This window comes from Lactuca serriola, chromosome 2 (assembly GCF_051521515.1).
Source record: "Lactuca serriola cultivar US96UC23 chromosome 2, Lser_US96UC23_V15, whole genome shotgun sequence".
Lineage (NCBI taxonomy): Eukaryota > Viridiplantae > Streptophyta > Magnoliopsida > Asterales > Asteraceae > Lactuca > Lactuca serriola.
Genome location: NC_136409.1, coordinates 214,384,321 through 214,445,268, shown reverse-complemented (window position 1 = coordinate 214,445,268; position 60,948 = coordinate 214,384,321). Strand labels below are relative to the sequence as shown.

Here is a 60,948-nt window from a genome sequence, read left to right as displayed (position 1 = left end):
ATACCACTCCCCCGTAGTCTTACAACACTTTTACCCCAACTGACTACTAGTGAATGCTACGACTCCCCCGTAGTCACACTTTCACCCCAACTGACTGCTAGTGAATTCTATGGCTCCCCTGTAGTCTTACAACACTTTCGCCCTAACCTATTGGGTTTTGAGCATTCTAACACTCCTAAGTGTACATGCAACCCTAAATACTTTGGATCTATGTTTTCTCTATTATACATGCAAATATGAATATTCCAAGGTATTACCCTATCTAGCATACAACCTTTTGATGCTTAGGTAATATAACAAGTTAGAATACATACCTCTTGATGTAGCTTGACTCCATGATGCTTGAGAGCCTAGTGCCCCAAGTGTGACACCTCAAATGGTTCACACAACATCATCAACACTTGGAATAACCATGAGAAGAAGACACTTCATGCTAAAATCGGCTAGCCCTCATATATGTCTTACTAGTGCCAATTTCTTGAGCTAAAGGGGTTCTTATATGGTGTGCACATTAGGGTTACACCATGTAACCCATGACTTTACTCATTCCTTATGCTCCATGGGTTTTAACCTCCATGGAGTATCCATGGGTCACCACATGGGTTAAACCCAACATAAGGAATCATGGATCATAAGCCCACATACATAAGAATGAATGATTTACACAATCAATCCCCGTATATTTAATTAGCCTCTTTTGATCACTAAATTAAGTCCAAATTCATACTTGATCAATACTAATTAAATACCATGATTTCATAGTAATATATTAGAACTTATAATATATTAATATGTCACAAATGGCTTCTTCTCACAAACGCTTTATCTAAATGTTCCGATGTTGTAGGGTTTCAAAGCACTCCATGGATGATGACAATGGGCCCCTTGATGTAGTGTAGGTTAAAAGCCCAAGACTTGTCTTTTCCCTATAAATAGTCATGTATTGTTCATAATTAGGGTCAAGAGTGAGGCAAAATGTAGTTGCCATGTGAGGTTTCTTATGTAGTGTTAGATTCTTTAGTCTATGCTGAAAGTGTAATTTATTCCTCATGTTTTGAATAAATCGAGTGATCATTCGACATATCTTCTTTATTTATGTTTGTTCTTATTTTCCACATCTTGTTCATCAAATCACAATTAGGGTTTTAATCCCAACAAGTGGTATCAGAGCGGGTCTTTGAAGATCAATTGATTTTTGAAGTATCGTTTCTTGATTTGATGATTTTCTGCACAAGTTATTGAAGATTTTGGTGTTTTGGTGGTATGGAATCAAACTTTCTTTTCAAGTTACTGTTCATGAAGATTTATGATATTCTTCTACTGTTCATCGTGGTCTTTTTTTTTGTTCTTTGGATATGATTTGTTTTGAGATCAATTTTTCTATAGATCCACGTTTGAGGCGAGGCCATATAATCGAGTCTTATTTTGTTTTATCACTATTGATTCAGCCGATCAATTCCATTCATGTGTTTTTGGGCCAGTTATTGTTTCTTTGTACTATTCATTGGTGGTGGTTTGGCCTATATATAGTGTTCATTGTAACCGCGTTCTGTAATCAACCAATCTCATCCGCGATTGTCGTTCCCTCAAATCTATTGCTCATCTGTTCTTGAGTCGATATTTATGAACTATTCCATTATCAAGATCAATTTTGATATTATGAATTGATTTTATGTTCATATTGAGTCCGTTCATTCTTGTTCCAACATCGATTTTGGTTCTTGATTGTATTGATCAGAGGAGTTAATGATGATTTGGAGATTTAGGATTCTTGTGTGTACAGATAACGATGGTGATTGTAATGATAATGAATTTGCATCGAAGTTGATTTTGAAGTATTTCAAGAAGCGGAAATCGGGAGCAACTTCTGTTCCTTGAACCAACACCAAGGGTTCAATTCCAAAGAAAGCGTGAATTTCCAGTTTTCGTTCGCATCCAGGCAAAAGTTCTAATCCATTTGACGAGATGAAAGAGTTATGTGAGGTTTTCGGTGTAGATTTTGCTGGGTTCAAGGTATCTGCTAGTCATAAAACAAGACACAAAGATCTATGGTTAGAAAAGTATAAGCCTCGCTCTTTGCTAGACTTATCTGTTAACAAAAGGAAGGTTGAAGAGGTTAAAATATGGATGGAAGAAAGAATCAAAACCAAAAAGAACAATCATTACAATCAGAATCAGAACGAATGAAGACAGAGTGGGTATGTATTTGTTTGAAATTGCTAGTCAACAGGAAAGTCAAAATTGTTGTGAAAAATTCTTACATGTGAACGAATGAAGAACGAATCGATCTCATCTGGACGAACTGTTTTTCAAAATTGAAAATTCAAAATAGCTGTGAACCTCTCTTCCTAGAATGTTCGGCTCGCACTCGTTCGATTCGGAAGCGAACCTATGATTGGGTTCGTTTGTCAGCCCTTGGAACGAAAGTAATTGGAACGAAAGAGAGGAGGACCGAAAGAGAACTTGTGGTTCGGCTCGGCTAAGGTTTCACTCCTTGTTCGCATCGTGATGTACCTGGAACAAACTTAAGTTCAGTTGGTTGCTCTTGGAACGAAAGCACTTCGAAGAAAGAGGGGGGGGGGACCGAAAGCTAACCTGTTCTCGGACCGAACATGGTTTCAGTTCGATGAACCTGGACCGAACCTAGGTTTGGTTGCTTGTGCTTGAAACAAAAGTGACTCAGATTCGCGTCTTTATGCTTCGAAATGATGGAATTTAATATAATCATATTTGTGGTTTCGCTTGAAATCATGTTCCACTCGTTGTGTTCATTCATCTGAATATAAATGGGGAAGATGACTTAATGTTTCATTCTTAGTCCCTGCAACTTCAAGAATTTGACGATCTGGTCCCTATACTTTTCATGCCTTGGCAGTTTTTGACCATTTCCAGATTTTGTTACAAATAAAGGGGTATATTAATGCAAAATTACCATTCCAGCCCATGTCTTTCAGCAAGTGACAGTTTCTACACTATATTCAGAAAAGTTTACAAATTTGAGGGCTGGTGAACAGTTTTGAATTTTTTAATGCATATATTTTTTTTCGTGAATAGAAAATTATGGATTCCATCAAGTCTTGACAGTTTGGAAATTCGTTTTTCATGATAACGACAAATTTTCACGACTTTTTCGGATTTTATACTTCATTGTATATATCATTTTCTCGCCGGGGAGCACAATAATTTTTATCCATTCAAGATCATTATGATGACCATAATAAGGCTTTATAGAATTTGGTATGGCCATTCGAAATTGGATTTGTGACTTTTCAAAGTTGAAGATTTTTGTTAAAGCTTGTGGTAGAATTATGAAGGTAACTTTTACATTGGAAGTTCTTCATCGAGCTCTGCTAAAGCTTTTACAGAGAAGTATCCTTTACAGCGAAAGTTCTTTATCGAGCTCTGCTAAGGACTTGTTATATCTCTGACTTCTAGTATTTTCTCAATCAAGTGGCATTACGAATCATAAAGTTTGGGTTGTTACATGATTTTTTTTGATGGCTTATATCATTAGCTTATTTGAAGATCTTTGTGACTTGGAGGGGTAGCTCTTCAAAGACAAGAAGTTATTCGGTTTCTTTGTTCTGAAATGGGTTTTTATGGCGGGCTTGGTTTTCATGAAGTTTTTTTCTGGGATTACATTTGAAAATGAAGTTTAAAGACATTACTTTGGTGCTTGATTTATATATCCTAGAGCCCGTGTTTGAAGACTATTGAAGAATCAGGATTCGTGGATTGTTTCATCTATTCCTCGTTGCAAGATCTTTTTATTTGCTAGATGCTTGTTTTGGAAGTTAAAGCATTGTCATCCATTCCATACTTTGAGTGGGAGATTGTAGGGTTTCAAAGCACTCCATGGATGATGACAATGGGCCCCTTGATGAAGTGTAGGTTAAAAGCCCAAGACTTGTCTTTTCCTTATAAATAGTCATGTATTATTCATAGTTAGGGTCAAGAGTGAGGCAAAATGTAGCCGCCACGTGAGGTTTCTTATGTAGTGTTAGATTCTTTAGTCTATGCTAAAAGTGTAATTTATTCCTCATGTTTTGAATAAATCGAGTGATCATTTGACATATCTTATTTATTTGTGTTTGTTCTTATTTTCCGCATCTTGTTCATCAAATCACAATTAGGGTTTTAATCCCAACAGATGCCATGCAACCCAAGTGGACCATGCCGAGTCGGGTCAAGTACATACCAATTATAGTTATGGACTTAGACACTAATCCAAAGGTCTCCCACTTGGATAAGTCTAAAACTATTATTGAGTATGACTTCAAAACCTAACTGGCAATCGTATCTCTCAAAAGCCGCTGTCGAACTCTGACCTTGTCAATGAACTCTGACCTTTGTAAATGACTTGTCCATTAGATAAGGGATCATATATTCCTCCATTCTAGATATCATATGGACTGAGACATGGATTATAAATCATTCTCTCTGTCCATTTGTTGTTTCCCGATTTCCAATTTATGACGACTGACTAATTGAACAAATCAAATCAGTCCTGGCTTGGCCAAACACTCACATGTATCATCATTAAATCATCAATGGGTCCACAGATATCGCTTTTATCCCGAAGATAAAAGGAATGGATAAACTTCGACTCATATGGCTTGTTCTACTACTTGTTAAATCATACACAAAGGCACGTTTTATAACATCGAGTTACCAATGCGTTTTCGTGTGATCAATGTATAACCAACTCATAGTAACAACTCATATCTCTAGGTTTGAAGAATATAAGATATTATCGTCTCATGATCACTCGTGATAAAATCCATGAAGTGATTCCAATGAACGTGGGTTGAATCCAATACTCAGAACTTATGAGCACTCATGAGTGTTGTAGCACCACTTTGTCCAACATCTTAGGCCTCTACAAGCCAACCCATGACAGTCTTGATTCATATCTACTTCCAACATATGACCGACTGTGGATGGTTTGAATAACTTAGTCATTCAGGAAGAACGACCTAGTTATTCTGGAAGTCAAAACATGCAAAGTGAAACACAAGAATAATCGAATCCAATATGGTGTCAAGACTTATGAATATAAATAAAACACCCTTTATTTATCACCATATTGATTACGCATTATTCATTGCATACTGTTTCAAAATATCAAATTTATACTTGAATTAAAACAATAGTTGTCCCATTCTCCAAGCATTTACACTATGTTTTCTAAATACTAGTCATGCCATACACCAAGTATGCACACTATGTTTGTCTAAACACTACATATGCCATACTCCAAGTATGCGTACTAAGTTTGTATATGATTTTTACTTTGTGAAATAGATCGATTGCACATAACTCCAATGATTCTCATTTCACAGTCCCGAATCCTTACCGCAAATGCAGGAATTCCGAATTCATGCCATTTACCGAAATCTGCTAGATTCTAAACTTATATGCATTTATTATCTTGTAATGATTATGCACAAAGTCACAAAGGCTTGACAACAAACATTACAGAGCATTCCAAAGGAGATCAGCTCCTTGGAAACATCATTCTTGCATTAAGTTTCCTAATCTTACACAGATTTATTGAACAACTTCCACCTTCCCATATTCGCATTTTGACTATCACGTCTGAACAAGAGTTGCCTCTTTTCATAATATGTCAATGTGGTCCTTCGAAAAATTAACATTATACTTCCAACTATCCCTGAGCAACCAATCTTTGGTAAACCTTAGATTGTCCTCGACAATTGCTTAATCATTTTAGTCATATCCAATTCTAGACCTTTTTCCTTCTTAATTCCCTAGTCATTTGGAAAATTTTGGAAAGGATGAATATTATAGCACATGTAATCAATCCTATATCTGAAGCATATGGGACACGATTCATGATGTCTCACATAAAAACAAGATTCTAGACCAGTCTTTTGCTACAATATTTCTATTTGCCAAGTTCTCATAATTCAGATTATGAAAAGGGATGCCGTAATCATTATCGAATTTTTGAACGCAAATAATAGACCCCTATATAGAATTTCCTTATGTTGAGCCATTCCAACACAAAATTCATATATATATCTTTGACTAAAGATGATTAAAACCTTAATCTAAGCTTTTAGAATTGAAATGCAATATAATTTCCTCTCCCTTAATTATAGCAAAACAACTTTTTCCCAATTGAAACCTTTTGTTTTCTATAATTAACATTGCTAACTTGCAACACTAACAACAATTATCATGCTCCCACTAACATGATGATTATTAACATAACACATATGCTCCCACTAGCTTAGACATGTACTTAGAAATCAGCTGGACTTCTAAAAATCAATACTTTATTGACTTTCTTACCAAAGTTCAGACTTTTGATACAAGATACTTTGATAAAACTTCATCAAAATCATACACCTTTCCTTAGATAGCATGCATGTGTGTCTAAACAATTTCAAAACTATGAAAAGGGATGCCGTAATCATAGTCTCAATTCTTTAGACATTTTGCCATCTGCTTCAAATCTACTTGGTGGAAGTGTTTCCTCACCATCTCTTTCATGAATCGGAGAGAAACCTTATGAACCTTAGATTTTATGGTGTATGTGTTCTTATCCATGTGAAGTGTTGAAACCATAGTCACAAGACAAGGATAATGACAAATCCAAACTCATATGGACTGAACTCAATCTTAATTTATTGCCACCTGGTAGCTCAAGGGTCTACCATTGCTTCCAAGTTGTTATGCAACTAATTGAGAACTCTAAGAACTCATATGCAAAGCCAACTTTAACTGGAATGGGCACAAAAATAGAAATATGTCAGCACAATAGGTTATAAACCTCACGTCTTGTGCTAGAGTTAAACTACGGTTTTTATTCTTGATTAGATCTTGAAATTCTTTTCAGGATCATTAAGACTCTCAATGTCCTCTTGACATATAAGACTATCTTGCCAAATATTTAGGAGATAGTTTGGATTCATTATCAAGACAAACACTTCACACAATTGGTCTTAGTTGGTCTATGTTTTATCCAAAACATCACAAACTTACCAATTTCAAATGTACAAGAGTAGGATACTTTTACTCTTACATTTGATTAGTGTTAAGAAACCTTCCTTTAAGATATGTCACTCTAGTTACAATCTTGGAGTATGACTCTAAGAATTGTTTTTGGAACGAGGTATGAATCATCTTCTTGATTTGACCACTTCAACAATTCACAGCCCCTCTTCTTAGCTATCAGATGGCACTTAGAGGATGGATTGTGATAAGGTCTCTTAATCATTAAGATGATCATATAACATGATACTAAAGTACTCTCCCATCTTTTCAGATTTGAGAAACTTTTATCCTTCTGCCTAATTTGATTCTTCTTATTCGTTCTGCCATACATCGAAAATTTTCCAATGTATCAGAATTACACTTAAACTTGTAAGTGTAACCATATTTAATAAACTTTAGTAAATCATGACGAATAGTCTTATAGATCTTTTGTGGTGGACTTGATCAGTGCACAAGAATGTGTAATTGATCCCTTAGTCCTTCACTTGACTCACATATAAATGTAAGCAAGGAACTAGTCTTAATTTTCCAAAGCTGAAAGTTCTCATTCATTATACTGTACAACTTGTAAGATTCCAAGTTTCTATCCAATTGAAAACTTGGGTGATGAGAGCTTTCCTTATTTGGTAAATCTAGACACTACCACAAACGAAAGAATCAAATTCACATTTCCATTATTGCTAGAAACATACAAACATCAAGTTTTCATAAATGCCATTGGAAGGAGATATAAAATAAAGTAAAACAAACTTTTATTTATTTATAAAATGCGGAAAAAACTTTTCCTTACAATGCAAATTTAAATGAAAAATATGCTATTACATGTTTCCTAGCAATCTATCATAACTCCTAAGAGTAACTCAAGAATCCGATCTTCAATCAAGCGGTAGAAATCCATCTTCGCGGTCAGATTCAACATACTATTTCTTTAAGTTTCCTTCACTTTTCCTTTGATTCTTAAAACATCAACATGTGACCCAGTCACATCATGTAATAAGAATATCATAATAGAAGCTTAACAGAGTTAGATAGTGGACTTACCGGAAACATAATTAAACTTTCTGACTTGACCTTCTCTCAGATCTTTTAGGTAGTTACGGCCGCTTTGCAACCAATGCCCCTTCCTTTTTGGAAATAGAACCATATGGACCCTTTGGGAATGGTACATGGGACAATCGCAGACTTGCCTTTCTCTTTACCATTTGGTCAACCAAGTTGACTATGGTCAATCCCTTTCCTTGGGAAGAGAAGGCTTTTCCAGATATCCAATGTTTCCATTGTTAATGTCCATTGAAGTCTGGGAATTTGATCTTATTAATAAAATTTGCTCTACCAGTGCTTCAAATCATTGCTGATTCAGCAGCACCAAGCAAATAGATATCATTAAGGGCCATGTCATAGTCTTCTACATAGTAGTCCCAGAGGTAACTCACTATGTGACTTAGAAAGTGATTGAACAACCAATTTTCTTAAGACTTTGACACCCAACTCTCCCAACTTGTCAATATGTGACTTCATCTCCAAGATGCGATCACACATAGACCTTGCTTGCCAACAGGGCTTGAGTGACCTTGAACTTGTGGGTTAGGGAGGATAATTAGAGGGGGTGGAGGAAGTGAATTTCCAAGAGATTTTGGAAGATCATAGATGTCTGAACTATACATCTTTTGGGAGATATTCAAGATAGTTGATTTAAAGTCCTTAATATAACACCCAATATGAAATATTAAGGCTAGGACCCAACACAATACTTTTATAACTTGGAAGAGGGATGCCGTAATCCAAGCTATAAAATATTTGAAGGTAGGCGAATGACGATTCACAAATTTCCACCATGAAAATGAAATGATTTAATTAGGTTTTACTTGGGTTTGAAACTCCTAAAACTTTTGAGATTCATTGAACTGTTCAATGGCATCTTTCAATCTCGAGTGTGCCCTTCAGGTTTTGTGACTGGGATGCCGTGGATCACAAAACAAGGTGTGAAGTAACCCTGCAAATTACTTGGTATCCTAAATATTTACCCCCTCAATTGATGTGCCTGTTAACCACACGCGCTCCACCGATGCTATGATAAATATTAAGTTACCCTTTGCTTACCTTGTTAAATCAAGCTAGTGTGTCGGTTAACCACACACGCTCCACTAACCGACTTAAGCAAAGTGCAAAGTGTAATTTCATGGATTAGCACCTTATTCACATTTTCCCAAAGTAACTTAGATTGGGAATTATAAAAAATATTTATTTACTTTATATTTATCATTAATACTTTTAATGAAGGGAGAATTGTAGTCCTTGTCCTATCCGTTCGGCTAACGACCCTACACCAGTCAAGGAAGTGGTGGCTGAGAGTGGACACCCATTAAACTGTCATTTTATAGGCAGTAACCTTATAACCCCCTTATAGACCGACTTCGTAAATGAGGCCTACTAATGGTAAGACGACTTGCTCTTATACATACATACATACATATATATATATATATATATATATATATATATATATATATATAAACTTATAATATTATAAAGTATAAGGGTTGAATTTTAACTTTTAAAATTCTAAGGGCTTAACTTGGAATTAAAGTATTTATAAGGGAAAACTTTTCAAATTCCAAAACTTGAGGGCAAGTTTTGAAACTATTCAAAACTATTCAATTTCCATAACTTATGTGTTTAAAGTAGTTTTAATCCAAAAACTCTTCAAGTTCCATAACTTGAGTACAAGTTATGGAAGACTTTAAACTATTAAAAGAATGTGACTTTTCTTTATTCATAACCTATGGATATATTTATGAGTTTTATGAATCTTAAATGTGACTTTTCATATAACTTGAGGACAAGTTACAAAAACACATTTTAGAACCAACTCTTAGATTAATTTGGATTGAAAACAACAATTTCACATAATTTTTCTATTAATCTATGCAACTCATAAGAACAAGATAATTCAAATCAAACTTTTTCATGTAATTAGCCTAATCCTTAAACTAATACAAAACATGAATCTATTGACAATTATCTTTGAAATTGGATTAGAATGAACATTACCACATCAAAAACATGTTTATAGGTTCAAAAACAGCTTAGGGTAATGATTCTAGTCCAATTCCAGCCTTAAAAGTCAAAAATATGTTGTCTAGGGGTCCTACTTGTCGAGTGTATGAACCTACTCGACGAGTAGGATGAGTTTCTTCATGGACTCGGCGAGTTCATCAGCGGACTCGGTGAGTCCAGTGCCCAAACAGCCCGAAAATCGATTTTTTTCAGCATTTTTCAACACTTTGCATCAAGTATAATTGAAAACAAGCCTAGGTTCTGATACCACTGTTAGATTTTGAGTATTCTAACACTCCTAAGTGTATATGCAACCCTAAATACCTTGGACCTATGTTTTCTCTATTATACATGCAAATATGAATATTCCAAGGTATTACCCTATCTAGCATACAACCTTTTGATGCTTGGGTAATATAACAAGTTAGAATACATACCTCTTGATGTAGCTTGACTCCATGATGCTCGAGAGCCTAGTTCCCCAAGTGTGACACCTCAAATGGTTCACACAATATCATCAACACTTGGAATAACCATGAGAAGAAGACACTTCATGTTGAAATCGGCTAGCCCTCATATATGTCTTACTAGTGCCAATTTCTTGAGCTAAAGGGGTTCTTATATAGTGTGCACATTAGGGTTACACCATGTAACCCATGACTTTACCCATTCCTTATGCTCCATGGGTTTTAACCTCCATGGAGTATCAATGGGTCACCACATGGGTTAAACCCAACATAAGGAATCATGGATCATAAACCCACATACATAAGAATGAATGATTTACACAATCAATCCCCATATATTTAATTAGTCTCTTTTGATCACTAAATTAAGTCGAAATTAATTCTGATCAATACTAATTAAATACCATGATTTCATAGTAATATATTAGAACTTATAACATATTAATGTGTCACAAATGTCTTCTTCTCACAAACGCTCTATCCAAATGTTCCGATGCCATGCAACCCAAATGGATCATGCCGAGTCGGGTCAAGTACATACCAATTATAGTTATGGACTTAGACACTAATCCAACATAATCGACCATTTCAAAACACACACAGAGTCGAGAACGCACTCGACTGAACACCCAAACTGAACTCAATTCATGACTGAAACCCCAACCTATGTTCCCCTAATTTCTGTAATCGAGCACCAAGAAAACGTGATTCACAAGCTGGGAAGTTTTACCGAACTCTCAACTCACACAATCCTCAAACCGAACAGCCACTTAGGCTGCCCACTTTCTTGAAGGGATTGAGAAACTCATCCTAGTTTCATAATTGCTCCTGTTCTTGAATACCTAAATGATTCTCCCCCACTTTGAATCAACTAAATTCCCAAAGCACACGAGAATTGAAGGAATCCCAATCCCTCTTACCTTACAACGATCGACCCAATGAAAACTAGCACTTACCAAATAGTGCTCCATCACCAGCCAATCCCCAAAGACCACACAACTTCTAAAGACCAGATGAACACCTCCTGAATCCCAATGAAACTGATAGACCTTGATGCTTGAAATGATACCACACTCAAATCCTGAAGACCAAAAGACAGATGCTCTAATCATTACCTCAGCAACGAGCCACTTCGCTTGGCGCTTTCATCAACCAATCAATAACGATTACTAAAACAACTGAATTCCGATGATGCTGAATAACTATCCTGCGGAACCCTATCCGCAGACCTTCCACATAATACCCCTGAACCGATATCGACCATAAACTAAGATAATACTGAACACTCCCAACCCGCAAATAGGAAAATGACCTTTCGTTAATCACTAACAATTCACAGCATACAAATGGAATATGTCATCACTTGAAGATATAACTTGAACACAAGCTGGGAAACAAACCCAGAGATACACTTACCTCAACCATTGGAACGAAAAAATCCATTGTGCAGTTTCCAACAAGTGTTGCGCTGAATCCGACCCTACTGCCTTCTCAAAAGGTGATCCAAAGTCTTGGGTCTCTTCCCGGGACCCTCCAATATATGCACATGATCTGGTCCCCTCTTCCTAATGTGCTCTAAATCAATCTCCCGCTCTCGGGCTCTATAAATCATATCATTCAGGGTCTCGCACCCTGAGACACTCACTAGCTCAATCGTCCACGGCTGAACTACAGTAACTGAAGCAACCTCTGACCTAAACCGGGCTACAAAATACTCCCAAAACATAGTATCTAATATCGAAATCGCAATAGATCATCACCAGAGCCAGGACCAAACCCTGGTCCTTTCCTATGTGTTCTCATCCTTATCTTGCAAAGCAGCTATCCCCACGATCAGAGCACAACCAAGAATTCTCCTTTCCATAAGCTTCTAAGATTCTCCAACACTTTCACTGATTCGAGTATGGATCCTGTTCTTTTAGTAGTATGGGCCCAATACTACCTTTCACACCTATCCATACTCTCCTCAGCAATCCTCCCAAATCCTCTAAGTCACCTACTCCACCGATGCACCAAATATCCGCTAAACAGTAGCATGATACCCACCGAAGCAACCCCTAGGCTCCACCTAGGTTGCCAACCTCACCGAACTGCCCCACTAAATTCACTGGAGCATATCCTTGGATTTCCTAGGTTTCCCACCTCTCCCTTCCATAAACTTCTGAAGAACTCCTCATGATGCCAGCCTCCCACATCTTGAATATCGTCATATTCACTCAGTAGCTGACTCCCATCATTCATAAGTTCCATAAAGTACAAAGCAAGCAACATTCGTGCAGTAGCACTCCGATCCAAAGAACTATCATAGAACATTCAGCCCACATACCACAACTCATGCTATCCACATCCCCCTCACTTCTGGTTGCCTTATGCATGCAAATTATACACATAATAGGATCTAATAGACTGTCAAATAATAGACTCTACCCTAGGACCACAACCAGACAAGGAGTATGAAATAAGGTCAAATCATTTATTCTAAGGCTATAAGATCCTAACCGTATACAATTTTCAAAGCATACACTTAGCAGTTACCAATACCAATAGTCATTCTCATTCCGACATAGCATCCAGTATTTCCAAGGCTACAAGCATCACATATCAGGCCAATCTATCGCTGACTACTCAGCACTAACATGCAAGTCTACCATCTCATGCAACATATAAAGGCATCTCTCCTAGCCCTAACTATCATGCGATTCACAGATTCATAAATCAAGTTATAACAGATAACATATATGGGTATTCTAGGGAAAACTTACTTGAGCTTGGCCGATTGCATGCACCATACCCTTTCCTGTCTTATAAAAATCTTTCCTTGGAAACATTTTTCCTTTGAAAACTTTATAAACCGTCAGTTTGAGTTCAGACACACCCGAAAGTATGTCCCAATCCCTCAAACCAAGGCTATGATACCAACTTGTAACAACCCAAAAATCAAGGGTAAAAATTTCATTTTTCATTATAGTCAAACACAATTGTAACTTAATCCAACCTGTTCAATAATTTCCTTAGTCCATAAACCTGTTCCCAATTGGCCCACGAAGGCCCACAACAACTTAGTACAATAAATGGCCCAAAAAGAACCCAAACCCAATTAGGGTTTTTTTTGCATAAAATGACGATTAGGGTTTTTTGTTCTTACTTAACCCATTAAGGACTTAAGTCATTAATTTCATCACCCTACTAGGCCAAACATAAAATGTAAGCGGGAATAAGTCATAACATCAATCCAATGGTCCAAAACGTGGGTCCTGGTAATTCCAAACTAACATATCAAAAATTAGGGTTTTCTAGACCCTAATTAGGGTTTCCAACCCAATCGTGTGCCAATTAGTCCGTTGGTTAAGTTCTTAGGTCAATTTGTGTTAAATAAGTCGGGCAGCACACACTACCACCTCAGGTAATGGTGGTCAATGGCGGCAGCCACCACCTTGTGGTGGTGGTGGTTATGATTTTAGACCAAAACATGTCCAAGCAACTCAATTAACAATCCAATCACATATAAATGCACGCCACCCAACACGGCGGTTGGCGGCGGCAGAAGGCAGCATCTACCACCTCACGATGGTGGTGGTGGGGTTTTCCTTGATTAAACCGGCAAAAGCAATACATTTTACAACATATTATCCAAAAAGAACACACACAATAACATACACACACAACCATCCTTGTGGTGGCAGGCGGTAGTCGAAGTTGATAGCTACCACCCACGGTGGTGGTGGTGGGTTTCTTTGGTTTTCCGACCAAACCATCACACACTCTCGACATATACAACTGACAACAACATCATACATGCCTACGTATGCTAATACGAGCTAAACCAGCCACCTGGTGGCTTGCAACGGTCGGAAAACATCGGTTAAGGTGAATAGCCGCATGGCGGCGACGACAACGATGTGCATTTTTCGAGGCACGACGATAGAAGATTAGATAAGAGAGGGTGTGTGCGACCCAACCACAAACCACAATAGCCTCCACGGTCATCAGTATCCAATCTCCACAAATGGATCAACGACGAGATGATGATTGTTCTTCTTCGTCGACAACAGAATGACGACGGTGGATGTTCCGGTGCTTCTTCGGTGGCGACAAGGAGTGGTGGCTGGAGGGTTGGAGGTATAAGGTGGTGGCGGCCGATGTTATTAGAAGTAGGGTTAGGGTTATGAAGGATAAGGTGACAGATATATACCCCCATCCAAAATCAACACTTCATCCATATTAACATTTTCAGCCCCTCCTCCTATTTTTTCTTTCAAATTAAATCCATATTTAACCAAATATCCCCTCCTATACAAAATATTTTCAACCTAAGTCCATATATTACCATTCAACCCTCAACATTCCAAAATCCTTTCAATTTAAGTCCAATATTTACCAAATAAGCCCATTCGATTATTCTTTAGCCACATGCTCGAATATTCTTTACACCACGAACCCCAAGATCACTCTTTAGACCTCCAAAACAAATTATAATGCCAACTACACACTTTTTCATTAAAACTCTTTTATTTAAATTTTATTTATCAAAATAAAATAATGCTTAAATTGCATTCTCGAACTTTAGGGTTTGTCTTCGAAACGAGGTGTTATGGTATGAAGCATTATTCGTTATATGAAGAAAGAAAACCGATTCACACTATGCTAATTTTTCATATTTCACATTAGATTTTCTCTGGTTTTGTTCTTAAATCGTGTTTTCTGACATTGAAAGGGAAAGTTGTTTATGGTATTCTCTTTGTATAGAAAGATTTTCTCCTTTTGCAATGGGAATTGGAAGCTGTGACATCCCCATTTTCACGGCCAGAAAAGACCGATGTTGTTTATGCTTTATAAAAATCAGAGTACTTCATTTTATAAAAATGTTGCGGAATTTGTTCCCAGAAAAACATGGTAAATACGTTATTAAAACATTTTCGAAGAAACGTATTTATTTCATTTTAAAACGTTTGGGATGTCATCGTTAATACAGAAACATAAGCATAAACAAAACTTACAATTATTTACACTAGTGATCTACATCTCTTTAAATCTCTCAGTGTAATGTCACTTCATATCAACACCTGTGATATAAATAAACTGAGTGGATCAGGTTGGGAAACCTGGTGAGTACATAGGGTTTTCAACCCACAATAATATAATTATTATGTTTAAACAATCAAATAATCAACCCAATTACCCATCCCCATTATCTTCTTTATTCTTAAGGATCTACCCTAAGAATCAGCTATTTCTCATTCATTCATTCCTAAGGATCATCCTAAGGAAACAACATGAAGTCCATTGTTGCCAATGACACTTTGGTCAAGCGCAGCTGCTAATCTTGTCACTTAGGCACAGCTGCCAGAATTGGGACATTTCCTATGAGGCGCTTCTGCCGGTATTGACCTTTTAACGCTACTGTCATGGTCATAAGGCTCCCTATTAGGCGCAACTGCCGATACTATCCTTAGAGCGCAGCTGCTAGGACGTTTACCGTAGATCTAAATCATCTACGGGTTGTGGCACAGCTGCCAGTGCTCATCTATAGGGTACTAGGTCCACTGCTGCCAATGTATACCTATAGGGAACTAGGTCCGTACTACTAATGTTCCTCTATTTCAGCTTTTATCCATCATCATTCATCTACCCATGTTTTACCCAACATATTTTGTAGATATAAAATACTTTATACAATTTACATCATTTAAAACATGTATAAAAATCTTTCACCAGCATAGACAACAAGTATTCAGACAATATGCACACATAACACGTAATTTATATTAAAATACTTCATATCTATGTGTAAGATGAAAGAGACCATGCACTCACTTGAGAAGGTGGTGACTCGGTACTCGGACAGCGCTTCGTTTACTTTAAAATAATTTCCTTCGACGAAACCTAGTATTATTACCACTAGATTTTAGTCTAATATTTACCGTGACTAATTATTAGTCTTATTATTATTATTATATAAGCGTTTAAACAATACTTTCCAACCACTATGTACAGACAGGGGCCAGACATAAAACACCGGAGGGCAGGACCATTTTGGCATATAGCACTTCTGAAATCCAACAACCCTATGCGGCCCTTTAAACCAGATTCCCCGTACCGCGAGTAGTTAAAAAGATATTATAACGACACTTATATAAGTCATAATAATAGCTCAAATATTTATTATAAATTTATAATAACAATACTAATTTTAAATATAAACTATATTTAAAATAGGGTAAGCATAACTTACTTACAAGGGGATTTTAGCTAGGAGTCGGGCTCTGCAGGGGCAGAACTTCGTCGCTGAATCTTTCTAAGAAAGATTCGTGCAGCGCTTCAGCGCTCACCTTACTATACTAAAACTACAGAAAGAGAAGTCGAATCACGAGGGACCGAAATGCTCGGGGGATAAGGAGAGAAAGACTCTTGAATCAAGAGAATGGTGCAAGAAATATGAGAGCCCAAGCCTCTTATTTATAGTAATTGAATTTACAAAAACTACCCTCCATAATTACTTAATGACCTTATAGTTATATAAACAACTAAACACCCCTTTATAATACTATTTTAAATAGATTTAATGATATTTGCACTAAACTAATGTCGAAAGAACTCAACATTAGTCTTATAATGACCGCATCGTCGATACCTTTCTAATGATATATACATATGTATATATATGTGTACGTATATATGATTTATACTTTATTTTAATACGTAAATATGCTATTATAATTTGTAACTCGTTCATACGAACTCCGTTTTTGACGTTATTTATATCCACGCATTGGTATTTACGAGTACTACAACTTTCATTTAGATCCCGTCGGCTAAAAATCGACCGATCTAAAATTCAGATTTCGGGCTGTGCACTGCTATGCTAATCTTAGAAAAAATCATAACTTCCTCATACGAAGTCAGATTTGGGCGTTCTTTTTATCGATGTTCTTAGTTTAACATATTCTATGACTTTCGTTTAGATCGCTAAGGCTAAATCTCGCTCTATCGTAAATTCACTATTTACGCTTCTCGGTATCGTGCCGGTTCCGTCGCGAAACTTCAACGGGTCATAACTTCTTCGTTATAACTCGGTTTTCGGCGTTCTTTATATGTACGAAAACCTTGTAACATACTCTACAACTTGATTAAGATTATTTATTCTAAATAATCTTTTGTCGAAAAGTCGTTTTCGATCCCTATTGCCTCTAATTTGACTAGCCCAGATTTGCGGGCGTTACAATTATCTCCCCCTTAGGATGATTACGTCCCGGAATCATCAACGAAACAGGGTCGTATAATGACTCCATACGTCATCTCTTCATCCTAGGTAATAATTATAACTTCTACATTCCTTCGATTCTATCTCTTAAACTCATTGACTGTAAGAGTACTCGATCGTGCACCTGCTCTCTACCTCAGGTTAGACTCCAAATTATGATCTTCAAGTCACAATCTCGATCCTTGCTGGATACGGACTTGAGATAAGTTCTTTTATTACTACTATAGATCGATGTGTCATATTCTAATGACCTATCATCGTATGTTGCAACACTTAGACTTAGGTCTCTTAGAGTTAAATTCTAAAACAGACTATGCCTTCCTTCATGTTCTAATGTGATATAATCACACTTTAACATTAGGCATTTCTAGCCACCAACTTCTTTAACAACGAGTGCGATACTTCTATTGATCGCTTTGATTTCAACCGTTTGGTTTAAGTCGGACGCTACATCAAACTTGGTCCTCTGAGCCACACAACATACTCATCGTAGTCGGACTCGATTCGATATGACCACTAGGGTCGGAATATCAACAATCTTCTTAGTCATTACCGAAACGATGGTAACAACACACTTGAATAAAACGAAATCAATTACTAGCTTCTTGGTAACCTTGTGACTTTCCCTGATCCAAGTGTGAGTCCTGTGCTTCCGGTAGTATAGGCCTCTACTACCATTCACACCTACTCATACTCGTCTCAGGTATTGTCCCACAGTTTTCCAAGTCACCACACAAGAAAATCATATAACAGCTTAACACATCAGATATCAAAACGAAGGTTTTTATTATTCCTTGAAACTATTACATAGGTGTTCAAGTTCACCCTAGAATATGCCTCTAACAGGCTACATCATACGATTCTATGGCTACCTCATAACTCGATCTTTGGATGTCAAGTTGTCACTCCTGAATCCTCGCATTGTCATCTGCTTCGTCAAGGATCATTTGAAATGCTCTCGCCTTTGGCTTTGGCGGCACATTTGGCTTTGTAGCCCCCTCTCTCTTTGGGCAATCTTGCTTGAAGTGTCCTTCCTCATTACATTCGTAACACACCCTTTTATTGAATTTACACTCGTTGGCATAATGACCATGCTTCCCACACTTGAAACAAGTTACTTCCTCACTGCATTTTCCAGAGTGTTTCTTTTTGCACTTCTCGCACCATCTTTCTTCACTCCCTCCTCCTCTAAACTTCCTGGTACTTGATTTGCTTCTCTCATCGGGCTTCGCAGACCCCTCAAACTTCCTCTTTTCGCCAACCTCGGTCTTGTTGGCGGCTCTTCCCTTGATCATCTCCTCAACCGACTTGGCAGCCCAGATAGCTGCCTCCAAAGTAGGTGCCTGACGCACTGCATATTCCCATGGAAGTCCTTTTGCGTACTTGTCAATTTTTGTCAGCTCATCCGGAACAAGACGTAAGGCGAACTCCATCTTCTCTGTGAAGTTGTTGGTGTATTCATCAATAGACATGCTTCCTTTCTTTAAGGTAAGGAAGTGGTTTTCTAGCTCGAGCAGATTTTGGGCTGAGCAGTACCTACGTTTGAAATGCACCAAAAATTCTGCCCATGTCAGTTGCAGGGGCTCATTGGGGCTCAGCGTCTTTCCCAAGGTATTCCACCATCGTACAGCGCCTCCTCGAAACTGACGCACTGCAAACGTGGTCTGTTGTTTTCCCTTGCAACCGCACGTCATGAAAGCTAATTCCATCTCCGAGATCCAATCCATGACCCCGATCGGATCCTCCTTTCCAGTGAAAGTCGATGGCTTGCAAGTCAGAAAATCCTTGTACTTGCATCCATTCTTCTCGACTTCGTCATCTTGGTTGTTTTGTCGAACTATTGGTGGGTTGACTTGACCAACAGTCCCACTGTAGTTTCCTTCCTCAGTCTGCCCTTCGTTCAACTTGGGCTGTTCGATCTGAATAGTCGCTTCCTCTCGATTTTGCTGGAGCAAACGTCTGGTTTCCTCCATTTGACGATCCAACATTGCTTGGATCATCGCTTGCACTCCTGCCATCGTTATTGGCTCAGCAGCGGCTACCACAACCGGTATTTGCTCAATCGCTGGGGGTTGATCTCGGTTCCCATTTGCATTCACGTTTCCGCTACGGGTTCTTGCCATCTTGATCTATACGCCGAATAAGGTGAATCTAGACCTTTACTTAGGATTGACGTTTAAATCATTCTTATCACTCCGAAACGTTTATATGCTAGTTCTAATATCGTAGTTAAACGCTTAGAATCCTAAACACATAAGGTTTCCAGATTCGGTCGGCAACAAACCATAGATCCGAACGAATAACAGCATATCAGGCACAAGCATTTAGCACATAAAAGCATTTTAGGCACAATTCCTAAAATAAGCTAGTGCTCACACCTCACAATCATCGCTTAGCATTCTAAGTTTAAGTCTAGAAATAAATCCATATTCCTAGTTCGCTTAAACTAATGCTCTGATACCAACTGTGACATCCCCATTTTCACGCCAGAAAAGACCGATGTTGTTTATGCTTTATAAAAATCAAAGTACTTCATTTTATAAAAATGTTGCGGAATTTGTTCCCAGAAAAACATGGTAAATACGTTATTAAAACATTTTCGAAGAAACGTATTTATTTCATTTTAAAACGTTTGGGATGTCATCGTTAATACAGAAACATAAGCATAAACAAAACTTACAATTATTTACACTAGTGATCTACATCTCTTTAAATCTCTCAGTGTAATGTCACTTCATATCAACACCTGTGATATAAATAAACTGAGTGGATCAGGTTGGGAAACCTGGTGAGTACATAGGGTTTTCAACCCACAATAATATAATTATTATGTTTAAACAATCAAATAATCAACCCAATTACCCATCCCCATTATCTTCTTTATTCTTAAGGATCTACCCTAAGAATCAGCTATTTCTCATTCATTCATTCCTAAGGATCATCCTAAGGAAACAACATGAAGTCCATTGTTGCCAATGACACTTTGGTCAAGCGCAGCTGCTAATCTTGTCACTTAGGCACAGCTGCCAGAATTGGGACATTTCCTATGAGGCGCTTCTGCCGGTATTGACCTTTTAACGCTACTGTCATGGTCATAAGGCTCCCTATTAGGCGCAACTGCCGATACTATCCTTAGAGCGCAGCTGCTAGGACGTTTACCGTAGATCTAAATCATCTACGGGTTGTGGCACAGCTGCCAGTGCTCATCTATAGGGTACTAGGTCCACTGCTGCCAATGTATACCTATAGGGAACTAGGTCCGTACTACTAATGTTCCTCTATTTCAGCTTTTATCCATCATCATTCATCTACCCATGTTTTACCCAACATATTTTGTAGATATAAAATACTTTATACAATTTACATCATTTAAAACATGTATAAAAATCTTTCACCAGCATAGACAACAAGTATTCAGACAATATGCACACATAACACGTAATTTATATTAAAATACTTCATATCTATGTGTAAGATGAAAGAGACCATGCACTCACTTGAGAAGGTGGTGACTCGGTACTCGGACAGCGCTTCGTTTACTTTAAAATAATTTCCTTCGACGAAACCTAGTATTATTACCACTAGATTTTAGTCTAATATTTACCGTGACTAATTATTAGTCTTATTATTATTATTATATAAGCGTTTAAACAATACTTTCCAACCACTATGTACAGACAGGGGCCAGACATAAAACACCGGAGGGCAGGACCATTTTGGCATATAGCACTTCTGAAATCCAACAACCCTATGCGGCCCTTTAAACCAGATTCCCCGTACCGCGAGTAGTTAAAAAGATATTATAACGACACTTATATAAGTCATAATAATAGCTCAAATATTTATTATAAATTTATAATAACAATACTAATTTTAAATATAAACTATATTTAAAATAGGGTAAGCATAACTTACTTACAAGGGGATTTTAGCTAGGAGTCGGGCTCTGCAGGGGCAGAACTTCGTCGCTGAATCTTTCTAAGAAAGATTCGTGCAGCGCTTCAGCGCTCACCTTACTATACTAAAACTACAGAAAGAGAAGTCGAATCACGAGGGACCGAAATGCTCGGGGGATAAGGAGAGAAAGACTCTTGAATCAAGAGAATGGTGCAAGAAATATGAGAGCCCAAGCCTCTTATTTATAGTAATTGAATTTACAAAAACTACCCTCCATAATTACTTAATGACCTTATAGTTATATAAACAACTAAACACCCCTTTATAATACTATTTTAAATAGATTTAATGATATTTGCACTAAACTAATGTCGAAAGAACTCAACATTAGTCTTATAATGACCGCATCGTCGATACCTTTCTAATGATATATACATATGTATATATATGTGTACGTATATATGATTTATACTTTATTTTAATACGTAAATATGCTATTATAATTTGTAACTCGTTCATACGAACTCCGTTTTTGACGTTATTTATATCCACGCGTTGGTATTTACGAGTACTACAACTTTCATTTAGATCCCGTCGGCTAAAAATCGACCGATCTAAAATTCAGATTTCGGGCTGTGCACTGCTATGCTAAATCTTAGAAAAAATCATAACTTCCTCATACGAAGTCAGATTTGGGCGTTCTTTTTATCGATGTTCTTAGTTTAACATATTCTATGACTTTCGTTTAGATCGCTAAGGCTAAATCTCGCTCTATCGTAAATTCACTATTTACGCTTCTCGGTATCGTGCCGGTTCCGTCGCGAAACTTCAACGGGTCATAACTTCTTCGTTATAACTCGGTTTTCGGCGTTCTTTATATGTACGAAAACCTTGTAACATACTCTACAACTTGATTAAGATTATTTATTCTAAATAATCTTTTGTCGAAAAGTCGTTTTCGACCCCTATTGCCTCTAATTTGACTAGCCCAGATTTGCGGGCGTTACAGAAGCACCCGGTTCTTGACTGATGGTGGGTTGACACACTTACCAGACATTAAAGATGGTGATATCAAGGTCGCCATCAAGAAGCTTATGGCTGTAAACTGGGCTGAACTTCCAGACAGTGTTGTCAACAAAGCAAATCGAGCATTATCTAAGAACACTAAAGACAAGGTTGGCCAAGAGGAATTAGCAAACCTTCTACATTATGCAGAGGCAGTTGTTGAGTTTATTCGCTTCCTTGTGACTTGGAAAATGGAAATTGATGACAGTGTTGGACTGAGTGGCGAGGTAACATTGACTTCATGGAACCTTTATATCATTATTTGTCTTTTTTTCATGAATTTTTGTTTGATTGGTGAAATTATGTTGCAGGATGTGAAACCTTTATTAAGTGATGTTGCTAATGCTTTAACTGTAGCCTTTGAACGCTACTATGTGTAGCATCCCAAAAACTTCATAAAACTTAAACTTTTCAAAACAACCTTTTTTCAGCATAGTTTTCAAAACATTCACATTATCAGAGTTTCCCAGAAATCATAAGTCCAAAACGCAAGGATGTGTATGGTTACGCATTCACCTTGCCACAATCCACTAAAGTACCTGAAAACATAAACCAAATCTATAAGCACGGAGCTTAGTGAGTTTCCCCAAAATACCAACTCCTAAAAAGATAACATATACAAATAACTACATGCATACAGGGCCTTCAGTTTGACTGGAACACCCCACCGGTATACAGTCTATCTAGTACACCATAGAGCCTTCAGTCTGACTGGAACGCCCCACCGGCCTACAGTCTATCTGGTACGCTCACGGAACCTTTAGCATGAATGGTACGCCCCAATGGCCTTCAGTCTATCCGGGACGCCCTGTGTCTGTTGGCTTTCCGCACAAAGAACGTCCTCCTCAACCCAACCACACACACAAACCATGTCGACATATACATAACAAATAAGCATACATATAATGTACCAATATAAACATTACTGGGTTTGTTGACTCGTAGCACTAAGCAGTACAGTCTCAGCCCAACCTCACTACATCAATACATGCTACTGGAAAACATATAGCCAAAATAGATATCAAACAAATCTAACATATTACTAAGCATACCAACTTCCTATCTACCAGGATACCGATCTAACAAATCATAACAACATAGCAACATCCTATCTACCAGGATACCGATCTAACAGATCATAACAATACAATAACATGCATAACATGATATGAATCCAATGGGCCGACATTGGTGCCTACGACCCACATTTACAGTGAGGACAACTCACCTTGAATGTAGAAACTCTCTGAAAGAAAGTCCTTAGTTGCTGCCCTGCCGGCTTCCCGAGCTATCAATACCAATTAACACATCCAATCAGCAATTGGGTTCCATGTCGTAATCCATAATCCATACTTGGGGTAAAATGACCATTTTACCCCTGACCCAACATGCACCAAAATTGAAGCCCAAAACCAAAAGATCCACAAAGGTCCATTAATGGCCCAATTTTCCGAATTAGGCCCAACTCCATATGGGTCTTATCCTAAGCCCATATACAAATCAGGTTACCACAAATATCCCTTGAGACAACTTGGTCAAAGACATAAGTCAAAAGTCAAAGTCAACGGTCCAAGACGACCCATCTCGCCGAGTTTTCCTTCAACGCATAGAGTTTCACCATCAATCTGCATAAATTGGGAAAAACCAAGTTAACTCGCTGAGTTTACCCACCAACTCGTTGAGTTCCTCTATTCATCTGAAAATATCAGGGAAAACCAAGCCAACTCGTTGAGTTTATCCATAAACTCGTCGAGTTCGCTCAAAGTCCAACAACTTAATTCGTTAAGCACCTAATCCATAAAGTTATGGCCACAAAGCATAAATCTGACTTCCTTAAGCTTCAAATGAACTTAACACTTGACTTAATGCATGCATGACATCAAGATCATCCTAAAGTTTGCACCTTTAAGCTCAAGGGTAGCAAAAAAAACTCATATATGAAAGGATGAGCCTTTACACCAACTATCTTATCCATAAACTCAAAAAGGAGGCCAGAAACCCAATAAAACCCAATTAAGAAGATCTAAGCTATTAATCACTAAGTTCCAGACTTTTTACCTCAAACGATTGCCAAAAGTGTGATAGATTCTGGATCCTAAAGCTTCCCTCCAAGTTAAACTACTTTAAGCTCTTCTAAACCTTCACCAAGCACCAAAATCACACAAAAATCCCAACAAGAGGCTCACAACTCGATTTAGGGTTTCAGGAGGACAAAGAGGCTAATAAGGAGGTTGGAAATGAGGCTAACAACTGGGACTTAAGGTGTTTAAATAGGGTGCCAAACCCTCAAATTAGGGTTTCCTTCTGAGCGGTCAAATCGCTGCATTGATGCTCCTCAACTCGTCGAGTTGCCTCATTAAACTTCGCGGTCAAGCCAACTTCTACTCGCCGAGTTGAGGCTCATCAAATCGTCAAGTAGACCCATTAAATCCATGATTCTTCATTTTCAACTTGCTGAGTTGGCTCCTCCAACTCACCGAGTTCAACTTGAAATTGGCATAATTCCATAAGTAACCTTCTAGATTTCGGGTGTTCCAACTGTCCCCCACTTAAATTAGACTTCGTCCTCAAAATCGCTCCTTATAATACTCATAACAAAACAATCAACCTGATGATCACAAATGGAAATTCTACGCATAGAACAATCTTCTCGAAACAACTAAAACCCAAACGAAACTTCCATCCTGTAGACACAAATCAAACCTTTAATCCTTGCAAACCACCTCTACTTTTTTGAGACCTGAAATCTACAATGCCCCGATTTCCCGACTGACGGCCCATGCTGAAGCAACCTATTCCAATTATCAATGAAAAACAACCAATGATAACACTTCTAACTCTGATCATACAACGTCCTATCCAAGCCTACTGAAACCATACTCAAAATAGTTCTTCAATCCCGGTGAAGAACGAATCCTCAATCTTTTGAATAAAACCCAATCTTACCTCCCCTGAGATCTGAAACCTAAAGTCTCAACAGTTTAACTCCCTGTCAGACCTCCCCTACTGAACTGACACCAATCCAACCTCATAGGGTCTCGCACCAAAGAAAATGCTTCCAACCCCTGATCACATGCTGCTTCAAAGGGAAAAAAAGCCACTGACCATATATAGCAACAAAACACTTATACTCAACAGAAGGCTCAAATAATCCTTCGAGTAGAAGATTCATCCCTGCATCGGTTATACTCAGATGTGTAACGCCTCGATTCTCAGGTATTGAATTAATATAAGAATTTTCTTGTTTTCAAGGTCTACTCGACGAGTTGGTTGCCCTACTCGTTGAGTAGCAACGGGTTGGTCTACGAGTTTTAGTGACCTACTCGCCGAGTCCAGTAAGGGACTCGACGAGTAGGAGCTGGCAGATGAAACCCTAAATTTTGGGGTTTTGCACCCTATTTAATGATCACTTATCCCCCTTAGCCTCTCTTACTGCTCCCCTCGAATTCAGAAACCCTAATTTGTGTTGTCATGTATATTGGTGTGCTTTTTAGCTTGGAAGAGGGATTTTGGTGAGGAAAGGTTTGAAGACCAAGAAGCTTAGAACAAGGAACAACTGGGGATCTGAATTCTACCTCAGTTCATCACCATTTGGATGTATCAAGTCGTCACCTTGAGCCTCTTCTAGTTACACCCCCTTTCTATATTGAGTTTTGGGACCATTTTGGGCATTTGGTGTTGCATTTTGAGTAATGAACCAAGATTTGAATTTGCAACTTCAGATCTAGGATAATCTTGGCCTTTATCATCATAAAGTCTCAGTATTTAGCATGTTGGTGAAGCTCTTTTGCCCATAACCTCTTCTTTAGCTTGTTTTGGTTCATTACCACCTTGCATGCACGTAAGGTTTGCAACTTTACGTGATAAACATGCCCTGGGAAGTTGGATCTACAATGTGGAGCCTTAGCATGGATTAAAAAGCATCTATATGGATGAATGATTGAAGGGACTCAGCGAGTCATATGAAGATGGTGATTAACTCGACTAGTTCATGAACAACTCGGCGAGTCCGATGAAGATTGCCTTGGGCTCGGCGAGTCAGTCGGATGACTCAACGAGTCGACTAGGGTTTTCCCAACCTTTGGACACGTAAGAACTCGGCAAGTAACAGGGAAACTCGATGAGTTGAGGTCAACACGGTTTGTTGACTTTGATTGTGGACTTTGACTTTGACCAAGGGTTGACCAGCTGACCTCGGGGAGGGGCTATTTTGGTAATTTGGAAATTTATTGAAAAGGTCTTATGGTAACTGTAGGTGGTGGAGTTCGTGTTGGTGATTCGTGAGTTTGAGCCTATCACTTCAGTGCGACATCTGTGAGGTGAGTTATCCTCACTATACTCAAGGGTCTAAGGCACCAAGGTCGGCCCTTTGGATTGTTATCTTGTTATGTTATACTAGTATGATCTGTTAGATCAGTATCCTAGAGGACAGGATGATATTATGTGATACGAAGTATGACCTGTTAGTTCGGTATCCTAGAGGGTAGGATAATATTATGTGGTATGTGGTCTTGTCCGTTAGATCCATGGTTGTCTATAGACTGTTATGTGATTATCTCTTATATGTGCACATGGTTGTTTAGCTGTTGAGGCTTATCTGCTTTGTGCGAAAGCCAATAGACCTGAGCATTCCAACTTGTTGGTTGTGGGCCGTGAATATTCCATCCCGAGGATGACTGGAATTATAGCATGAGGGCATTCCAACTTATTGGTTGTGGGCCTGAGGTATTCCATCCCGAGGATGATTGGACCCATAGTATGTTGGCATTCCAATCGGATGGTTGAGGGCTTGGGGTATTCCATCCCGATGGTTGACTGGACCCATAGTATGTTGTTTATGAATATATGTGTATTGTTGTGGGTATGAGTATTTTGGGGGAACTCACTAAGCTTCTGGGCTTACAATTTCAATTTATTGTTTCAGGTACATCATGAGATCGCGGCAAGGCGAAGGCATGATCGTACAGCTCCTCATGATTTGTTTATGTTTCTGGTAAAACTCTGATATTAATTATTTTGAAAACAAACTTTGTAATGATGAATGGTTTTAAATGTTTCGAAAAAAAAGTTTTAATTTGGCATGAAATTTTGGGTGTTACAAGACGAAAGTTGTGCAACAGGGTCAAACCAATTACTCAGAGATTATTTAATCTTGCTACGAGTGACTTATCATTTCCTAATCTCCAAGATACTCTACACACATGTGGAATCCTATGTCACTAATACGACCCGAAACACTGATACTAGGAGCCTGAAACCTCCTTACTAGCCTAACCTTCATAATGACAGAACCATCCATTAGAATCTACCCCCAGTCCCAAACTGAGGTATACCAGTACCATGAAGAATGATCCTTGAAACACACTGATCGTGAATCTTATCCCAAAACCAAACCATATGAAGAACCCAAAATCTTAACACCCTTGACTCTATGTTATGCCATTACCGACCACTGCTTCAACGAGCAACTACGATCCAACCATGAACTTTTGCGATACATCCAACCCTTACCGACTCCAGTGTACTTCCACCAGGGCACCCACTCGATACAACCCCCAAGAACTTTACAACTTACAACTGCATAAGGAATTTACAACTTGATAATCACAAATTTAACAATCGCTTGCAAATAACTGAGATTATAACATACAACTTGCCGAGACTTTCTGATACCTTCCTGATACTCCACACTACCCTTACTGCTCCCTTTACTTAACCAACAAATTATTGACTCGTCCGATTCTCATCAACGTGTCACCCCGAAAACACTACAAGCAGAATAAATGAACTATTATGATCACTAGGCCCACAACCTATGACCAGAATTCTTCTGATAACACACAGACCTTGACGACACTCTCACAACGCCACTGAGCAACACATAACTGCTACCCAAGCAATCCCTACAAAAACAAAGTCGCACACGATCCATGAGAGGATGACGATTGCACTCTTGATCCAAATCGGAAGCTGAAACCCAAAAGAACCGTACACATAACTCGAGCCAAGAGCCCCAAAGCCATATTGCCCAACTCACACGGAAAACCCCCATACACATACTTAAGAGACCTAAAATCTTGTCCGAAGAGAAAACCCAACTCACACGGAAAACCCCCATACACATACTTAAGAGACCTAAAATCTTGTCCGAAGAGAAAAGAAACACCAGAGATAATCGATATGCTACCTTAATCAAAACAGAAAACATATCCACGATCGGTCAAAACAAAACCCCATACTGGACTTAACGGATTCCATCACTACCCTACTAGCTCGATAAAACCTCTAAGATGATCCTGAAGGCTACCAAAACCTGATTCTTGCTATGAATCAAGCTCCCACTCTACCATTGAGGTTGAACATACCTGAAGACCGAAGGAACATAGAATATACTGAACAGGAGGGTAGTTGACACATTCCTTGACCTTTAACTGGCACCACTTAAATCCCTCGAAGGATTCCCGTTCAAAACAAACTCAACAAAAAATGGTCTCGAATACCTTGACACCCAAACCAGAGAACCCACACCCACTCGGAGTTGATCATACTTGCTTCTAAAAAGGGTTCACTGACCAACATATGCCCATACAAATCTGAAAGCAAAAACCCAAGCAACGATCTGACAGAACCCTCAATGACTGACGTTCAACTTGAGAATTCCAATTCTCCCCCACTTAGAACTCGAACCACTGCTCACTGGTAGCAAAACCAAAACATAACCCAAGCAGCCCATCCAGGCACAACCATACTTGACCATGAAATGAATATCATCTGCAAAATGGTCCACCGGATACGGTTCAAATGAACCTCACGATGAACCTAAAATACAGCTGAAGACGCCGGATCTTCCCATAATAAGCACTTACAAAGCATAGGCAACTGCCGGTTTACGATCCAACATACATCCCTGCATGCAACCCACACGACAATCTGGCCCCTGGCCTTCCCATCTTCCAGGGATATGAATACCACCGCTGCCAAATCCAGATCATGAGTGGAGTAGTTCTTCTTGTGCTTTTTCAATTATCGAGATGCATATGCTATCACTTTATCTCTCTGGGTCAGAACACAACCTAACCCAACTCCCGATGCATTGCTATAGACCGCGAAGTCTTCGACTCCGTCAGGTAAAGAAAGAATCGATGCTTCACACAACTTCTTCTTTAATTTCTCGAATGCTTCTTATGTTTCTCACTCCACATTATTTAGCTCCTTTATGGGTCAAAGCTGTCAATGGAGAAACTATCGAAGAAAAGCCTTGGATAAACCTTTGGTAATATCCAGCTAATCCTAGAAAGCTTCGAATATCAGTGGGACTTTTTGGTCGTTCCTATTTCACCACAACTTCAATCTTTGCTGGGTCAACCATTATTCCTTCCTAGTTAGCCACATAACCCAAGAATTGGACATCTCGAATCCAAAAATCACATTTGGTGTACTTTGCGTAAAACTTCTCCTTCTTAAAAAATTCTAATACTTCTTGTAAGTGCTTTCCATGCTCCTATTGGCTCTTTGAATAATCAAAATGTCATCTATAAACACTATCACAAATTTATCGAGGAATAATTTACAAACCCTGTTCATCATATCCATAAATGTTGCTAGAGCATTTGTTAGTCCAAATGACATAACCAATAACTCAGTGTATGTATCTTGTTCCGAACACGGTCTTCTCAATATTTTGCTCTCTCACCTTCAGCTGATGATATCTTGACCTAAGATCGATCTTTGAGATATAGCTCCAACCTTGCAGCTGATTGAACATGTCATCAATCCTAGCAATGGATACTTGTTTTTCACCGTTGCCTGAATTTTTTACATGGTAGTTAAAAGGGGTGGTCGGTGGTTGGATGTTCTTGTAAGAACATGAATATGCATATAATATGTGATGAACACATTATAAGAATCTATAAAATTTTGATATATATATATATATATATATATATATATATATATATATATATATATGATAAAAAATAATGACAATAATAACAAAAGTGTCTTGTCAGCTTATCATGGACCGATCCTTCTAATCAAAGTGCCATATAACAGGATAACGAGACGATCCTTCACAATTCTAGAATGGAAAGATGATATTTCCTCTTATGGTTTTGGTTAAGATCATGTTTGGCAAAATAAGCTAGCTTATCATAATTTTTATTATCTAATTTATTGTAATTTACAGTTTGGTAAAATTAGGGTGAGCAAAATTGAACCTGTAAACTGAAAAGCTAACAAATCCAAAACTAAAATAAAAACCGACGAATTGGGTTTATGTTTTTTAAAAACCAAAATAATGGGTTCAATTTCGGTTTTAGTATATGTAAAAACCTATAAATATATATATATCAAGGATGTAAAAATCGTTTGACGGTAGCTCGACGGTCGACTGGTGTTAAGGGATTAATCGGTCTCAGCGGGGATTAATCGAGGATTAATCGGGGACCATAAATTATTAATAAAATATTAAAATTAATTAAATATTAATATATCATAAGAAAAACAAGTACTTCAAAATTAGAAAATTAGAAAATTAGAAAAGTTGTAATTTGGAAATTTGAAAATACGAAAATATGAACATTTTGGTATAATATTTGAAATTTTGAAAATTTGAAAATTTTGGAGTAAAAAAAGAAAGTTGGTTTTTTGATTTTTTCTAAAAAAAAGCTTCAATTTTTTGACATTTTTTTCAATTTTTTTGACTTTTTTCGGATTTTTTGACTTTTGTTGACTGATTAATCCCGCCAAGGCCGATTAATCCCGCCAAACCCGATTAATCCTAAATTTCCGATTAATGCCTTAATCCTCGACGGTTGGAGAACGTCAAGTGATTAATCCACGATTAATCGCCGATTAATCCCGATTTCTGCAACATGATATATATATATATATATATATATATATATATATATATATATATATATATATATATATATATATATATATATATATATATATATATATATTATTTTACTCTTCACACAAGTAGGAAGTTGGTCAAATGATTAAAGCACTATATACATGAGGTATGTTGCGGAGGTTTGAATCCCACTATTGACAACTTCTCCCACATCCTTGCTAAATTCTTTCTATAACATTGGAGCTTTGTTCCTAATCTGATAAGAAAATGGAACATTTTTGCATAAAAAATGTCAAGCAAATTTTAGGCATTCTAGAAAAAAAAGTTTTAAATTCATTGAAACCTACCCTCTTCATCTGTTATGTATAGCAAACCAAGTTTTCATTCTCAAAGTTAGGTTTGGAATGAATTTGGATTTAAACGCGAAACTGAACCTAGAAAACTGAGAAACCGAACTTTATAAAAGTAACTTATTTTAGTTTATAATCTAACTTTTGATAAGATATTTGAGATAGTTTTTGATAAAGTTATGAAGTTTTTATTTTTATTTTTATTTTAAATATGTCCTTATATATATATATATATATATATATATATATATATATATATATATATATATATATATATATATATATATATATATCATTTTACATTATAAGCTATTTTTTTTTTACCAAACAATAGTAGTAATAAGTTAGTTTGTCAACAATTAACCGAGTTTTCAGTTAATCTACCAAACATTAAACAATTCACTTAAAAATAAAGTGTTTTGCTTTCTATAATCCTTAAAAATCAAAACATATTATTTTTACTTGAATGAATCTAAAAAATAACACTCTCTTTTTAAAATAGCTTATTTGATTCCAAACTTAAAAATTTAAGAATCTAGATTAGGGATGAGAATTTGGCCCGAAAACCCGAACCAAACCGAAAACCGAACCAGACCGAACCGAATTAGACCCGAATAAGCAATTCGATTCGGTTTTCGGGTATCTATATAAGGTTTATTCGGTTTTCGGGTTATTCAGTTCAGGTTACCCGAATAAGGGATTATTCGGTCCAAAAGGACCGAACCGAATATGAAAAGTCACATTTTTTTTCCTAACACGATTGCTTATTCGATCTTCTTTTCTATCGATCGTTACCCAACAAAACCCACGTAATACACCAAAAAAATCAACGCAATCGAATTCAATCATCCGTATTACACCAAATCGATGAGTCGACGACATTACTCTTTGATCGATTGAGGTTTTTCTCATCCTTGCGACACTACTCTTTGATCGAAAGTTGCGGCTACTGCCCTTGTGACTTACGATAACCTGGACTCATTGATCGATCATCACCGGTTCAAAGTTCAAACTTCAAAGCCCATTCACAATAAGAAAAAAAAAGTCGGCCCTTGCGTCCGGAAAAAATAATCGTCTCATCATCGTTGTTTTCTAGTTTCTACTATGATCAAACTCCATTCAAGTCATACAAAATACAATATTTATAATCATATTGTAAATGTTATTTTTAAATGTTATTCGGTTTATTCGGGTTATTTGGCTCCTTAATCATCTTATAAATGTTATTTGGGTTATTCGGGTCGGAACCAAACCGAACCGAAACTGTATTGCTTATTTGGTTCGGTTTTCGGTTCATACAATTACCCTTATTCGGTTTTCGGTTTATTCGGGTTCGGGTCGGTTCGGTTCGGTTCCGACCCGAATAACATCCCTAATCTAGATAAACCAAAAAAACGATCAAGGAGAAAAACATGGCAAATGTGATAGTCTATTGACGTAAAATGTTGACTCACTATTTTATGATTCGATACCAAAAAAGCAAAAAACATTTTTAAACATAAATTCACAAAAGTAATTAAAGTTTTATACCTTGGATCAAGCAAACGTGGATACATAGAAAATGGGAAATGACAGCCAAAGATGAGTAGACTTTTAATGAAATTAGTTCCCCGAGAACAAAAAGGAGTAGCTTTTCGTGAGCATAAAATCCCTCATTGATGCTTCAAACAAAAAAGTGAGCCACAAACGTAATTACGTAAGGGTCTTTGATCTTGACATGCTTTTGATCCATGTTCCATTTTCATCAAAAGTCTTTATCTAGTTTTCTTAAATTTTTTAATAAACAAAATCAATTTTCTTTAAATTTATTACAACTATTATAGTGTGAGACCGTATACATAACATAATGTAATATTTTGGAATATTTATAAAAAAAATCAAATATTTTTTAGAGCATTTATGAAACTTTATTATCAAATTAATATAATTATTTTTCTTTCCTTATAAAACTCCTTAAAATTTTATTTTTAAAAAATGGAAATTTTCAAAAAATGACAAATGAAAAATAATAATTTTTAAACTCCCACAAAATTACACATACCAAAACTCTTGAGAATTTGACAAGTGACAAAATAAACTTTATTTATTAGAGAGGATAAAATAGTATTTTTATCAATTGACACTCCAAACCCAAACAATAATGTAAATAAAATAGAGTCAAAATCAGTTTTAAAAAAAAAACCACTTAAATTCATAAAGCTGTATTAGACAAAACTCAAACAAACCTAATGTCAATACAATTATAGCGGTATAATGCAACAAGTTGACCGATAACCATCAAAATAACTTAAAAATTAAGTAGAAAGTTATTAATAGGTTACGATCTAAAACTTATAATAGCTTCATAATTTTAATTTATAGATGATGACGATGCTTACCTTATTTGCTGGGTACAAACGATATTTTTCTAGTTGTTCTTTATTTTGGATTCTAGTTATATGTAGTCAGTATTATTGGATTCTAAAACTTATTTGCTGGGTAAGTTATATGTAGTCACTATTATTGGATTCTAGTTGTTCTTTATGATTCATATAAAGGCATTAAAACCGTATTTTGTTTCTGAGACGTCAAATTCCGCATGTTTACATATACTTTTGTTAACTACAAGGGTTGTCATAGGCTTATGGAAGTCTTTTTCAACACACATTTGGGATCATGGGATTTAATGTCGGCTTGCATCATTTCACTATCCAAAGTTGTAAACGGTATTTGGAATTGAATTATTATATATATATATATGCATAAAGAATAACGCACAATATTTTGACATCTAGATCCTTGTACTTTACCATGGTCGTGACCAACTTTCCAAAACGCGTATTTAGCTCCTTTAGATGGAGCTAACCTAAGTTGGTCCTATTTCCAAACGTCAATTTTCTTTTGAGCCACAAAGTTGATTCGTAAAGGGGTTGGCTAAAAAGACACATCATTTTACCATATAGACACCTTAATTTAATTTTGAAATATTTTTATTGGTTAAAATTGCATTGTTTTCTGAAAAAACTGATTATAAGTAATTAACTATAGATTGACTTTTTAAAAAGTAGTTAATAGGATGTCCAAGAAGTGTCTTATTAGCAACATCCTTCGTAATCGATCATTGCCCACGGATGACCCCCCATCAATGCGTCTAATAATTTTCTTTTTGTGGTTTTACTTATTTTGTTTATTCTTTCGGTTTTACCTCATAATTTTATCTAACTTTCTAGTGTTATGCTATTTACATTTTTAATATTTTTTACGGTTTAACCCAACATACGATTGTTTTTTTTTTTTTTAGTTTGGCCCTACACTATTTTATGCAACTTGTTAATTTTACATAATTTATATATTTTTTGGGTTCGCACTTATTGGACATTTTGTTAACGTGACATGCCAAGTCAATGTCTTATAAAAAGAATGGAAATATTGGTGAGAAGGACGCTTGAATTTGAGACCTCTCGACCGTAATACAAGTGACTGTTAAACCTTCAACCATATCAATCACTTGAAGTGTATCAGATTGTAATCAAAATAAATTGTATTTATGGTGTATCCATACACTTCATATGGCCTTAAATAGATTTCTTAATATAAACTCTTTACTCTTGTATTAGGAATCACAATGTGTATCACCTTGTTGTTGTTGTTCTTGTTGATCTTAGTATCAATGTTTTTTATGAATTGCAATTTCAAGAAACAATTTTATAAATTTGTTGTAAAAGGTTAAATCTCATTTCTTATACACAAAACTTAAGAAACAATAAACATAAGTATAAATATGTTGGGATGCATTTTGTATTATATATTATTTTGTATCCCTACAAGGTTTTTCACATTTCAACATGGTATCCGGTTAAAGGTTCTTGTCCATCTCCTACCTACGGTCGATCGATTCCCCCCCAGATCTTACTTTTACAATCCATCTCCTTAGGCCTCGTCTTTTATTGCCACTATTCTATACGCTAATTAACCAAAGCAAGGATGTTCCTGTTGTATTCAATCTCTAGTATGACACGACAATTTACGTTGTTGGACTGCTATAATGTCGCTCACACAAGCTTGCTCCTTCAACTGATCTGGTACTAATATCTTTTCTTGCACTTGGTTGCCATGACTATTTCTACGTCTTCATCTACCACCGTCCCACAACTCGAAGTCGGATATGTTCCTTTACCAGTGTCTACAATCAATTTAGTTCCAAACTAAATATAGACAACTCTTACTACAAGGTATGTCGATAAATCATCTCCAAAATGTGTCAGGGTACTCAAAGATCCAAACACATCTTAAAAAAATCAAAACCATCTACAGATGACAATGATGAATGAAACTCCATAGATACTCGTAAAAAGTCATAATTTTGTACTACTTGTGATGATTATCTATGAAAGATCTTTGGGACAAACTGGAAGAATTTTTTTGCATGATAAAATGGCTCGTATGTTATAGTTTCAAGATCAAGTTCGTAATACAAAAAAAGTTTCAAGTTTTATTATTGAGTATTGTCACACTTTTAAAAACCTTGTTGATGATCTCAAAGATGTCTACCCTCCTATTACTGAAACAAAATTACGCATGTAAATTCTTAAATAACTACCTCTAACTTACCATAATATTATATATTTCATCACCGATATAAAGCATTTTACCTTTTTTCTTGATGCCAAAACATGCTTCTTTTGCATGAATCCCATGAAGTTTCAACCGAAGAAATTCTTGATCCTACCCTTTTCTCAAAGTTCAACTTTGTTTTACTCTTATAATAACTATGGTATAAACAAGTACAAATGGAGTAAGAATCGCCAAGGTAACAAAAGTGCTTAAAAAATGTATGCATGTGTGCGGGGGAAGACATGGTAGTTTTGATCAATCACAACACTTTGCACATACATTAGGTAATGGAAAATATTATTTTGGAAATATGCTCATTCATTCGATGTCTAATCTATGAGAATGTACATGGTTCCCTTTGCCCACATATGGTGCACCAACAACCATCGACCTATCAACAAGCCTAGGTCTAGACCACTCCAAGTCCTCAACATGCCCAAGGTGTTCTGTTGTGTTGCTTTATTGGGGTTTATAACTTTAACACACTTAATAATGGTAGCGGAAACAAACAAATTTACCTAAGTATACATGCACCCTAAGATATAGGTTTTGCTAGTTCTAGCAATGTAATTTAAAAATCAACTAAAGAAGGATATATTACATACCTCTTAATCTCTTGACTGAGACCTTGCGATTGGCAACCTTTGATATGGATGAAGGACACAAAGGAGAATCCCTCTAATGTAGTCGGACCTAAGAGTCCTAAAATCAAAACAAGGAAACCTTAAAAGGGACGAGTCGAAATTTCAATATCACAAGAGAGGGGATATAAATTTCAATCCCATCATCATACATACTTATAAAAGAAGCATTTTTCCTTGATTCTTATGCATTTGAAACCCCCTAATTTGATTTCCTTGATTATTATGCATTTGAAACCTCCTAATTTAATTAATACCACTCAAAAGACTTTTTAATAATAATTATTAATTGGTTATTTAATGTAAAAATAACATGAAAAACATCAAATATAACAAGACCAAGTATAAATACGATGAATAATAGGAACATTTTTGTCATATTTTGCAAGGATTAAGGACCTTTAAAGAAGGAAAAAGACTTTTATGTGTGTACTGCTTTTCATACAAATTTCAATATATATATATATATATATATATATATATATATATATATATATATATATTGTTTTTACCAACTATTCAATGTGTGGTTGCTTCTGGTATGTCACATGTTATATTCAGAGTAAAAACTTTTGCATAAAGATGCACTTAATTCCATTCACTACATGTACTAAATTAATATTTGACTCACGCACACACAAACAAATCTTGCTGAGCATTTTAAATTATTTGAATAGATTCGGTTTTCATCATCATTCCTTCAACAATGGAAATTATCTCTACCTTCACTATTTGACACTTCCATATGTATCCATACGTGTAAGAACTTCTATTTTTCTTAAGATTTTTTTTGTTAAAACCATTTTAATATCTAAGAATATAAAAAAAAGATGGAAAATAGTCAAATATTCATCCTTGACATCACAAGGTGGATTTATTGAACCCTAAAAGATATTGGAAAATATGAAGTCATATTAGCAAATGTATTGCTACATATAAATTGTTTTACATGTCAATTGGTCTTAGTTTCCACTAAAGTCATGATTTCCTATTTGATCCTATAAAATATCACATGTGAACTAAAGGCAGGTCATGCATATTTTAATGTTGTACTGGTATTAACCGATACCAATGAGTTGACATGCTCCTTTTCAAGTCATGAGAATGTAATCCTTTTAGCTTTCATTTTTTTGTATATATACATGTAGTTTGAACCAAGCATTTGTGTGGCATGGGTGTGTTTCTATTAGTCTCTAATGGAAATTAGATGTTGGTATCCAGACTATGCCTATGTGGTTTTAGTTTACTGATGTTGGAATATGAAAATTAATATGATGCATCGATAAGCATTTAACAAATAATAAGTACATCACATTATTTACTTAATCGATATTAATGGATATGAATGTCACTTTGTGCATTTGCAGTAGCGTAATCGGGATTGAATCCGAGAAGTAGAGTTGTGTGGTGATAAACAAACATAGATTTCGTAGTATTTGTTGGATGTTTTGGTTTTGATAGAAAAGAACCCATCAAATACAAAAAAACAACATTAATATATTTCTAAAAATGAAAACGTTGTATTTTGAATAACATGAAATAGTAGGGTAAAATATGAGAGGTATTATGATATAAATATCAATAACATATATTAATATTTATTTGTCAAAATTTTAAGTACGTAATTTTACGTTGCGTAACGCGCGGCTATTCGCCTAGTAGAGATATAAGAAAGGCGTGAATAAAATTTTGAGGGAATAAATAACTAAGGCTAGATCCATATCATCCTATTTATAGGCAACTGATTAATCCTTAAGCAATTCAAATTCCTAAAGGATAATCCTTACCTTATTCAAAATCTGCCTTATCCTTATCAGGATAAACAAAAATCGTCCACCTCCTCTTTTTGGAGGGTTCTAGAATATTCTGATTAATGCCAATTATTTAATTAATATTCAACCTATTTAATTAATTTCCAAAATAATTTCCAATCAGTTTATTAATTGCTCAATAAATTAATAACATATTTTCCCTTATTTCCTTATTGCTATTTGTATCATGAGGCCAACCTAAAAGGACCATGTTATTATTTAAAAATATTACCTACTACTTAATGACCTTGGACACTATTTCCAATAGTCTCCCACATGGACAATTCATTAACTTTTTAAGGTCTTAATTCTTCTCAAACAACTAATAGAGAGTTAGTCATCCAATGCAACTGCCAAACACTCGATCTTAATCAGGTTTATCCCTTAGATAAGTGATCATATATATTCCTTTGTTCTAGTTATCTATATGAACTTGAGAAATGGATAATGGGTCAATATCCAAGTTCCACTTTTTCCCAACAAAGCTTTCTAACAATCACATCTGACTTCTAAATTAAACAAATCAATTTAGTCAGGACTTAGCCAGTCACATTAAATGTCAGCACCAAATCATCAGGGGCTCCATGTATATTGCTTCTTTTGTTAAGGCAGAAGGAACATATAAACTTTAACTATATAGTTTTTGTCTACTAGTCATATGATACATGGACATACCCTTTTATGACTACCAATTATAAATAGCATTAGAACAGACTGAAGCACAACAAATTTTGTAAGAAAAACCCCATATGCATCTCGGTTTGAAGAATAAAAGATATTAACTTTTTAGAATTACCCGTGACTTAATCCATGAAGTAATCTTTAAGTTCAATTGGTTCTAATACTTAAAATCCTCATTTCAAGTACTCATACAGTGTTACCGTAATCTCTTATGCAATGTCCAATCTCGTATGGTCTAATCAACTAACACTCATGACAATCTTAAATTACAATAATCCCTCCCAAGAGTATGACTGAATGTGGAGTTTTGAACATAATTAAATATTTTGGAAGTGGGTTAAAAACATGAAAAAATGAAACACTATAATGAACAACACAACTTTGATAACAACAAGTGCTCTTTTTTAAGTCTCTACAAAATAAACATCAAAACGGTTACAATTCATATTATTATATGTTTCAAAATTACATCAAACCAAGTGTCCTCAATCCAAATCAAATGCCTCTAGACTTTGTCTGATTTACAGACTTGGGCGGTGACATTTGCTTAGGGAATGGATCGACAATATTATCTTCTGACATGATGTTACTGATTATGGTGTCTTCACATTCAAACAACAATAAAATGTAATGATACTTCTTGAGTATATGTCATATGATATTGTATGACTGGGGTTTATGCTTGAGGTAAGATCACCCTCATAGTCACAAGAACCTTCATGAGGACCATTAATGATTGAATTAACAATGATGTCACTAATGAATATCTTTTCGTTACATTGCTTCCATTGAATTCTAGCTAGATTCAATATATACTCTTCGTTTATTTCAAATCTACTATGGTGTATTACTTGGTATTCATCCAAGCTAATAATTCAGCATTTAAAAAAACCATGAATTCTGACTACTAACGAAATTGTCTTTAATAGTGTGAAACTTATCATTAGTGTAACCTTTATATTGATGACTTCCATAATAAGACCATTTCCTTTTTCCTATTCGGACACTAAGGAATATACTTAATTTTGATTCATTGATTCTTTCCAAATTGATTTGATCAGACCTCTCATGCTCAGGGCACACGAGTCGTCAAACCCGGTATAAGTCATGATCAATCCCATAAGCAGAAGCATGTAGGATACGACTCATTTCTTCTAGCTCAATAATAGAACTAGGAAATTATCATTGCTCAAATGTCATGCCATACTTTATAAGTATGAACTTTCTTGAAGCTCTAAATCCCGAGTTTCCTCGAGACTCCTTTCTTTTGGCTTAATCCAACGAATTACTCAGATAGATCCTCGTGTACTATTTCTCCCATGTTATTCAATGCAAAACAATTTGTAACAACGTAAATTTCAAACCAAAAATTTCATTTTTGTCACAACCATTTTCACATAAAATGTTTTATAAAGTATCCAATAATAGTTATCAAAACATATCGTATACCAAGATCACAAAAATCAAATCCTCTCTCTAGTGTGTACGAGTCATGCCGGCGCCCTTCCACGATCCTCGCTAGTACCTGAAACACATAACACAACAACTGTAAGCATATTGCTTAGTGAGTTCCGCAAAATACCCTTACACACATACGCCTTTCCAGGCCATACTCTACACGACCTTCCGGTCCATGTGTCTCAGGGGATTTCTGTCCCAGTCCCAGTAGACCTTCCGGTCTTACTCGTATCGACCTTCCGGTCCATGACTCCCTGACCTTCCGTTCCATGTCATAATGCCTTCCGGACCATATCATACATAGCATACATATCACATACATAACGCATATAGAACGTGCAACGCATAGCATACAAAACATGCAACTCATAGCATACAAGACCTTCCGGTCACACATAGGTACCTTTCCAGGTACAGTATAGTGAGAAGACTCACCTCAGATATCTCGGTAAGTCTCTGTCTCGGTAGGAATGTGATATAGTCTCCGCCTAATCACATAAAGCAAATACTCCCATAAATACAACTGTACTCAACCCTAAAAGTCAACAAGGTCAACGGTCAAACTTTGACCCGACTTGGCGAGTGCACTGGGGCGACTCTCTCTTAGACCCTCTCTTGGCACGTCGAGTACTCCCCTGACTCGACGAGTTCCACCTAGAAAGAATCGCGGGGCCACCCCGACTCAACTCGCCGAGTCCCAAGAAAAACTCAGTGAGTTCCAACTCGAACTCAGACCCCTGAATCTCCCTGACTCACCGAATCATTCCCCTACTTGACAAGTCCACTCACTGAGTGATTAACGGGCAACCTTCAAACTACTTGCCGAGTCTGTTCTTCGGACTCGGCGAGTTTATGCCATGCACAAAATCAAAACGACTTCTGAGGTTAGATCTGTTCCATACAACCATAGATCTAGCCTCCCCAAGCATGATAATCACGTAAAGTTCGGACCTTGACACACATATAACATAGAAATGGTCCAAAATGGTGATTTAGCCCCAAAAATGACATTCTAAGCTCATGACTTTCAAAATGGCTCATAAAGCTCCAAGGGTTAAGGTCTCTGGACCTCTTTGAGTCCAGATCCAAAGCACAAACTCGAAAAGGGGACTAAATACTCTACATACTCTTCTTCTAAAGGGTTTAAAAACCCTAAATCTATGAATCAACACCCAAAACTGGAGAAGGTCCGAAAGGAATACCTTAATATGAAGCCTTTGATCTCTGAAGACACTAGATTTGAACTTCCTTCAGCCTTCTTTTGCCTTGGTCACGTTCTCCTTCAAATTTCACCAACAAAAGATCAACAATGACCTCTCTTCTCCTCACAAACGATCTAGGACTCTCTCTGGGGTGTGGTAGCCGCAATGGACGGCCATAAGGGCCTTTAAATAGGTCTCAAACCCTGGAAATTAGGGTTTCATTAAACAGCGTGGACTCACCGAGTCCACTCATGAACTCGCCGAGTCCAGTTGTGAACTCTCATACGAATCCGCGACCATACTCTGCGAGTCTAGACGCCAACCCGTCGAGTTCCCCCCTCAAAATCCAAAAATAAAGGAACAAAATCTCATACCTGGAAATCCAGGTGTTACAATTCTCCCCCACTAGAATCAGACTTAGCCCCCGAAGTCTCACTCTGCAAACAACTCCGGATGTTGCTCCCGCATCTCACGCTCCGGTTCCTAAGTCAACTCTGACCCTTTCCGATGCTGCCACTGGACCTGCACCAATGACACTTCCTTGTTCCTCAAAACCTTGATCTTCTGATCCCTGATCGCCACCGGTCTCTCAGCATAATTCAGGCTCGCATCTATCTGAATATCTTCTAATGGCACCACTGCCGACCCGTCGGCTATACACTTTCGCAACTGCGATACGTGGAAAGTGTCATGAATCTGACCCAACTCTACTGGCAACTCCAAACGATAGGCTACCCTGCCCACCCTCGCGATCACCCTGAGAGGACCAATATATCGGGGCCCCAACTTGCCCCTCTTCCTGAATCGAATCACTCCTTTCCAAGGAGAGACCTTCAGGAGCACGAAGTCGCCGACCTGAAACTCGAGCTCGGACCGACGTCTGTCCGCATAACTCTTCTGCCGACTCTGAGCGGTCAACAACCTCTATCTGACCTGCTGGATCTGCTCTGTTGTCTGAAGCATAATCTCGGTGCTGCCCATCACACGCTGCCCCACTTCTCCCTAGCAAATGGGGGTTCGACACCTCCTCCCATACAACAGCTCAAAGGGCGGCATGCCAATGCTAGAATGATGGCTGTTGTTATAAGAAAACTCCGCCAAGGGTAAATACATGTCCCAACTCCCTCCAAAATCTAATACGCATGCCCGAAGCATATCCTCGAGCGTCTGAATCGTCTGCTCACTCTGCCCGTCCATCTGTGGGTGGTATGCAGTACTGAAATGCAGCCTCGTACCCAACTCCTCGTGAAACTTCTTCCAAAATCTGGAAGTAAAACGCACATCTCGATCTGAAACAATCGAGATCGAAACTCCATGCCGCGATACCACCTCCCTCACATACAACTCTGCCAGTCTCTCAGTAGAAGAGCTCTCACTGATGACAAGAAAGTAAGCGCTATTCGTCAACCTATCCACAATCACCCAAATTGCATCGACACCCCTCGCGGTCCTTGGCAATTTGGTGATGAAATCCATGGTAATCTGTTCCCATTTCCACTCGGGAATCTCTAATGGCTGCAGCTTACCATGTGGACGCTGGTGCTCGGCCTTCACCCTGCGACAGGTCAAGCACCTCTCCACAAACCATGCGACATCCCTCTTCATACAGGGCCACCAATAATCCTTCTTCAGGTCCAAATACATCTTAGTGGCCCCGGGATGGATCGAAAATTTCGATCGATGAGCCTCCTCCATCAAAATGGTACGCGTCCCGCCCACAGACGGGACGCGTACCATTTTGATGGCAAGAAAGTAAGCGCTCTTCGTCAACCTGTCCACAATCACCCAAATTGCATTGACACCCCTCGCGGTCCTTGGCAATTTGGTGATGAAATCCATGGTAATCTGTTCCCATTTCCACTCGGGAATCTCTAATGGCTGCAGCTTACCATGTGGACGCTGGTGCTCGGCCTTCACCCTGCGACAGGTCAAGCACCTCTCCACAAACCATGCGACATCCCTCTTCATACAGGGCCACCAATAATCCTTCTTCAGGTCCAAATACATCTTAGTGGCCCCGGTATGGATCAAAAATTTCGATCGATGAGCCTCCTCCATCAAAATGGTACGTGTCCCGCCCACAGACGGTACCCAAATCCGGCCCTGAAATGTCATAAGCCCCCGACTATCGGTAACAAATTCCGATACCAGCCCGAAAACTCGCTCCCTCTTCTGGCTCTCTGGCTTCACAGCCTCAGCCTGGGCCCCACAAATAGCATCCAACACCGGGGTCATCACTGACAATCTCAAACAAACATCTCGAATTGGGGCGCCCTCCGCCCTACGGCTCAATGCATCGGCTACCACATTATCCTTGCCCGGGTGGTACAGGATCTTACAATCATAATCCTTGACCACGTCCAACCACCTTCTCTGGCGCATATTCAGGTTGGGCTGATCCATCAAATACTTTAAGCTCTTGTGGTCCGTGTATATCGTACACCGAACCCCATACAGATAATGTCGCCAGATCTTGAGAGCGAACACTACCGCTCCCAGCTCCAAGTCATGAGTGGGATATCTCGACTCATGAGGCTTAAGCTGCCTCGATGCATAAGCAATCACATGCCCTCTCTGCATAAGCACCGCTTCCAATCCGGATATTGATGCATCACAATAAACCACAAAATCTTCCATCCCTTCTGGAAGAGCTGGAACTGGTGCTTCGCATAATTTCTGGCGAAGTTTCTTGAACGAGGTCTGCTGCTTCGGACCCCAAGAAAACGCAACACCCTTCTGGGTCAACTTGGTGAGTGGCATGGCGATCTTGGAGAAATCCTTAATAAATCTCCGATAATAGCCGGCCAAACCCAGAAAACTCCTGATCTCAGTGGGTGACCTCGGCACCTCCTATCTCATGACCGCCTCAATCTTGGTCGGATCGACCAATATCCCATTCTGGTTAACGAGGTGTCCCAGAAACTGGACCTTTCGTAGCCAGAACTCACATTTGGAGAACTTGGCATAAAGCCTCTCCGATCTCAGAACTCCGAGGATCTCCCTCAAATGCTCCTCATGCTGCTCTCTGGATCTCGAATACACCAATATGTCGTCGATGAACACGATCACTGAGCGATCCAACATCGGTCTGCACACCCTGTTCATGAGATCCATGAACACCGCAGGTGCGTTGGTGAGTCCGAAAGGCATCACTACGAACTCGTAATGCCCATAACGAGTCCGAAATGCTGTCTTCTGGACGTCCTCCTCCCGCACTCTCACCTTATGATACCCAGACCTTAAATCGATCTTGGAGAACCAAGATGCTCCCTGCAACTGGTCAAAAAAATCGTCGATCCTCGGAAATGGGTAACGGTTCTTGACCATTAGCTTATTCAGCTCACGATAATCAATGCACATCCGGAGCGAGCCATCCTTCTTTTTGACAAAAAGGATGGGCGCTCCCCATGGCGAACTGCTCGGCCTGATAAACCCCTTCCCCAGAAGCTCCTGAAGTTGCGAGGATAACTCCTACATCTCCAGAGGCGCAAGGCGATAAGACGCCTTAGCGATAGGCGCAGCTCCCGGAACCAACTCAATACTGAACTCTACCTGCCTCTCCGGAGGCACACCTGGAAATTCCTCTGGAAACACATCCGGAAACTCGCGCCCTATCGGAACATCATCAACCGACTTTGGACCCTTTGAATCAACCCTCGCATCCATCACATATGCCACAAATCCTCTACAGCCCTGCTGTAGACTCTGTCTCACTCTGGCGGCCGAACAAAATGCTGACCCCGCACGTGTACACTCGCCGTGCACTGTAAGAACTCCCCCACTAGTGTCTCGAATCGTCACCAACTAACGCTCACAGTCTATCACAACTCCATATCTGCTCAACCAATCCATACCCACTATAACACACACGTCCCCCATCGCGATCGGAACTAGATCTATCGGGAACTCCACACCAAAGATCTCAAGGACACATCCTCGAATCACATTCGAAGCATACACTGCTCTCTCATCAGCTATGGAAACTCGTAGAGGCCGACTCAACGCCTCTCGACGAATACTAATGTGCTGATTAAAAGCCAAAGAAACAAATGACCGACTCGCACCCGAGTCAAATAAAACCAGAGCAGGTATAGAACTCACAAGAAAAGTACCTACGCATATCATCATATAAGCATAAAAACTCAACTCAAATAAAAGATGAAAAGAGAAGACATACCCGCCACAACATCGGGCGCTGCGCGAACCTCTTCTGCGGTCAACTAAAATGCCCTCCCTCGAGCCTTCGGGGCCTTGACCTTCACCGGCCGAACCTCGGTAACCCTAGCAGCAGGCGCAGATCCCTGTACTGATCCCTGGTGTAGCTGAGGGGACTCGGCCTTCCGATGGCCGGTCTGGTTGCAATGGAAGTAAACCATAAATCCTTTGGGGCAATCCCTGACGATATGTCCCTCCTTGCCACATTTGTAGCAAGCACCCGATCGACAGGCCCCCTCATGTCCCTTGCCACACTTCCCGCAAGTGGGGCCCTTCTGGCCTCCAGTCCTCGAATCGGCGGACTTGGTCCGCTTGGCTTTCGGCTGAGACTGAGCCGGCCGCCGATCCATCCTCTGAGACTCGGCCTCCTCCCTGGCCTGAGTCTCCAACTCAATCTCCCTCTTCCGGGCATTTGACTGGAGCTCAGCAAATGTCCGGTACGTCGAGTTCGACATGAACTCCCGAATGTCCCTCCTCAGAATACCCAAATACCGGCTCATCCGTGCCTGCTCAGTAGACACCTGCTCGGGGCAGAACATCTCCCTCTCATGAAACTTCCGAGTGACTATAGTAACCGAATCATTACCTTGCTTGAGGGTCAAGAACTCCTGAACCAGCCGTTCCCTCTCCACCGGGGGAACATACTCATCTCTGAACATGGTGGTGAACCTCTCCCAGGTCACCGCTGAAATCTCTGCAAGAGTGAAGTCCGCTGTTACGAACTTCCACCAATCCTTCGCTCCCAAGCGAAGCTGGTTCAAAGCGAACCGTACCCTCAGATGCTCCGGACATGAACACGTATAGAAGCATCCCTCAATGTCAGCAATCCATCTCATCGCAGTGATCAATGATGGGTTTTATACAAACAATCCTATGTGTACATGGAACCCTAGCATTGGATCTATGTTTTCACTATTAGATACACAACATTATGAACACATAATAAAACCCTAATTCTAGAATATAAGTAATCATATTAACATAAGAATAGGTTTATAATCTTACCTTGATTGTTATGTAGCAATAACAATCCCAAATCTCCTTGTATTGACTTTGGAAGGCTTAGAGTCATAAGTGTCACTCCTCTAATGGTTCACAAACACCAAGAGCAAATGGAGAAGGTATAAAGAGAGAGGATAGAGGTAGAAAATTGTCCTTAGATGCTCTAGGGATCAAGTGCACGAAATCATAAGGCCTTAGGGGTCTTTATATAGGGTTGGGATTAGGGTTTCAGTCCTTATCCTTATCTAGTTACTTGCCCATCAAGCAACCATAAGATAAGCCTTGAAAATCCCTATCTCTTGGACCTTGGATAATTTTAAGGATATCCTTATCCTTGAATTCGTCCATCCTTTAACAAGGATAACCATTGCCCTATTTTGCAACTATCACATAATTACAATTCAGCCCCTCTAGTTTAATTAATTACATTTGATCAAAAAATTAATTCTTAATTAATTATTGACCAATATTAATTAAACAAATATGATTTCTCCTTTAATATATTATTCTTATAACATATTAATAAATCATAATAACCTCTCTCTTTATTTATTTCTCCAATCAAGTTGCTTTGGTGAAGGCAACCCAAAAGGACCATGCACCATCGGGTCAAGTACATACCACAATAGTTATGGACTTAGACACTAATCCAACAGTCTCCCACTTGGATAAGTCTAACAACTATTATGCGTATGACTTCAGATCCTGATCTGCAATCGTAGCTTTCCAAAGCCGCTGTCAACTCTGATCCTATCAGATACGCGTGTCCTTAGATAAGGGATCATATATTCCTCCATTCTAGATATCATATGAGATATGATTTCAAATCATTCTCTTTGTACTATATCTCGATTTCCGATTTATGACAACTGACTAATTGAACAAATCAAATTAGCCCTAGCCCGGCCGAGCATTTACGTTTGTCATCACTAAATCATCGAGGGGCCCAAAGATATCGCTTTTATCCTACTTTGAATAAAAGGAACGGATAAACTTTGATACAATGCTTGCTTGCACTCACTCACCGAATCACACACAATAATATGTTTTATAACACCAAGTTACTAGTGCGTTTACATATTATCAATGTGCAACCGATTCGCAAGATACAACTCACACATCTCGGTTTCAAGAATATAAGATGTTATCGTCTCACCAATCACTCGTGATACAATCCATGGAGTGATCCAAGTGAGCGTGGGGTTAATCCAATGCTCAAATCATATTCATAAGCACTCATGAACGTTGCAGCAAACATTTGCTTATGTCTAATACTCTTTCAGACAATCCACACACCAATTCATGACAGTCTTGATTCATATCTACTTCCAACATATGAACGACTGTGGCTCGTTCGAATAATTCGATTATTCTTAATAAAATCAATTATTCTGGAAGTCAAAACATGCAAATGTGAAACACAAGAATAATAATAATCCCATATGGCCTCAATCCTTTGAGCATAAATAAAACACCTTTTATTTATCACCATATTGATTACTCATTATTTGTCGTTTCGGTTAATCAACTTCTTACTTGAATTACAACACTTGTCCCATGCTCCTGGCATGCACACAATGTTTACCTATGGTTCTTATTTTGTGAAATAGAACACATTTCCAATCATTCTCATTTCACAACTCCAAATCCTTTTTCCATAAGTTAAAGAATATCAAATTCTTGCTACTTATAGAATATGCTAGATTCTAACATTCTATGCAATTATCCTTTCGTAATGTCACTGCACCAAAGTCACAAAGACTATTGCCAATGATATTACAAAGTCCTCTATCGGAGATTGTTACAAGACAATTCCTTAGATATTATGTCTCTCACTCAAAGTACATTCCTTTGAACATCCTTTTGCATAAAAAAATTCTAATCTAGTCATAGATTTTTTTTAATATTCAATTCCCAATATGGACACACTTCCATATGTTCCATATGACAACTCATTCTTAATAGAATCTTTTCTATTCATAATAGAGTCGATATGGTCCATCCAATGAAAACATTTCCATATTATCCATATGACCACTTATTCTAAATAAAATCTTTTCTATTCATAATAATGTCGATATGGTCCATTCAATACCATGCTTCCAACTACTCACAAGTAGCCAATCCTCGTCGAACTTTGGATTGTCCTTTGATAGTTGTTTAATTATTTTAGTCAAAACCAATTCTAGTCCCTTTTCCCTCTAAATGCGCTCGACATTTGGAAAATTTTAGAATGGTCAAACATTAAAGCATTTGCAATCGATCCTATACCCGAAGCGTATAGGACACGACGCATAATGTTTTATTTGCTATGTTCTCAAAATTCGAATTGTGAAGAGGAATGTCGTAATCATAATCGAAATTTTAAGAACACACTATGTACCCTTGACTAAATTTATTAACATTTCTCAACCTAAACCTTTAGATTTGAAATGAAGCATAATATTCTCTCCCTTAATTATAGCAAAACAACTATTCCACCCTTACAACTTTGCAAAGAATGACTCTTGTTTTCTATAATTAATATTGCCAACTTGCAATACTTTCCTTAATAATCATACAATCATAACATTTATGCTCCCACTATCATGATGATTATTATAAAACATAACACTTATGCTCCCACTAGCTTCGACATGTATTCATAAACATCTTAACTTCCAGAAAAATAATACCTATTGAATTTCTTAAGTCCATGTTTCTAATACTTAGTGATTTGATAATCTTTTATCAAGACTTCTTGAACCTATACACCTTTGCCTTAGATAGTTCATATGTGTGTCTAATCAATTAAGACTAATTGCCAAACCTCACAATTCAAATCATGAAAAGGGATACTGTAACCATAATCGAATTTGAGAATGCAATTTTACAATCACTATCTTCTTAAAATCTTTCTTAGTGAAAGCATTTCCTCACAATCATTTTCATGAAGGAGGAAATCTTATGACACTTAGATTTAAATGGTGTATTTGTTCCTATCCATGTGAATTTGTCAAAACCAAAGTTTACGACAATTTCAAACTCATATGGATCGAACTTTCTTAATCTCGAGGTAGCACAGCTGCCCACCATGTCTTCCAAGTAGTTAAGCAGCTCACCTTTTCCTATCAATGTACTTTCCATTGATCAAGGTCCTTGCCTTTTTATGCATTCAAATGAGAACTCATAGAACTCACATGCATAATTAACGCGATTGGAACGACATAGAAATAAAAAATGTCAACACGATAGGTTGTAAACCACAACTCGTGTGCTAGTGATGATTGGTAAGGTTTATTTGATTTGTTCTTGAAACTTTTCAAGACCATTAAGACTCCCACTGACTCCTTGACATATAAGATTCTCTTGTCAATAACCATTTCTTGACAAACAAATATTCAAGAGTTAGTGTAGCTTTTATCAAAACACTTCATAAATTGGTCCTAGTTGGTCTTTGTCTTATTTAAGACATCACAACTTTTCACATATAATGAATGTTATAAACCTTCTTTATTCTTATCACTTAATGTCACAATCTTAACTTTTAAGACTTGTTTGGGAACGAAGTATGATTGACTTTTTGATTTAACCATTTCTTCAATTCTTGATTCCTCTTCTTAGACATACAATTTCACTAAGACTCACTTAGAAGATCAATTGAGATATGGTTCTTAATCATTAAGACCTATCATAAAGCATAAAAGCTACTCTCCCTTCTTATTAGAATGGAGAAACTTGTATCTTTCTGCCTACTTGATTCTTCTTATTCGTTCTGCTATTGATTTAAACCTTTTCAATCAATTCATAATTACACTTAATCTTGTAAGTATAATCATGTTTACTAGACCCTTAGTAAATTATGATGAATATCTTTGTTACTCTTGTTGTGGACTTAATCAACACACAACTTTGTGTACTCGATCTCCTAGTCCTTCACTTGACACTTTGTCAACGAACTAGTCTAATTTCCAAATATGAAATTTCTCATTCATCATGCAACCAAGTTGCGTGATTCCAAATTTCTGTCCAATTGAAACTTGGGCGATGAGAAACTCTCCCTATTTGGTAAACTCTCGACTTTCCATAAATAACTTAATAAGAACCAAATCCATTATTGCTGATAATAGAAACATTCAAACATCAATTATTCATATACGCCATTGTAAGGATAAATAAATAATATAAAATCAAAATTTACTTTATTGTGGAAAAATTTGTCCTTACAATGCAATTCATTGAAAAACTATGCTAATACATTTTTCTTAGCAATCTAATTCTAACTCTAAGTAGTAGCTCAAGAATCTAATCTTCGAGAAATGCAATCGAAATCCATTCCTTCACGGTTAGATTCTGCTCACTTCTTCCCTTAAGTTTCCTTTCTTTTCTTCGATTCTACAAAACATCAATTGTAATCTTATCACATTATGAATTAAGAATCTAGAATAGAAGCTTAAAAGAATTAGTTAATGGATTTTACCTATATTAGAGCCATACGTTTCGACTCTCCCATCTCTTAGATCTCTTAGGTAAATGGGGTAGCTTCGTTTCCAATGCCCTTTCTCTTGGCAATAAAAGCAAATTGACTCTTTTGGAACATGGCATGGAACTACTTCAGACATTGCCTTTCTCTTATGATCAAACTTTTCGATCATAGCATGTCTTTCGTTGCCATTGTCTATATCCATAGAGGTCTTGAAGGTAGATTCACCAATCAACTTTGCTTTTCTATTGCGCCAAACCATTGCTGATTCAGCAACAATAAGCATATAGGTGAGATCTATAAGGGTCACGTCGCAGCTTATCATATAGTACTCTCTTACGAACTCACTATATGAGTTAGGAAGTGACTGAAAAACCCAATCAACAGCCATTTCCTCGCAGACAACGGATCCCAACATTCTTAACCTATCAATGTGTGACTTCATCCCTAGGACGTGTGCACACACCGACTTTCCTTCTTTATGTTTACTTGCCAAAAGGGCTTGAGTGATCTTGAACTTTTCAAGCCTTTGAACTTGTGGGTAGGGAGAATAATTAGAGGAGGAGGAGGAAGTGTAGAATGATCTCTTGTTCCTCGATCGAATCGTGGAATATCATCTTCATGTGGAATGCTTGTTCCACGGGATTTGAGAAGACCATAGTTGTCAAACTTTGACATCTACAAAACGGAAGAAAACAAATTCAAGTTAGTTGATTGATTGGGTCCTTAGTAAATCACCCAAATGAGATACTAAGGCTAGGACCCAACACAATATTCTACAACTCGGGAGAGGGATGTCGTAACCCAAATTGCAGAACATTTGAAGGTAAGTGAATGACGATTCACTAATTTCCACCACGAAAAACGAAAAAAAGTTTAAGTTTTAAATCTATGAAAACTCCTAGATCCTTTGAGATTCATTGAATTTTCAATGGCATGTTTAAATCTCGATATGCCCCTCTAGTTTGTGACTGGGATGCCGAGGATTACAAAGCGGGTGTGAATAACCATGCAAACTTACATGGTGCCCTCACATGTTACAGTCACCTATTCGATGTGCCGGTAAACCACACACGCTCCACCGAACTATGACAAACATTGAGTCACCCTTTGCTACCTTTGCTTAGAACCATTTAGTGTGCCGGTAATCCACACACGCTCCACTAACGTCTTTGCAAGAGCACAAAGTGTAATTTCATGGAATTGCATCAATTCACTTTTGCCTAAGTAACTAAGATTGGGAATTTTATGAAAACATTTAGTTACTTTAATAATTCATTATACTTATAATGGAAGGTTTTGTCCTATCCTACCCGTTCGGCTAACGACCCTCCACTAGTCAAGATTGCGGTGGGTAAGAGTGGATACTCATTCAATCGCCATTTTATAGGCAATTTCCTTAAACACCCCTTATAGACCAGCTTCGTGAATGAGGCCTACTAACGGTAAGACTGACTTTTACTTATACATATATATAATGTTAGACTTTTAATGTTATATATAGTATAGGGTGTGTTTTACACTTTAAAATACTAGGTGGTCAAATATAAACATTATATTTTTAATTGTAAACCAAAACTTTTATGGATTTATTAAACTTCTTTTAATTATACACCTTAATTAATTAATAAAACCATAAGGGTGTAGTTTGAACTTTTTCAAAACAATACTAGGGTTTTAGAATTTAACATCCTAATTAAACTTTTAATCAACTTTTAAATTCCAAAACTTGAGGGCAAGTTTTGAAACTTTTCAAAACAATTTAGTTTTAATTTCTCTTAAAATTTTCGAATTTATGACATTTAAATTAAAAAATTTTAAATATTAAAACTCTTGATTTAATAATTATCTTGAATTAGACTATTAATTTAATTATTAAATCATAAGGGATTATCTAAATCATGAGGATAATTACCATTTATACATTTAAGATATCCTGATCCCTTAATTATCTCTCTAGATTTCGAAATTATGGTTAGGATAATGCAAAATCTATAATTACCATATATAACAACTAGAGGATAATTACAAGATATGGGATAATCCAAATCCCTAAAATTTAGGATCTTATCTTGGGGAGGAGGCAATTAAGTTCCAGTTTTCGATAAAATTCGCTGTAAGTGTGCTACGCTTACGCAATTTTTAATATAGCTTTCAAATAATTATAGGAATGTTATTAGATCCTTAAAATAATTATTTGGGCTATTATTACGAGTTATATTAAGTGTTATTAACGCTTAATAATAGTCAGACTAATTAATTTGTCGCAATTATCGTTAGACTAAACCCTAGTGGTATTGGTAGTAGGTTTTATCGAAGGAATATCGTTTTGAGGGTATCGAAGCGGTGTTCGAGTGCTGAGTCACCACCTACTCATGTGAGTGCATAGTTACTTTCAGCTTACATATAGACATGAAGTATTTTATATAAATTACGTGCTATGTGTGCATATTATCTGAATACTTGCTATCTATGCTGGATGAACGTTTTATACATGTTTTCAATGATTTAAACTGTATATGTATTTTATATCTACAAAATGTGTTGGGTAAAACATGGGTAGATGTAATAGTTGCTGTGTGACAAAATAAAATAATGAGAGGCCTCGTTATAGCTGTTCTTGATGATCTAGTCATCTAGCGGAGTATAGATGACGACCACGGACTATTCTAGACAGTCCAGTGGAACACTAGCAGGCTCACAACCTGTAGGTGTTTATTTGAACTGTGTGTTTATTCGAACTGTGTGTTCATTCGAACTGTGTGAACTGTGTGCTCACCAGGTACACTCCATCCCAATGATAGTCCTTTGACTAAGTCCCTTGTGTTAGATGTTTTAGGGACGTAATGTGAGGATAACGGGAATGGGTAATTGGGTTGATTGTTTGATGTTTAAAAATAATAATTATATTATTGTGGGTTGAAAACCCTATGTGCTCACCAGGTTTCCCAACCTGACCCACTCAGTTTATTTATATCACAGGTGTTGATATGAAGTGACATTACACTAAGAGATTTAAAGAGATGTAGATCACTAGTGTAAATAATTGTAAGTTCTGTTTATGCTTATGTTTCTGTATTAACGATGACATCCCAAACGTTTTAAAATGAAATAAATACGTTTCTTCGAAAATGTTTTAATAACGTATTTACCATGTTTTTCTGGGAACAAATTCCACAACATTTTTATAAAATGAAGTACTCTGATTTTTATAAAGCATAAACAAAATCGGTCTTTTCTGGCCGTGATTTTGGGGATGTCACAGTTGGTATCAGAGCATTAGTTTAAGCGAACTAGGAATATGGATTTATTTCCAGACTTAAACTTAGAATGCTAAGCGATGATTGTGAGGTGTGAGCACTAGCTTATTTTAGGAATTGTGCCTAAAATGCTTTTATGTGCTAAATACTTGTGCTTGATATGCTATTAGTTGTTCGGATCTATGGTCTGTTGCCGACCGGGTCTGGAAACCTTATGTGTTTAGGATTCTAAACGTACGACTACGATATTAGAACTAGCATATAAACGTTTCGAAGTGATAAAGATGATTTAACCGTCAATCCTAAGTAAAGATCTAGATTCACCTTATTCAGTGTATAGATCAAGATGGCAAGAACCCGTAGCGGAAACGTGAATGCAAATGGGAACCGAAACCAACCCCCAGTGATTGAGCAAATACCGGTGATGGAAGCCGCTGCTGAGCCAGTCACATTGGCCGGAGTGCAAGCGATGATCCAAGCGATGTTGGATCGTCAAATGGAGGAAACCAGACGTTTGCTCCAGCAAAATCAAGAGGAAGCAACCATTCAGATCGAACAGCCCGAGTTGAATGAAGGGCAGACCGAGGAAGGAAACTACAGTGGGACTGTTGGTCAAGTCAACCCACCAATAGTTCAACAAAACAACCAAGATGACGGATTCGAGAGAAATGGATGCAATACAAGGATTTTCTGACTTGCAAGCCATCGACTTTCACTGGAAGGGAGGATCCGATCGGGGTCATGGATTGGATCTCGGAGATGGAATTAGCTTTCATGACGTGTGGTTGCAAGGGAAAACAACAGACCACTTTTGCAGTGCGTCAATTTCGAGGAGGCGCTGTACGTTGGTAGAATACCTTGGGGAAGACTCTGAGCCCCAATGAGCCCCTGCAACTGACATGGGCAGAATTTCTGGTGCAATTCAAACGAAAGTACTGCTCAGCCCAAAACCTGCTCGAGCTAGAGAACCAGTTTCTAACCCTGAAGAAGGGGAGCATGTCAATCGATGAATACACGAACAACTTCATAGAAAAGATGGAGTTTGCCTTGCATCTTGTTCCGGATGAGCTGACAAAAATCGACAAGTACGCAAAGGGACTTCCATGGGAGTACGCGGTGCCAGTGCGTCAGGCACCTACTCTGGAGGTAGCTATCTGGGCTGCCAAGTCTGTGGAGGACATGATTAAGGGAAGAGCCGCCAACAAGGCCGAGGTTGGCGAAAAGAGGAAGTTTGAGGGGTCTGCAAAGCCCGATAAGAGAAGCAAGGCCAGTACCAGGAAGTTTAGAGGAGGGAACGAAGAAAGATGGTGCGAGAAGTGCAAAAAGAAACACTCTGGAAAATGTGGTGAGGAGTTGACTTGTTTCAAGTGTGGGAAGCATGGACATTATGCCAACGAGTGTAAATTCAACAAAAGGGTGTGTTATGAATGTAACGAGGAAGGGCACTTCAAGCAAGATTGCCCAAAGAGAGAAGGGGCTACGAAGTCAAATGTGCCGCCAAAACCAAAGGTAAGAGCATTTCAAATGATCCTTGACGAAGCAGCTGACGATGCAAAAAATCAGGAGTAAGGATGGATATATAGAGATCGAGTTATGAAGAAGCCATATAAATAGTGTCATATGATGTAGCCTATTAGAGGCATAATCTAGGGTGAACTTGAACACCCATGTAATAGTTTCAAGTAATAATAAAATCTTCGTTTTGTTATCTGGTGTGTTAAATTGTTGTGTGATTTGTTGCATGGTGACTTGGGAAACTGCGGGACAATACTTGGGACGAGTATGAGTAGGTGTGAATGGTAGTAGAGTCCTATACTACCAGAAGCACAGGACTCACACTTGGATCAGGGAAAGTCACAAGGTTACCAAGAAGCTAGTAAATGATTTCGTTTTATTCAAGTATGTTGTTACCATTGTTTCGGTAATGACTAAGAAGATTGTTGATATCCTGACCCTAGTGGTCATATCCCATTGAGTCCGACTACGATGAGTAGGTTACGTGGTTCAGAGAACCAAGTTTGATATAGCGTCCGACTTAAACCAAACGATTGAAATCAAAGCGATCAATAGAAATATCGCGCTCGTTGTTAAAGAAGTTGATAGCTAGAAATGCCTAATGTTAACGTGTGATTATATCACATTAGAACATGAAGGAAGGCATAGTTTATTTTAGAATTTAAATCTAAAAGACCTGAGTCTAAGCGATGCAACATACGATAATAGGTCATTAGAATATGATACATCGATCTATAGTAGTAATAAAAGAACTCATCTCAAGTTCGTATCTAGTAAGGATCGAGATTGTGACTTAAAGGTCATAATTAGTCTAACCTGAGGTAGAGAGCATGTGTACGATCGAGTACTGCTTACAGTCAATGAGTCTAAGAGATAGACTTGAAGGAATATAGAAGTTATAATTATTACCTAGGATGAAGAGATGACGTATGGGGTCATTATACGAGCCCCGTTTCATTGATGATTCCGGGACGTAATCATCCTAAGGGGGAGATAATTGTAACGCCCGTAGATCCGGGCTAGTCAATTGAGAGGCAATAGGGGTCGAAAACGACTTTTCGACAAAAGATTATTTAGAATAAATAATCTTAACCAAGTTGTAGAATATGTCACAAGGTTTCCGTACATATAAGGAACGCCGAAATCCGAGTTATAACGAAGAAGTTATGACCCGTCGAAGTTTCGCGACAGAACCGGCACGATACCGGGAAGCGTAAATAGTGAATTTACGATAGAGCGAGATTTAGCCTTAGTGATCTAAACAAAAATCATAGAATATTTTAAACTAAGAACATCGATAAAAAGAACGCCCAAATCTGACTTCGTATGAAGAAGTTATGATTTTTCGAAGTTTCGAACTAGTAGTGTACAGCCCGAAATTCGATTATTAGAACGAGCGGTTTTTAGCCGACACGACCTGAACGAGAATCGAAGATCTCGTTAAGAGTAGCTTAACGAGAAAAAGATGGGCAAAAACGGATGTCGGATGAAGAAGTTATGAGGATTTAACGGACCAATCTTGTCCCGTCCTGTTAATGATATAAAATTTAAAATCGAGCCAGAATTAGCCGACGAAGTCTAAACGAAAGTTGTAGAGTACATTCCCACCTTCGCGTGGATATAAAGAACGTAGAAATCGAAGGTCGTATGCGAAAGTTACGAATTTTTAAAGTTAAAGTATGAAAATGCGAAACCTGGTGCGAGACTGATGATGTGGCGCGTTGTGGGCCGTCCGATGATGGTCTCAGATCTCGCTTCGGATCATGCCACATAGTCCTTGCATACGCCCCGCGTCCAAAGCCTGTACGCCCCGCGTACCCTCGCCCTTATCTCTTCCGGAGTGCAAGCCAGCTGGTCCGAGGTGGCGCTCTTATCCGATGGTTACGCCCCACGTAGGTCCGAGGTACGCCCAACGTACCGAGGCCTCACAAGGCTATAAAAAGGGGCCGGGATTTCTTCATTTTTCACACCTTTTTCACTTCTCTCTCTAACTTCTTTCTCTCTCTACAATCCCAAACCACTCCTAAGCCCTAGGTAAAACCCCTAGCACCCTAGGGAAGCCCCGAGGCTCCCGGAGTCCCGAGAAAAAGGAGTTTTTCGGTTTCGAAACGCTGCTCCAATTAAGTTCCGGTTTTCGATAAAATTCGCTGTAAGTGTGCTACGCTTACGCAATTTTTAATATAGCTTTCAAATAATTATAAGAATGTTATTAGATCCTTAAAATAATTATTTGGGCTATTATTATGAGTTACATTAAGTGTTATTAACGCTTAATAATAGTCAGACTAATTAATCTGTCGCGGTTATCGTTAGACTAAACCCTAGTGGTATTGGTAGTAGGTTTTATCGAAGGAATATCGTTTTGAGGGTATCGAAGCGCTGTTCGAGTGCTGAGTCACCACCTACTCATTTGAGTGCATAGTTACTTTCAGCTTACACATAGATATGAAGTATTTTATATAAATTACGTGCTATGTGTGCATATTATCTGAATACTTGCTATCTATGCTGGATGAACGTTTTATACATGTTTTCAATGATTTAAACTGTATATGTATTTTATATCTACAAAATGTGTTGGGTAAAACATGGGTAGATGTAATAGTTGCTGTGTGACAAAATAAAATAATGAGAGGCCTCGTTATAGCTGTTCTTGATGATCTAGTCATCTAGCGGAGTATAGATGACGACCACGGACTATTCTAGACAGTCCAGTGGAACACTAGCAGGCTCACAACCTGTAGGTGTTTATTTGAACTGTGTGTTTATTCGAACTGTGTGTTCATTCGAACTGTGTGAACTGTGTGCTCACCAGGTACACTCCATCCCAATGATAGTCCTTTGACTAAGTCCCTTGTGTTAGATGTTTTAGGGACGTAATGTGAGGATAACGGGAATGGGTAATTGGGTTGATTGTTTGATGTTTAAAAATAATAATTATATTATTGTGGGTTGAAAACCCTATGTGCTCACCAGGTTTCCCAACCTGACCCACTCAGTTTATTTATATCACAGATGTTGATATGAAGTGACATTACACTAAGAGATTTAAAGAGATGTAGATCACTAGTGTAAATAATTATAAGTTCTGTTTATGCTTATGTTTCTGTATTAACGATGACATCCCAAATGTTTTAAAATGAAATAAATACGTTTCTTCGAAAATGTTTTAATAACGTATTTACCATGTTTTTCTGGGAACAAATTCCGCAACATTTTTATAAAGTGAAGTACTCTGATTTTTATAAAGCATAAACAAAATCGGTCTTTTCTGGCCGTGATTTTGGGGATGTCACATACAAGTACTCTATTCTCATGAGCTCCTAACTGCCATCTACTCGCTCTCAAAGCATCTCAACAGCAGAAATCTCCTAGGCTAAGGCATCACAAATCAGGCCACTCTAGTCCTAATATGTATACCTAGCCTACTCTAGCATGCATAATGTAACATAACATATCTCATAACACATAATGTAAGGGTACTTTTGGGAATTCACCGTTCGGGCGCTGGCTGATCGTACATACGGCTCTGCTCTGTTTGTCTCAAAACTCTCTTTAATCTTTACAAAAATTTTACTTTATTAATTTTTTTTTCTCAAATCCTCAGTTTGAGTTCAGATACGCCCGAAGGTGCATCCGAATCTCTCAAACCAAGGCTATGATACCAATTTGTAACAACATAAATTTCAAACCAAAAATTTCATTTTTGTCACAACCATTTTCACATAAAATGTTTTATAAAGTATCCAATAATAGTTATCAAAACATATCGTATCCCAAGATCACAAAAATCAAATCCTCTCTCTAGTGTGTACGAGTCACGCCGACGCCTTTCCACGGTCCTCGCTAGAACCTGAAACACATAACACAACAACAGTAAGCATATTGCTTAGTGAGTTCCCCAAAATACCCTTACACACATACGCCTTTCCAGGCCATACTCTACACGATCTTCCGGTCCATGTGTCTCAGGGGACTTCCGTCCCAGTCCCAGTAGACCTTCCGGTCCTACTCGTATCGACCTTCCGGTCCATGACTCCCTGACCTTCCGGTCCACATCATAATGCCTTCCGACCTATATCATACATAGCATACATATCACATACATAACGCATACAGAACGTGCAA

At 37.8% G+C, this 60,948-nt stretch overlaps 1 pseudogene; it reads left to right on the top strand.

The window, feature by feature from the left end:
* Positions 1 to 14,600: 14,600 nt before the first annotated feature.
* Positions 14,601 to 23,150, top strand: LOC145090044 (succinate dehydrogenase subunit 5, mitochondrial pseudogene; annotated as a pseudogene).
* The last annotated feature ends 37,798 nt before the right edge of the window (positions 23,151 to 60,948 follow it).